The sequence below is a fragment of the Marmota marmota genome, unplaced genomic scaffold (assembly GCF_001458135.2).
Source record: "Marmota marmota marmota unplaced genomic scaffold, marMar, whole genome shotgun sequence".
NCBI lineage: Eukaryota > Metazoa > Chordata > Mammalia > Rodentia > Sciuridae > Marmota > Marmota marmota.
The window spans coordinates 5,305,772-5,377,860 of record NW_026000196.1 but is presented as its reverse complement, the minus strand read 5'-3'; the positions used below and the strand labels follow the sequence as shown (position 1 = coordinate 5,377,860).

Sequence of the window (72,089 nt, the reverse complement as noted above, 5' to 3'; positions counted from 1 at the left end):
GGAGGTTGAGGCAGGAGGATCGAAAATTTAAGGCCACCTGGGAAACTTAGCCAGACCCTGTCTCAAAATAAATTTAAAAGGACTGATAGTCTGCTTCAGCTGTTCCTGGCCTTGCCCCTCTCGTGGTGTCTGGTTCGCCTGCCTGTTCTAACCAGGCCTTCCCTCCAGGTGGTCTGACCTTCGCTCCTCCGCCTTGTAGTCCTGCTCGGCCTGCACCTCGCAGCCGCCTCGCTCACTCTGACACCCCCCCCCACCTCACCCCCCTGCGCTTCAGTGGAAATGGCCGTTGGACTTTTTGTGCCAAGCAGTCTGAACCAATTCAGAAAAGGGTACCTGGAAGATGCTGACCAGCAGTTAAGGTCCAGAAAGCTTTCCAAAAAAGCTGCGGTTTCTTTCCATGAGCAAAAGTGTTTATTTAGTTAGGTCCATTCCGTTTCATAACCATATGGTATGGTCAATATTTTGCACTTTTTAAATATATGCACTATATAGATGCCAAAAGTATTGTTCTGATTAAGTGTTGAATAAAGTGGAAACATGCTTGGTAAAAATAAAAAATGGGGAGCTGGGAATGTGGCTCAGTGGTAGAGCGCCGCTGGGTTCAACCCCAGTACGGCAAAAGGAAAAAAAAGAAGTTCTAGAGATGGATGGTGTTGATGCTTGCACAATAATGTGCTTATATATGATTAATGCTACTTTACTGTACACTTGAAAAATAGTTAAAATGGTAAATTTTTATTGTGTATATTTTACAATTTTAAAAATAAAGTAAAAAAATTTCCTCATTACAATTAAAAATGAAAACGCAAAAGGAAAAAATAAATAGGAACGCACACACAAAGCACTATTAAAATCTTTTTAAAAAAAATTTTTTTTTGTAGTTGTAGATGGACAGAATGCCTTTACCTTATTTTCTTATGGGGTGCTGAGGATCAAACCCAGTGCCTCATGCATGCTAGGCAAACACTCTACCACTGAGCTACAGCCCCAAGCCCACACTATTAAATCAGAAGAGGTGGGGAATGAAGTGAGGAGTGGGTGGTAACAGAAGGGGGGGACTTTCACTGCGTTCCTTTAAACAAATCTCTCTCTCTCTCTCTCTCTCTCTCTCTCTCTCTCACACACACACACACACACACACACACTATGGCTTATTCGAATGTTAAAAATATAATTAATGTTTTTTTTGTTTTGTTTTGTTTTTTAAATAAGGGCTGGTGTTGTAGCTCAGTGGTAGAGCCCTTGCCTAGCATGAATGAGGCACTGGGTTCCATTCTCAGCATTGCAGATAAATAAATAAAATAAAAGTCCATCGACAACAAAAAAATATTTTTAAAATCATTTTTTATTTTTATTTATTTATTTTTTTAATATTTATTTTCAGTTTCTCGGCGGACACAACATCTTTGTTTGTATGTGGTGCTGAGGATCCAACCCGGGCCCGCACGCATGCCAGGTGAGCGCGCTACCGCTTGAGCCACATCCCCAGCCCCTTAAAATCATTTTTTAAAAAAAGATTAGTTCCTCCTAGTATTGAGCCCAAAGCCTAACCTACCACCATTTGGAGCAAGTTAAATCTAAGTGCTAGTCCTTTAATACTTTAGACAACATTCTGCTTCCTCTGAGCTTCCTCAGCTCTCAGTCCCTACCTCCCTTGACTGGGGGTACTGATTGCTTCAGGTGGGGTGTCTGAGTCTGCTGACTCCCTGGTGGGCATTTGTGGTTTGGGAATATCCAGCATTCACCTCCCCCTGCTGGCCACCACTACCCTACTAGTCCTTTGGAGAACCTCCCATGTGTAATCTCTGAAGGTCCAGATGGCTCCTCCTCCTGTCCACACTGGTCCAATCAGGAGGCAGCCTAGAATTCAACCAATCTTGGTAGATGCCGCTCTTTAAGGAACACTGCAAAGAAACTGGGCACTTGGAGGTGATATGTTTCTGAGCAGTAGTGCCCCTGTGGCATTTGGACGAGACAACTTTGTCCTTTGTGTGAGTAGTTGCCAACCAATCCTCAGAGCTCCTTGGTTCTGGTCCATTTTCCATTCCTGGCTTTTAGTCGAATATCTATTCTGTGAACTGTAAAGGCCTTCCACAAAAGATGGCTTTGCTCATGAGTAAGAATCCTGACTGCTTAAAGCTCCAATTTACAAAAAGAAATTGGGAGATATGACAGATTACATTCCCCAAAAGGCCTTAATAGTGTCTCCATCTCATGTGATGGTCAATAATATAACCTGGGCATTCCTTCCAAAAAGAGGCAAGGTCCTTGGGCTGGGATTGTAGCTCAGTGGTGGAGCACTTGTCTAGCACGTGTGAGGCACTGGGTTCAATCCTCAGCACCACATGTAAACAAACAAACAAACAAATAAATAAAAATAAAAGGTCCATCAACAACTAAAAAAAAAAAAGGCACCATCCATGTCCTCTCCTACTGAATCTGGGCAGAAGTGATAGTATGTGCTATGTGAACCACATACCCAGCTCTTTTATTTTTTTGAGACAGAGTCTCACTCAGTTGCCCAGGCTGGCCTTGAACTTGTGATCCTCCAGCCTTGGCCTGGGATTTCAGGCATGTGCCACTGTGCCAGGCTGGTATGTGATTTCTGAGACTAGGTCATTAAAAAGAAGAAGAAGGAAAAAAAAAAAAAAAGCACGTAGCTTTACCTGGTCCCCTTGAGATGCTTGCTTTGGGGAGGGGAAATCAGCCTCTATAAGAAATCCAGCTACCTTGAGACTGTCCTGCTGGAAGGGCATGTGTAGGCAGTCTGGTTGACAGTCCCAGATGGATCTCCAGCTGACAGCCAGCCTCAGCTGCCAGCTGTGTGAGTCATTTTGCACACAGCCCATTTGGGCCTTCACACGATGACAACCCCATCCAATATCTGACTGTAGCTGCATCGAGACCTCCAGCAAAAACTGCTCAGGGGAGCCTTTCAATATTTCTACCACAAAATCCTGAGCAAAAGTGTGATTGCTTTAAGCTGCTAAGTTTGGGGATCATTTGTTATGCAGCAATAGAAACTAGAAAATAGAAACTTTCTTATCTTACCCCCCAGAAAATTGTATATTCTCAGCAATCAGAAAGATAACAGGATAAAATGCAAGGAAACCTATATTTACTGAGTCCTACCACAGGACAAATCCTTTTCATATCCACCTTGTATAAGCCCTCATGATTCTGAGAGTTGGGGACAACTATTTCCTTATCAAAAAGAAGATATTGGGGTTCAAAGGGGACAAGGCTTCAGTTAGTTGTGTGACAGATTGCAGAGCTGATGTTCTCTCTAGTGGAGCAAAACATCCCAAAACAAAGCCAACAGGTTGCAAGTTAGGGAAGGTGAACGTCACAACACGGTCTTGCTAGGGTAAAGACTGAAGAAACTATGTGATAATTTTAAAGGGATTAAAGTGTCCACATTGTTTCATCCCATGTATTAGTCAAATGGCAGGTGGGAACGTGTGATCTGTGAGGTAAAATTGAGGATTGAGTGTTTTCACAGAAGCTTTCAGTGACAAAGTGCTACAGAGAGGAAACTTCTAGTGCCTTTGTGCTTGCAAATCACTTTCTTTGTTCCTCAAACAACCCTATGAGGTCTGGTCTGGGCCCTCCAGATGGTTAATATTAAGATGGAGAAGTCAGTGTAATAATACCTTGGTGAGTCCCTGTATGACACCATTATCCCTCATGACAGATGGGGAAACAATCACAGGTGATTAAGTATTTCTCCCAAAGTTCACACAACTAGGAGGTGCAGGTTAAAGAAAGGTCTGATTGGAGCAAAGCATGGGGGAGGGGATGGTGAACAGGTAGTCCCTGCTAGCCTAGAGCTCTGTGGCAGAGACCCAGAGAGTCAGACTCAGGCTAGCTGAGGCAGAGAATGGAAGAGGGGAAAACTAGCAGGACATGGCTGGGTCCCCGGAGGACTCTGAGACCAAAGGTTAGAGAAGGAGCAATATCCTCACCAACCTGTGAATGGGGCAGAATCCCCCTGGGGTGGAGGGAACATCTCACATTCATTTACTCCCCAGCTAGGAGGAGCTGTCTGATACAACCCTCAATTCAGTCACAAGGCAACTGCCACCAGAGAGAAAAAGGGACATGCCCAAATCCCCCAAACTATCGGCAACAGTGCAAGACCAGAGCTCCTGTTGCTGGCTCCTGGTCAGTCACCTTCCTGGGCTCTGGGATTAACATGGGCCTTCACCAGGGTGACCTTTCACAGGTATCATCCAAACCATAACGAAAAGGGGCATTATTAATAATTACACAAGGCCAGCAGGTATAAACAGAACTATCCTGGGCAAACAGGTCATAGTCACCCTAGCATGACAGTTAGATGTCACCCACTTGCTCACCAGAAAAGCCTCTTTGTAGCCTTATGGTCAAAGAGACCTGAGAACTCGTAATCACACTCCACATCAGGTAAAGGGCCAGAGGAAAGAGTAGCCCTGAGGGTCTGACCTTCCCAGGTCATCAGGGTGCCCCAGAACTAGCTGTTCCATAACTAGCCTCTGCCCCCACCCAGAATTGTATATGCATAAACAGAAGCCCCATTTAGACTGTGCCCACCTATCCAAGGGCAAGGGCATTGCCAAGCCCAGCAGAACTCCAGTTTTAGGTCTTCCTTGCTGGTGACACACACTGAACCAGAGCCATCCTTAGTACAGGGCTGTGAGTGTGGAGCCCACCTGTGGGCCGAAGGGCAGTGGGGGATGGTCTCTCTTGGCTTAGAAGCCTGATCATAGTAGAAACATCCAGGATGTGAGAAACACACACAGAGGCCTGGGCCAGCTGCGCCATTTCCTTTCTCCTCCCCAATAGCACCTCTGAATCCAGGAGCCATGGGGTCCTCTTGCTTTCCTAGTGGGAAGTTAGGAGTCCTCCTGCACTGAGGGAGATTCTTGGAGGAAGAGGTAGAGTGCTACTGTGGGCCAGGGCAGGTAGATGCTGGAGAGTCCCAACAATTATTACCGTATGTCCCTAATTGATCATGTCTTCCATAACTACAACCTGTAAAGCCTTTTCCCATAATGACTCTGATTCTGGCCAAGTGATTTACTTGAGCCAATAGCACATTAGCAAGATGTCACAATCATAAGGTTGAAAATCACACATGCATTAGGTTTGCCCTCTGGGAACACTGAAGCCAAATGAAGAAGCCCAAGCTAACCTGCTGGAGGTGCCTGGCCCAGTTAACAGCCCCTGTCAACTGCCAGACCTGGGAGTGAGGCCACTTTAGTTCATCCAGCCCTAGTTGCACCACATGGTGAGGGCAGGCACATGAATGAGCCCAAAAGAAACGCCCACCAAGTCTAGTGAACCCATCGTGAGCATATGAAATGTCGTTGTTGTAAGACATTGAGTTTTAAGTGATTTGTTACACAGCAATAAATAACTGATACACTGGTTTAAATGACTCACATGGCAGGGACTAGGTCGGTTTTGTTTGGTACCTTATACTTAATGTTTTGAATTCATGAATGAATCAATAACCTGGTTATGTCTGATTTTTAAAGCCCATGAGTTCCTGCTCTACCTCCTCGTGAGTTGCTCATTCACTAGAGTAGGTCAGGGATAGGATATGTCATCCACCCTGGGCTGGTCAGTGCTTCCAATCCACAGTGTAGGGGTAGAGGTGAGCATGTGATCCAAGCTAATCCAGTCAGATTGACAATTGGACTTGCACTGAAAATGGTGGGCAAGAAAATAGGTTCTCTCGTGGAGCCTCCAGAAGGAACTTCTTCCTACACTAACCTTAACATTTACCCGGTGAGACTCATTTTGAAAGTCACTCCCCCCAAACTGTAAAACAATAGATTCACACTTTTAAGCCACAGAGTTCATGGTGGTTTGTTAAAGCATCCATAGGAAACTGATACAGGCTCCATCCCAGACTTACTGAGTGGGAAGGTCCACAGGCAAGGCCAGATACCCAGCCTTTTAAGGGACATAGAGGCCATGGAAGGATGAGAACTGACACTCTCCAATGGTAGTTCTCCACTCTCAGGGCACATCAGACTCATCTGAGAAGTTTCTAAAACTCACAGTTCCACTCCCAGAACTTCTGACTTAATTGGTCTGGAGTGGACTCACACAGCCCATTTTTGATGTGCTCTTCCCAAATGGAAAACCTGAGATTCCCACCCCCTTCTCCCATCTTCTCTCACCTAGAAACTGGGTACTTCTTGGTCTTCTTTTTCCCTCTTGGCTGAGCAGTTAGTGGGCTTCTTCCTGAGATGGCAGGGATGGGCTTGCCAATATTTCTAATTAAAGCAAAAACTATATACATATATACAAATTTTATTAGAATATAAACGGTTCTAGTTAAAGAAAAATCACAATAAATAAAAAGTACATATACACCTGTCACAAACCTAACACTCTGGTGCAGGGAACAGATTTAGTTACACACTTACTAGAAGGATCTTAGAAAGCCTCTGGGCCTTACACGCCCTTTCCAGGTGAGGAAACAGAGGCCCAGAAAGAGAAAGTGACTAATCCAAGGTTATAGGAGTGAAGCCCAGAGCCTGGGGACAAAACCCTGGTCTTCTGTCTAAAACCTATTGTCCTTTCACCTCCTACCTTCACTCTGGATTTGTTTTCTGTGTGGAAAGTGGGGGACTCCGAGTGAGAGCAACAACAACAACAACAACAACAAATCCTTTCCCTTCCAATTTCCAGGTAAGCAGAAGGGCCCTGTGCAGTAAGCAAAACTGGAACCTGCTGGAGGTGACCTTGAGCTGGGGACCTGATGGAAGGAGAGATTCTGATGGCCCAAGATAAGGTGAGACCTGTGGGAGGAAAGGCAGCCAGCTGAGACTATCGCATCTAAAAAGTGGCCTGTGCCTGTGGGCTCCCACCTACCCTGGGCAGCAGGGGAAGAGTGAGAGGAAGCGGGGTAGGGAGGGGACGTGGCCAGCCTTGGGCAGGGACCTGCAGATACCCCCTTCCCTAGTGCAGGTGTTTTGGGCTAACAGAAATAAGTAACTGGTGCCCCCCTTTTTCCTCCCCCACCCGGTCAGTCCCCCACCCCCACCCCTGCCACATATAACCACCAAGGTTACAGAGGAGAGAGCAGAGAAGGGCAGGAAGGGGAGGACTCAGCCTGGCTGCAAAGTGGCAAGTATGGAGCCCTGAGAAGCACAGGCAATGTTGGGACTCACACAGAATCTGTCCCTTTCCACTATGAGATCTGGAGCAAGCTGCTGAGCCTCTCTGGACCAGTTTCTCTTCCTATAAAACAGGGATAATAATAATACCTGGTTTTTGTGAGAAGTCTGAGAAAATACTTGGAACCTTATATGTACATTTGGTGCTCAGAAAATGGCTGGGTTCAACCATAGCTCTGCCCTTTCTACCCGGCCCTCTGGAACTTGGAATGGCAGTAGCAACTACTTGGTAGGGGTGAGTTAACAGATGTGAACTGCTCATGTCAGAGGCCTGGTCCAATGAATGCTCCAAACTGTCACCTTTAGTGTAGCTGATGATTTTCTTTTTCTTTTTCTTTTTTTAAATTTTTTTAGTTTTCGGTGGATGCAACATCTTTATTTTATTTTTATGTGGTGCTGAGGATCAAACCCAGCGCCCTTCACATGCTAGGCGAGCACGTTACCTCTTGAGCCACATCCCCAGCCCCATAGCTGCTGATTTTCTTAATGCTCTTGTTCTACCTTAGGGTTCTGTTATCCCCCTTAGGGACTCTGGACACAGAATTAGGCCTTAGGAGGTTTCCATCCCCATAGGAACATGTAGAAAGCTTAAGGCCCCAAACTATGAAAGGAAAACAGCAAAGTCAAAATTACTGTTTTGTTAATTTGTCTATAAAACATAACTGATATTTCAACTATATTAGCTGTATTTGGAAACATTCAATAACATTTAAAATCAATTTATATGTTAGATTTTTTTTCATTCTTCAAAAATATAAATGAATGATGATGACTAAATATCACAATTATAATTTAAGTAACTTGTCACCAAATAACATCAAATGCAAAATTGTAAACATGATTTTGGGTAGGTCATTGTGAGAGAGTTGAAAATGCAAAATTTTAGACGTATTTAAGGGATGTATTTTTTTTCTTTTTGTTAAAGAATGAATGGGAAAAATATCCTCCAAATTCAGGGTGATAGCAAAGGAAAGGGAATCAGAGATGTTGCAAAGGATGGTTCAAATATCTGAGTAACATTTGATTTCCTAAGGTGGTAAATCACATAGGTTTTTAACAAAAGAAAAATTTTTTTTAGTTGTAGATGGACTCAATGCCTTTATTTTGTTTATCTATTTTTATGTGGTGCTGAGGATTGAACCCAGTGCCTCACACATGTTAGGCAAGGTCTCTTTACCTGCAGTGTGTGCAAGCCAGACTTCCTGGAATGTCACTGGGTCCCACCCAGTTTTTTGGGACTCCCAGAGATGGAATGGGTCTTAAGTGAAAATCTGAAACAGGACTTCCTGTCTCTAGGGAAGATCCTGCCTGTAGAGCATTATGGATGGTGGGGCCAATCCTTGGGGCTGGATTTGATATGCAGCCTTACTTGGCTTGAGGTTAGGAACCAGGAACCAAGGAAGAGGTCAGCAAGCCCAGAATGAATCCCTGACTGTGAACAACAAGGTAAAAGTTTCTCACACAATTCTCCTAACCAACCAGAAATGGAGCAAGAGAGCTAATGGTGAGAATAGAAGGCTGGGAAATGGGAGTCTGTGGGCTAAACCACAGTACCTGCTATGGACTGAATATTATGTCCCTTAAATTCATACGTTGAGGCTGTAGTCTGCACCATGGCTGTATTTGGAATGAGGAAGTCATTAAGGTTAAATAGAGTCATAAAAATGAAGCCCTGGTCCTGTAGAATTAGTGTACTTATAAAAGGAGACATTAAAGAACTTGCCAGTTCTCTCCAGTACAGGAGCCCACAGTGAAATGGTGGCCATCTGCAAGTTAGGAAGAGTCTTCATCAAGGAACTGAACTGGCCACCATCTTGATCTTGGGTTCCAGCCTCCAGAATTGTGAGGAAAAGATTTCTGTTGCTTAAGGAACCCAGTCTGTGGTTCTTACTACAAAAACATACTTTTATATTTAACAGCCAGAGCTGAGACAGGGACCCAGAAGCTTCCTGGCAGCCCAGGATGATTACAATGAATGGCTCCCTTTGTGTGGCATGCTATTCTGCCCAAACTAATCGGGACTATGGGACAACCACCCAAACCAAAGCCACTTGAAACATTCACAAAATGCAAACAAAACAAAATAATGGAGACGCCCAAACCTCACCATCAAGCCAAACATGTTTAATGAGAAGACAGAAAGTGGCATCACAGTCAAGTACTAGTTCACGGCTCCTACTGACATGGCTGAGTCTGCATCCTTTTTGTTGAACAGGATATAAACTAATCCCTGGACAAGAGTTTAGTCAAACTCCTTGTAGCTGGGAGTCAATGGAAAACATGAGTTTGAATGGTCCTTCTAGTAAAAAAAAGTAAGTGCTGAATAAAATATTCAACAAAATATCTTTTAAAATGTCTCACTGAGCAAACACAAAAGTAAATAACCCGTAGAACTAAAAACTTATGGTACCCTGAAGTTTTCAGACCTTCAGGATGCACTTTGATGGCTGTCTTAGGGTTCATACAGTGATGTGGGGGGAAATGTGTGCCTATACATATACAAATATTACTGATACAAAGGAAATGTAGCATATCACTTACAAGTAATAATAAAATACGCATCACTCTTTATTATGAATTCCACATAGACAATGGATTCTCACAAAATACTTTTGTTGATTTTTGCCATTTCTTGTATCTGCAGCCAGCCCCTGGCTGCAATTCACATAGTTATAACATGAATGTTGGTTGACACTTTTATGTGAAAGAGGAAGATGAAATGAAACAATGAAGACTTGTTGAAACTTCATTCATTACTCAACAACATAACCTACTTTCTTGCTGGATCAGATAATAATTTTCAGACACTGAAGGAATATTTTCTTGATTTTTTTTTGTACCAGTCACAATATCATGGCTACAGATACAATACAATTTAAAATTTAATTTAAATTATTAATATTTTTTCATAGCTCTCTTTAAGTCTAGACAATCAATAAAGCAATAAACCAAACCCTGATTCACAACATTTGATAATTTCCATGTTGTAAATTCTCCCACCATGGCTGACTGCAAACTCCCAAAGTGATGTCACTGAACATGGAGCTGGGAAAAGATGCACAATAGCAGTTATTTAATATTTCCATCACTTTAAAGATTACTATAAAGGGAGACCAAGTAGATTTGAAAAAAGAATTAAATCAATTTTTATGCATAAAAAAATGACAGAAATAAAAATTCAGTGGATGACCATTGGATCCTTTAGCTCCAGTCAAGCTGGTGCCACAAGAAAAAGACAAACTGTCCTCATTGAGCCCTGCCCAAAGGAAAGATTGGTCAGCAAAGTTATGCTTGGTTTTGCTAGAGGTCACTGAATGTTGGGGCAGCTCTAGGTTGAATGTTTGTTATGAAGCAATTAAATAGTTGGAACACATTCTGAAATGCTTACTTTCTGAATGCAAGAGAGTTAGCCTGCTGGAAATGACAGAGAACTCCTGGCTAGATGATCCAGGAAGCAACTGGTGGGTGATCAAGGGCCCCTGCCGTGGCAATTATGAATTAACTAGGATGTGCTAATTCTGTGTTGTTGTTGTTGTTTAAAGAGGTCTATTTTGCTCACAGTTGTGAGTTTGAGAGACTAAATGTCCAAACAGCATGGTGCCAGCTCTGGCAAGGGCCTGTGGTAGATGGTATCATGCAGTGAGACAGAAAGACAGAAGAGAATGTGCTAACTCTCAAGAACGTGTCAGGTGCTGGAGAAGGGCATGCCTCTTAGGTGATACATCAAAAACTCTAGTGGAGGGTTTGATTTGATAAAGTGCAATATTATAATGTAATTTTATATTTACAGTGGGGAACACGACTAGTTGCCTACCCAATATCTAGTCCCCTTTCTTCTTTACTAATAGAAGCCCAGTTTTTTCTTTTTCCAAAGCCAAACTGTGTTCATCTTTTTTTAAAAAATATTTTTTAGTTGTTGATGTACCTTTATTCTTTATATATTTATATGTGGTGCTGAACGTCGAACACAGTGCCTCACACACTCTAGGCAAGTGCTCTGCCACTGAGCCACAATCCCAGCCCCCTGTGTCCATATTTATTAAAGATACTTTTCATAAAAATTCATGGTATTCCAGGTAGGACACAGAACAAACAATCATTAACAATATACAGAAACTTTCAAATTCCCTTCTTGGATGAGCTACCAAAATCAGAAAGCCGCTATAAAACCCAATGAAGTCTTCATCTGATGCTTTGAATAGGGATTTAAGAGTGACAGTTGACATTTCATGTTTAGCTTGTTGTTTAATAAATTTTCATGAGCTGACCCTGATTTTCAGGAAATGAGAATGGCAGAATTATCAGTCTGAAGATCCACAATCTAGAAAAGGATCTGCTGCTCTTTTGAGGGACACTGTCTCAATGATGTCACTGGAAAGTCCAGATTGCCCAACACATTAGTAAAACCAATTTGTCAGGAGTCAGGTCCCAACAGGTCTCTGGGTTTAGGGGAGTTAAGTCTAAGCTGACAGCAGAGAGGAAGAGGATGAGTTTGAGTTTTGCCACACCACAAAGCATATGTGCCAAGGTGGCTGTGTGTGCCAACCTGAGGGAACCCCTCCTCCTGGGAGCCCAGAGGAAGTCCCTCAAAACCAGGAGGGAAAGGCGCTTCCCCACAGCAGTCTAGCTTTGGAGACATTCTGCTGGTGTCTACTTTCCCCAAAACAACAGTGAAGTGTTCTGTGTGCTAATAACATTTATTGTCTTTTTTTTAAGTAAAACAAAATTCTGCATTTTTATAAAGCTTGATAATAATACTATTTCAATCTTTATAGTCACTGGAAACACACAGCGCCCTTGGCATCTCCAGCACCTTCCACTTCTGTGCCTGGTCTGTCCTGGCCTCTCCACTTTCGGCAGGGCTATTCCCGTCCTTACCAGCTCAGCTTTCCCCTTTGGGTACCTTCTCTCCCTTCTTTGCCGGGGTCCTTTTCAGGCGTGGGCTCTGGTTTGGAGGAGCAGGTTTAGCAGACAGCCTGGTGAATCTTCTCTGCGGTTCCTCCTTCACCGTGGCTCTATCTCCTTTAGCATCCCCTTCAGCTTTCCCTTGGACTTGGTGGCCATGGTGGAAGAACGCAGGCCTGGACACAGGGATGCAGCACCATATGGTTTTGGTCACTCTGGGCGGTCATTCTCATCTCTTCTTCTTCACATTGCTCTGCCCAATTGTCTTTTATGGTAACAGTGTACCCAGTTGAATACTTTCTCAGACTCCTGTGCAGCTAGGGTGGCCATGTGACACAGTTCTGCCATATGTGGGCTAAGCCAATATGTACTAAAAATTTCTGGGATAGGCTTTGCTTTCCTAACACAGTGGCCACAATTTCCTCCTTCCTTATTTCTGCCTTATGGAAAAGGCAGATACAGACATGAGGCTGGAGGTGGGGCAGTCACTTTGTGACCATGCAGGGGGTTAAGTCAAACCCCCCCCGCCCAGAGTAGAAAGACAAGAGCCTGAAACATCCAGGACATCATGGAAATGCTGCTCTTCTTCTGGAACAATTTCCTTCAAACTGCTTGGTATGTGACAATCACAAAGTCCCATTTGGTAAAGCCATTGCAGATGTTTAGTTACCTGAAGTTGGGTGTTTTCCTAATTGTAGAAAGTCTGAGTAAGATTCTTGACTGATGAAAGTGTGATCACAGAGGGGCACAGAGGCTGACTAGGTGGGTGAGGCAGGGTGAAAGGGGACTAAGGGTACTGGGGATCAAACCCAGGGGCAGTTCACCATTGAGCTACATCCCCAGCCCTTTTTATTTTTTGACATAAGGTCTTGCTAAGTTGCTGAGGTGGGTAAGGCAGGGTCCTGGGATTATAGACTGAGTCCCCATGCCTGAGTATGACTCTGTGCTTTTGAAGAAAGCTTTTGAAGCCCTCTGCTTCCAAACCACTTGGCAGCCCTGGGATTCACAATACACTAGAAGTTGTTCTTCGTGGCTCCTATTAGCTGGTGTGGGACTCACTGGCTCTGGCCAGCTCTAGGTTGTAAAGCTGCAGGCCCACACTGGTGAAGGGGGTGATGCAGATTCCTAGGGACTGGGACCTCAGCTCCGGCACCTGGGCCTCCACATTCACTCCAGCCTCTACTCTGGCTATAGCTCCTTTAGGAAAACTATGATTCTGCACTCCCCCACCCCCAAGCTGCCTGGAGTCTTCTTTCTTTCCCACTCCTTCACCCAGGACCTCACTCTTTCCTTGAGCTTCTATCAGCTCCCCCATATCCCAAATATAGTGAGGGGAATTTGAGCCTCTTCCCCCAAAACAAGGCTATCCCCTGTTCAAATGACCAGAGGCTGATGGACATCAGGGTAAGGACCACTTCAGTTGTGGCTGGTAGACCCAGCTTCTTTGCAGCATGACTGGCTTCAGAGAATGAGTCTGAATTCATAGGGATTTTCAGCTCTTCTCAGAGGCCCCATAGCTCCCATCTGCTCTGGCTACATCTCCTGATGGGCTCCTGTGAGGTACCTGGGCTGCCTCCCCAGGCATTTTCCTTTGTCCTTGAGTTCCTACATCTGTGAAAGGATGCAGTGTTCCAGACCATTTCCACAGGGCCTGATGTGAGGGGTTTCTGGGATTTGAGCAGCCAAGATAAGGCAGGCCTGGGTCATGCCCCACTACCTTCAGCCACGCTCTCCTGGCCAGAAAAGGGAGGGCCAGTGCCACAGAGGTCTGGGATCACAGTGTCCCTTAGACAGAGTTTTACCAGGGAATACTACTGGGGTAAAGGAGGGACCACTCAATCAGCTGTATGATATTCAGCAACTGTATGATATTACCCAACTGTTCTGAGCTGTAAAAATGGGGTTTAAGAAAAATACTTAACTAGAAGGATTTCTGGAGGATTCAATACTGCTCCTAAGTGTAATGCCAGACCCTCAGAAAGTGCTCAATAAACATTATTTCCATTTTTACTTTCTTTTCTTTAACAGTTCTACACACATTGCTCAGGCAAACTAGAAGTTTCCAGAAGGAGTGAGAAAGCCATTGTTGTTCCCTTCATGCCTAGAAATACTACTACAAATGGATGGCATCCCCCAGAGACCATCAGCAATGGAGTGTGGAGCTCTCAGCAGAATGAATGGACAGTTGGGCAAATGGCTGCAGAGACACAGTATCCCCCAGAAGACCCATCCCCAATCTAGACCCACAAGAACATACATTCTTTGTGTCTTTGCCTGTTAAACTTCTTAGATATGAGACCTTAAGACTCCCTGTCCAACTGGAGCTAGATCACCCAGACAATTCTGTTGCTTTTTTTAGAGGAGGAGAAGGACATTTTCATCCTTGTTACATGTAGATACCAGGGTCTCAGAATGAGGGTGAATGTATTCATGTGCCCAGACTTCATCTTAATCCAGTTCAATTAGAATCTTTAGGGGTGGGGCTGACATTTATTTTTAAAGTCCCAGGAGTTTCTAATGTGTAACCAGGTTTAAGAACTATTGTCTATCCAACCTCCTTATTATAGAAATAAAAACATATATGCAACCAGGCGTGGTGGTGCACACCTGTAATTCCAGTGACTCAGAAGGCTGAAGCAGGAGGATTTCATGTTCCTGGCCAAACTCAGAAACTTAGCAAGGCTCTTAGAAATTCAGTGAGACTTTGTCTCAAAAATAAAAAATAAATAGGGTTAGGAATATAGCTCAGTGATGAAGTACCTCTGGGTTCAATCCCCAGTACCAAAAANCACCCACCCAACACACACACACAAATCTCATGCCTAGGTTTTTGTGTTTGATTGAATGCTCTGATGTTGCCATTGTGAAATTCTTAGTTTGTAAGCAAGGGGCCCTGAATTTTCACTTTGTACCCTGCAAGTTATATAGCTGGTCTTGGCCCTAGATCCCACAGCTCTGAAAAGCAGAGTGGATTATCTCCCTGTTAAAGAAAAGTGGGGAACACTCTCAGGGTTCCGAGGCTTTCCGGATGTGGAACAGCAAGGGGAGAGGCATAGCTTCCCTGGCCATGTCCACTGCCTGGGCCTCCTTGCCCATGGAATACCAGCCATCCACTCCTCCTCTTTGAGAGGTTCTCTGAGCTTCAACTTCCTCATCTGTAAAAGGAAGGAATGACTACCTTGTGGAATTACTGTGAGGAGTGCCCAACATTGTGACTGCCCCACTAGATGCTGGGAATATGTGGGATCTCTTCCCTTTATTGGGGAGAGGAAGAAGCATTCTTCTCCAAAAGAATGGGACCCACACATTCCAGGTGCAGCCTGTCACTTACTCAAGATCCCTCTTTTCCCTGGGAGGATCCTGCTTTTCTCACACAAACTATGAACAAGCAATTTTGGTAAAAGGTTGGATTCTGGAGAGGGGTGCAGGCTTCAGAGCTACTATGGAAGGGTTGCTGCCCTCTGGTGGTAACTTGCATTATCTGCATGCATTGCTAACTTCTGGAAAAGAAATGCTTGGTAACACTTTTAATTCGATTTAAAAATAATTTATCAAGTTCATGTTTTGCTAGGCACTAAATACACAAGGACAAATAAAAAGTAGACAACATGATAAAATGGTTATAATAAAAAATAAGGGCACCCAACTTCTAGTTCCAGACAAAATGAAGTAGGTACATTTATGCCTACTCCTCCCACTAAGCAAAGCTAAAACCCTTGCATATTGTATGTATATGTATATCACAAATATATAAGCCATATCATATATCAAATATAAGATATATATCATTCACACACACATATACATATCACAAATATAAGAATATTCTCAAGGGTTGAGAGAAGAGATTGCCCAGGGATCTTGGGACCCAAGAAATTTCCTGGATTCTTTTTTGCATTTATATATTCTGATTGGATTTTGGAGAAGCTGGAAACCTAATACATTGGTGGACACAGACCACAAAAGCCCCAAGACAAATCTACTCTCTCTAGACAAGGAACTAGGAAAAGGGCAGCTTAGCAACACAGAGACCTTTTAGACAATAAACACCCAGGTTCAGCCTAGCTTCCCAGGTAGTAGCAGAGGAGGTCACATAGAGAGCAAGGACTTCCACCACCACCCAGTGATAATGAGGCACCTTCCTCTTCCTGCTGGATGGTGTCAGAAGGCAGAGGGGGAAGCTGGGATTTCCCCCACCTCTCAATGGTTAGGAGGCTCCTTCACTCATGGTGTTATTGAAGGACACATGGGGCCAGGTAAATGTGGCACAATATTTTTAAGTGCTGGGGCTGGGGATGTGGCTCACGCGGTAGCGCGCTCGCCTGGCATGCGTGTGGCCCGGGTTCGATCCTCAGCACCACATACAAACAAAGATGTTGTGTCCGCTGAGAACTAAAAAATAAATATTAAAAAATTATCTCTCTCTCTCTCTCCTTAAAAAGAAAAAAAAACAATATTTTTAAGTGCTAAAAGAAAAGGACCGTCAACCCAGAATTCTACATCCAGTGAAAATATCCTTCAAGAATAAAGAAAAAATTAAGACATTACGAGGTAGAGAAATTACTGCCAGTGGATGGACTCTAAAAAAAGTAGCTGAAAGAAGTTTTAGAATCAGAAAAAAATGATTTTTTAAAAAAGGAAATGATAAGCCAGGTGCAGTGGCATGTGCCCGTGGTCCCAGAAACTTAGGAGACTGAGGTAGGAGGATCACAGGATTGAGGCCAGCCTCAGCAACTTAGCAAGGCCCTAAGCAACTCAGTGAGACTCTGACTCAAAATTTAAAAAATGAAAAGGGCTGGGAATGTGGCTCAGTGATAAAGTGCCCTGGGTTAAATCCCTAGTATGGGGGGGAGGAATTGGAAAGGATAGAATAAGGAATCTTGGAATCTTTGAACATCAGGAAAGAAAAAAAACAATGGAAAAAGTAAAACTATGGGTAAATTTAATAAGCTTTCCTTCTTGCATTTTCTAAATTATGTTTGGTGGTTGAAGCAAAAATTGTAACATTATCTAATGTGGTTATCAATATTTGTAAAGAAAATAGAGGATATTTATATTATAAGTGGGGGAGAATAAAAGGACTTAAAAAAATCTTTCTATAAGATGTGTACATAATAATAATGTAACACCTAGAGAAAACACTTTTAAAATTCTATAAAGTAGTCCCCTCTTCTGCCATCTCCTTCTTATTATAGAGAATTCTGAACATATGCAGAAGTAGACAATGAATCTTCACATACGCACCACCCAGTCAAAGCACCATCAATCCATGGTCAAGTATATCCTATTCATACTCCTTGGCATCTTTTTTTTTTTACTATTTATTTTTTAGCTTTCGGCGGACACAACATCTTTGTTTGTATGTGGTGCTGAGGATCGAACCCGGGCCACACGCATGCCAGGCGAGCGCGCTACCGCGTGAGCCACATCCCCAGCCTGGCATCTTTTTTTTTAAATATTTATTTCTAGATGTAGCTAGACACAATACCTTTATTTTATTTATTTATATGTGGTGCTGAGGATCAAACCTGGTGCCTCACACATGCTAGGTGAGCACTCTACCACTGAGCCACAACCCCAGCTCCCCTGCTATCTATCTTTTTTTTTTTTAATATTTATCTTTTTAGTTGTACTTGGACACAATACCTTTATTTCATTTATTTATTTTTATGTGGTGCTGAGGATTGAACCAGGGTCTTGCACATGTGAGGCAAGCACTCTACCTCTGAGCCACAACCCTAGCCCCCATGCTGTGAATCCTTTTGAAAAAAAAAATCTGACAACTCTCTCATTCTTGAAACCATTTTCCACTGGATTTCCATTAATGAAACTCTCCTAGTTTTCCTCTCTTAGTCCATTTGTGTTGCTATAACAAAATAACATGAACCAGATAATTTATAAACAACAGAAATTTATGTCACACATTTCTAGAGGCTAGAAGTCCAAGGTCAAGTCCCTAGAAGACTTAGTGTCTAGTGAGGACCCACTTTCTGGTCACAGATGGCCCGTCTCACTATGGCCTCACCCAGTGAATAGGGCAAATAAGCCCCCTTGGTCCTATTTTATAAAGGTACTAATTGGAGCCCTCATGATCTAATAATCTCTCAAAAGGCCCTACCTCCTAATACCATCATATTGGTGATTAGGCTACAACATGAATTTCAGGGGGACATGAACATTCAGATCACAGTGTCCTTCTATTGAAGTGGACACTCAGCTGTCCTCTCCTCTTTCTAACCTCTCAATGCTAAAGCACCTTGGTAAGCTCATCCAGTCCCAAGGCTTTAAATGACAGCTAGTTACTGATCATTTTCAAATTACCTCTCTGTCTCAATGTTTCCCCAGAGCTGCAGAATCATATATCTAACTGCACACCTTACATTTTGGCTTGGGAGTCCAATAGACATTTCAAATCTAACCTTGGTTAACTAGAACCTTTGATATTCTGCCTTCCACTGCCTCTTCAATGAGTCTTCTTTATCTTTTCTTCACCTTTCAGGCCCTAAGTGACTTGTGCAACTGGCTCAGCACAAAACAGTTCTGCGAACACAGGTGATGAACAGATTAGAAAATATAGGGAGAATAAGAAATAAAGACAAAAGACATGAAATGAAAATAGTGAAAGTGGGACTGGGTGGGGCCAGTCCTGATGGGATCTTACTGAACAAAGACCCTGGGCTCCGCACATTTATTGTATAGGTTAGACATCCAAAGGATTTATTGTGAGAAAGCTTCTTCAAGATAAACAAAAGTGAGGTTGTAAGGAAAACAGTCCAATTGGGCTCATCAGCTTGTGTGGGGTATTTCTTCCTCCTTTGGGCAGCTGGCGTCTCAAGGCTATTGACCATATCCACATCTCTTCCACCCTGGAGCAGCTGGCGTTTGAACCTAAGGCTATTTGAACCAATAAATTCTGTGAGACCCAGGACTCTCCTTGAGGAGAGCGTTACCAGCGACTGAGCTGTCTCAAATCAGCCAGATACCACCGAACATTTTCAGAAGGGCATCGCCTTGGCCTTGAGATGGTTCAAACAGATCTGTAATTCATTCGCGGCTTCCAACAAGTTACCATTATACACTGCAATCTGTTTGCAAGTTCTGTCAGCTCTACATTCAAAATATACCCAAAATACAATCATGGCTCCATCCTTTGCACCCTGTCCAAAGCCATCATCATAAACAGTATGGACCAGTGGCATTATGGTTTGGATCTACAATGTCCCCTAAAGTCTCTCTCTCTCTCTGTCTCCTGGCTGCGGTGAACTGAGTAGCTTCCCTCTGCCATGATGTTCTCCTTACCTCAGGCCCAGAGCAATGGAGTCTGTGGATCATAGACTGAAACAATTGAAATTGTGAGAAAAAAAGTATATATAATTTTTGTATATACATACATACATACATATACTGGGGATTGAACCCAGGGGTGCTCTACCACTGAGCTGTATCCCCAGCCATTTTTATTTTTTATTTTGAGACAGGGTCTCACTAAGTTGCTGAGGCTGGCCCTGAGCTTGTGATCCTCCTGCCTCAGCCTCCAGAGTCCCTGGGATTACAGGTGTGGACCACCAGGCCCCACAAACAGTCTGTCTTTTAAAATCTCAAAATGTGGCTGACAACAAAAACTTGAAAAAAAAAATGTGACTGACAAAGATCTCATACTAGGAAGGAAACCTATGATTTTCATGTGGTTTCCTTGTGATTGTATTATTATTGTTAGGGTAGATGGTGTAAATATCCATGTGAGACACATCTCTGAGTTCAAGCAAAGGTTTATTAACAGAGAGCATCAGCTAGGCTGCCCTTCTGCCAGGCATAGCAGGCAGAGTCACTTGAATACAGATTTTATCTCTCTTTTTAAAAATCTTTATTTGTTTATTTTAATAAGGTATATATGACAGCAGAATGCATTTAACAAGGAATAAGAGCAAGCTGGAAATGGTCTTGGGTGCAGGTGGCTGGGTAACAGCAGGTTTTTGTATTTAGGGACTTTGGGGGTTTGCAATGGGAATAGGGTATCTTAAGTTTCTTGTTCTTGGCAGTTTATAAGTTTCAGTTCTGAGTCCCTGAACCAAAATGAAGTTACTAATGTTTAAGGACATAACATACCGAAAATATTATAAGGCCACTTGTTCATTTTTTGAAAGTTATTTTAGCTAAAACCCAATCAATTAATCCCCAAATTCACTTAATCGGGTTCAAGAAAAATACAATTTGGCACAAAAAAAGATATCCAATGAATGAGTGAGCCATCAAACAAAAAAATAAAAAATAAAAAAGGAAAGAAATAAAAGTCTTACTATTTTCTTTCTGCATACAGTGAATTGCCTTGGACACTCTCTGATGCGTGAGTTTGGAAGACAACTTCCCAGATGATCTGTAGAATCTCTTTGTGCCTCTATGTTCAATTTTCCACCTAGTAGCCAGGGTGCTCATCTCAAAAAACAAATCATATCACCATTCTTTTCTTAAAACCTTCCATTGTCTTCCTATCCTCAATATAATATCCAAAATACTGGCGCAGGAGGTCTCCAGGCAATGTACCCACTGCTTCTCTGGCCTCTTCTCTTACCCCAGCCTTGTTCACCACCACAGAGCTCCCCAGCGCCAACACCTTCTTTCCACTCCTCAAATTCTCTAGTTGCTTTCAGTCTGGGTCTTTCAAAGGTGCCCCAAACGTTTTTTTTTCCTACCTGTCCTTCCCTGCCTCTACCTCACTCCCCATTGTTAAACTCCTACTTGCCCATAAAAGTTCAATTTAAACATCCTTAAACCTGCCTTAGAAAAGTTGTTCCTTATCCCTCAAAGTTTAAACAAAGCTCTTAACCTGCTTAGCCAGTGTAATTTTTTTTTTTTTTTGTTGTTGTTGTTGTTACCAGGAATTGAAGCCAGAGGCACTTAACCACTGAGTCACATCCCAAATAGCCCTTTTTATATTGTATTTAGAGACAGGGTCTTGCTAAGTTGCCTAGGCTGGCCTTTGAACTCTTGAGCCTCCTGCCTCAGCCTCCCTAGCTGCTGTGTGCCACCATGCGCAGCACCAATGTAATTTTTTATCGCCTGCTTCACTTTCCCCTCATTTTTTAAAGATTATCATTATTATATTCATCTGTTTTAGAATTTGTCTAATGTTTGTTCCCCATCAGGCTCTATATTCCATGAGGATAGTAGATGACTGATGTAAAGTACTATGGGTTGAACTCTGTCCAAAAAGATGTGATTTTATTTGGAAATAGGGTCTTATGGAGGTAACTAAGTTAAAATGGGTCGAATCATTAAGTTGGACCCTAGTCCAATAACACTGATGTCCTTATCAAAAGGGGAAATTTTGACAAGAGACAGACATGCAGAAGGAACACAATGTGAAAACACTGAAAGAACACCAAGGATTGATAGCTAGAATAGGCAAGGAAGAATTCTCTAGAGCCATATGAGAAAGAGAGAGGAGAACAAAGAGAAAAGAGAGAGGCAGAGCACCAGCATGTCATTTTTGGATTTCTAGCCTTCAGACTTGTGAGAATAATTTGCTTCTGGTTCTTTGTTATGGCAGGCAGCCCTGGAAAACTTACATAAAAGAGAAAATGGCTGAATGTTGGGGCAGTAACTGTTGAGAATGTTGCTTGGAAAAGCAGACTATAAAAGTTTCAGAGATCAGGCAGGAGCCGGATTAAACAGGCAGATTCAACCAGGTGAAAGACTGGGTCAATCTCCTTAAACAAATTCTAACCAACCTTCCTTTTTACCCCTCTTCTTTGCAAATACCATATTTCATTAATTCTAGATCCCATTGATGAGAGGCACATGTTCACATCTCTGAAATCAGCCTGAGTCTGCTGCAGTGAGAGGAAGTGAAGTGGACAACATGGTACTGGGGATTCAACCCAGGGATGCTTTCTTTACTGCTAAGGTACATCCCCAGTCCTTTTTGTTTTTTGAGACAGGGTCTCACTAAGCCCTTGCTAATTTGCTGAGGCTGGCCTCAAATTTGCCATCCTCTTCTCTCAGCCCTGTGGAGTCACTGGGATTACAGACCTGCATCATTGCACCAGGCCCATTTTACTTTTTTTAAAGTTAAACTCTACACATATCTTGTATCTGAATCTCTGATTACCTTCTTCAGATAACTCCTAGAAGGAAATGAAAATTACTGCTCCCCTACTAAGGATTGAATTACCTTGACATTGCACATCCCCTATCCATTTTTTTTTTTTTTTTTTAAGATAAGGTCTCACCAAATTTCAGAGGATGGCCCAAATTTGTGAGCCTCCTGAGTCTCTGGGATTACAGTTGTGCTCCATCGCGCCGGCTTTAATTATATATTTAATTATAAATATATAAGTAAATACACACACACACACACATTTGGTACTAGGGATTGAACCCAAAGCCGCTTAACCATTGAGCCCCATCCCCTGCCCTTTTAAAAATATTTTATTTAGAGGCAGGAGCTTGCTAAATTGCTGAGGCTTGCTTTGAACTCGAGATCCTTCTATCTCAGCTTCCCAAACGCCTGGGGTTACAGGTATGCGCCTCAGCGCTAGGCTAATTTTAAATAATACTTTAAAGTTTAAAGAAAAGTAAAGACTTCGTCATCTTTAAACCATTCGGGTTTAAGACGTGTTTTAAAACTACTTTAGGTTTAAAATCCCAAATTCCCTCCAAGCACCAAATTATCAAGGTCTAGGTAAATATCCCCTGTCCCGGGCCCCCCCCAGACAGTTCGCACCCGCATGGGCGCATAATCTTTCGAACAAGACTTCCAGCTCCAAACTCCTAGACATGCCAGCGAGGCACCACCTCTTTAAATTTTAAAACGAAAGTTCAGACCAATGAAAGTGCAGTTTCTCCCGGAACCCAGGGCCCGCCCATAGTCACGCACTCCACCAATCAAGCCAAGGCTTTCTCCACCACTCTTCCAATCAGCGTCAAAAATGGGAGTCCTCACGTAACTTGCGTAAGTCAATCAGCGAATAGGAGCTGACTTTGGGTATTAGCTCCGCCAATAGCAGCAGCTCTCGGAGAGCGCGGGAGTCTTTAGACCAGGACCCTAAGGGAAGCACTGAATGGCGCTGGTTCTCTGAAGCTAGGGCCTAGGGAAGAGCTGCGCGGGCCGGGCCGGAGTCCCCGGACTGCTGCGCGGCCGACCATGACCTGCTGTCACAAAGTGATGCTGCTGCTGGACACCGCGGGCTGCGCGGATCGCCACAGCCCGGTGCGGCGGGTCGCCCTGCGCCTACTCACTTACCTGAGTTGCCGATTTGGCCTGGCCGGGGTCCACTGGGCCTTCAAGTTCTTTGACTCGCAGGGGGCGCGGAGCCGGCCTTCACGCGGGTCCGACTTCCGCGAGTTAGGAACCCGCTCCTGGGAGGACTTTGAGGAGGAGCTCGAGGCTCGGCTTGGGGATCGTGTTCACGGTGCCCACCTGCCCGGCCCGGCTTCCAGGGCAACTCACACTCACAGTGCCCTGATGGAGACCCTGCTAGACTACCAATGGGACCGGCCCGAGATCACGTCGCCCACGAAACCTATTCTGCGGAGCAGCGGGAGGAGATTGCTGGACGCGGAGAGCGAGGCCAAGGAGGCCGAGGCCGCTCTTGGGGGCTTTGTGAATGCTCTTTTCCTACTGGCCCCCTGTCCGCACTCGCAGAGAGAGCTCCTTCAGTTCGTGTCTGGGTGCGAGGCCCAGGCCCAGCGCTTGCCGCCCACTCCGAAGCAGGTGATGGAGAAGTTGTTGCCCAAGAGAGTCCAAGAGGTGATGATCACCCGAAAAATCACTTTGTACTGGGTGGATACTACCGAATGGTCTAAGGTAAGGTGATAGTAGTCTCCAATTTAGTGCATGCTGTTCTCCCTGCTAACTAGAATTTGGCAGCGACTTCAGAGCCACCGTAAACCCAGAATGAAAGGAACACAACCCTATATTCCGTCAGAAGAAAAGTCCTGTTGTCACAAATAGGGACAGTTTTTACAACAAAATGGGAAAAAAGTGTATAAGCTCCTCTGCAGTTTGGGCCCTGACTACCTTTTCCAACTTTATGCTACTACACATGACATATATTCCAGCACATGGAAGCCTGGTCTAGCAAATCAGCAGGTCTTGACTGTTTTGTCTTGTGACTTTTAGTCTGTCTAGGCCTCCTGTCCTCACCCTTCTAAGGCAGTCTAAACCTCACTCAACCTTTAAGGCCTTGTCCAAATGACAACGAGGCAATTCAGCCTCTGAATTTCTATGCATTTTTATCTTATTTTTTATTATTTGTGTGTGTGTACCTGAAACCTTTCCTCCATTATGTTCCATTTAGTCTAAAAATATCTCAAAGGTAGGCACCAGGTCTTTCACATCTTTGTGACCAGCAGATGTATATTGAATATTAGGGGTGTTCAGTAAAGATTTACTGACTAAATAAATAAAATATTGCAAACTTAAAATCCTAAATGGCTAATTCAGATTTTGTTAAGGCTGTGAAGCTCCTTGCTCCTGTTAAGCATTATGACAAGTGTATATTTTTGCTTTCTTCATTTTCCTATCATGTCATTTAGTCATAAATACTCCTTGATAAGTCACTGCATTGAGTACATACTACCCTGTTTTAGGTGCTTGGGGATATGGCGCCTGAAGTAGAATTTACCTTCTAGTGCAAAAGATGAATTAAACAGAAAAGGCTAACAGATTAAACAGCTGAGCAAACAAGTGTAGGATTTCAAAAATCATGCTCTGGAGAAAAGAAAGCCAAGCGAGGGAATGGGGGCAGGGTAGGTAGGTAGAAGTAGGTGAGATTTGTATAATAGGGTAAATAGGGAAGGCTTTTTTGAGAAGAATTGAATGGTGAAAGAAGAGGAATATAAGGGCTGGGAAAGAACATTCTAGGCATAGAGAAGAGCTTGGAATGAACTTTGTTGCAGAAACAAAAAGATTAAGAGTGCAGAGCCCTAATAAACAATGGATAGAGCAGTAGAAGTTAAAAAGAAGACAGTCTAGTCTGTAGGGCCAAGGTCTTTAGTGTAGGTGTTGTTCTAATCAGTGAGAAGGCTTTGGAGTGTAATTTAACCAGGTGAAAGATGTGATTCCAATGCCACAAAACTAGGAGTGGGTTAAATTGCAAGTTTACAGATGGAAAATCAACAGGTACTTTAAAATAATGATACAGTGGGACTGGGGCTGAGGCTCAGCGGTAGAGTGCCTGCCTAGTATGTGTGAGCCACTGGGTTCAATCCTCAGCACCACATAAAAATAAAAAATAGATAAATAAAATAAATGTATAAAAGATGAGATTAAAAACAAAATGATACAGTGTGTTAAAATTTCCAATGTGCTTTCACATATGAAGCCCCCAAAGGTGTGGCAAACATAAGATAAGGCAGCAGCAGTTTTTCCAAAAAGAAATGGGCAAAAAGTGTTTAAGAGGATGGCAAATATTTGATGCGGAAAATGGAATCCTAGAAATTAAAATTGTTGGGCTGGGGATATAGCTCAGTTGGTAGAATGCTTGCCTCACATGCACAAAGCCCTGAGTTTGATCCCCAGCACCACACACATGAAAAAAAGAAAGAAAGAAAGAAAGAAATTAAAATTGTTAAGACAGAAAATCAAGCATTAGGCACAGTATACGATACATAAGTGTATTAATTTGGACTAATTGATACCAAATATCAAACAGTTTACCCTGGAATTGTATTATATCAAATACTGGTAGAAATATATCTTACTAGATGGGTTTCTCTTCTTTGGAATAGCATTAAAGTAAATAAGGTTGATTGAGTTTTCTGAAACATTTTTATCCAGGTGTGACATACCACTGTCAGTCAGAATGGGTCCTTCCTTATCATGTTTGCTAATTTGTTCCTCTTTTATAGAAGAATGCCCGACAGATAAACTTTTCTAAATTTTTTTTTCATGCTGAAGATCTGTCTTTTTCTATTCAAAAATTTCTCCCTGGCCACGTTGTGGAGGCAAAGGGGAGACTCGGGGAGACTCAGGGAGGCTCACAATTGGGAAGAAAAACTGAGAGAAAAAGAGCTTGGACTCACACTGGGAATGGAAAGATTCAAGCACACAATACCTTTGTAAATATGGACACATTTTCAACTGTGCCTGTGATTTACTCAACACATTTATTACATACCTGCTAGGTATGTGGGGGCTCTTTTACCATTAGAGAACTAAACAAATGAAGTCCCTGCTTTCTTGGAACTTATATTTAGTGGACATTTGCAAGTCCCAAATTTGACACTACCACTAGGACATATCTGTCACCCTATAATATCCAAAAAAAATGAAAAGTATACTATACTCTCCTTTTTTAATCATGTGCATTAACTTCTAATCAAACACTAATGTTCTTTTCAACTTATGTTAAAGTTTTCCTTTTCATTCTGTAAGAAGTATTTTTTTTTTTTTTAAAGAGAGAGAGAGAGAGAATTTTAATATTTATTTTTTAGTTTTTTCGGCGGACACAACATCTTTGTTTGTTTGTGGTGCTGAGGATCGAACCCGGGCCGCACGCATGCCAGGCGAGCGCGCTACTGCTTGAGCCACATCCCCAGCCCCAAGAAGAAGTATTTTTTTGACTAATTTGTTATAGCATTTTCCAGATTGGTATGCATAACTAAATTTCACAGTACATTGTTTACTTCTGTACATGTGATATTTCCTATTGTACTTTCTTTTTAAAAAATATTTTTATATGTTGATGGACCTTTATTTTATTCATTTATTTATATGCAGTGCTGAGAATCGAACCTAGTGTCTCACACTGGCTATGCAAGTACTCTACCACTGAGCCACAACGCCAGCCCCTCTTTTTTTTTTTTTTGAATGCTGATCCTGAACTATTAATTTGATCCATCAAAGTCTATCAAAAGGTCAGTTTTAAAAGTGCTTTCAAGACAGTCTTGGATTCTTGGATGGTCTATCATTGTCTTAGTATATCTGAAAGCAATTTCCAGCCCCTCTTTGGCAGTTGAATATAATGAAAAGTTGATGAATCACCTAGATGACCTTGAAGACCCTTTTAGTTCAAATTCCTCACATGTGCACAGTAATTTATAGTTTATAATTATTAACCAGCATGATGATCATATTCTAGGATGGGTGGATGCCTCTTCCATCATATTCTCATAGTATTGTCATGTTATATTGTGATATTAAATATTTCATATCATTCCTATTTTACTCTCCATTCCCCTAACTTTAAGATCCTAGAAGACAGGAAGTATCTATTGTTTCCTACTACATAGAAGTTGCACAATAAAAGTTTGTTAAAAGAACATTGATTGAAGAGCCAGCTATATGTGAAGGAGTGAGGGAACTTTCCTAAAGAAAGCAGGATTTGATTTAAATACAGAAGTATAATAATCAATCAGTTGATGAAGAAGGAAGGAGAAGCACAAGAAATAAGCAAAAACAAGGAAGCATTATAAAATAGCATGTGTAGGCAATAGAAAATAGTTCAATGTTCCTAGAAGGTAGGGATGGGTGAGGGAAACAGAAGATAATGTGTTCTGGAAAAGTTGTTAGGGTTGGTTGTGAAGAACTCTATGGTTATTCTGAAGAGTTACTTTCTCCTGGAAACTGTGGAAAGCCTTTGAAAGTTTTTAGAGAAGTGTGATTTGGGAGAATATTTAGAGCAACTGAGGGAAGGTTAGAGACAGGGCACAGCTTTTACAGGCTATAGTAAAATTTCAGCGAGAGATGTTGAGAGCTTCAGTAAAAGCAATGAAGATGGACCCAAGAGAACCTATTTGGTTCCTGTTCAGACCTGTGGTTGGGCAAGGCAGAGTTGTGGTTGCCATCTAGGGGAGGTGCTCCTGCCTCCTCCCATGGCACCTGGTCATTGCTGTATTATGTTGTATAAGACAGAATTATTTTTATTAGTATATGGTTTTGTATTCCTTCTGACTCTAATATTTTGTAAATCTTGTGATTTATACCCAGTGATTTGCATCATTGACAGAAAATATAAAATCTATTTTCACTAAATGAATGCTTTCTTAAAAGCATATTATGTAGTAATTATGTTCTTGGGCTTACAAAGGATGTTGGCCAATATTTTTGTTTAGTTCAACAAATATATTAATGATGAAATTTGTTCCTTTAATGTTGGCATCAATATTATTTAATTCTGATTTTAGCTTTATTAAATATATTAATGGTATAATTTGATCTTTTAATGTTGGTATCAACTTTATTTACTCTTGATTTTAACTTTATTCCTGAGTGCCTAATTTACACTAACCTGAGCTTCTTTGTCATTTTAATGTTAGTTGTGGGAATCCCCAGACCATGTTGGGTACTGGACAATTTGTGAACTGCTCTACTGTGCAGGAGGCACCATCTTGCCATCTGAAACTTTCAGCTGGGGTTTTACTAAATCCCGGGAAATAATGACCAGTGTTGAAAGAAAGATGTCAAGTGAACCTCACCTTTCCCCATGGATTTCAACTCTGCCAACTGATGCCACTTTAAATTGTTTGCTTTATAATTCTTCTGAGTATGAAGCCTCATTTCCACGGACAGAAGGAACATTATTTCTTCCTGTTAAAGGTAAGCAAATAATATTTTGGAGGTTTTTTTTTGTTTTTGGTTGGTATGTGGTTTTTTGTTTTTTGTTTTGTTTTGTTTTTAAATCTTAGTTACATTCATTGTGTCGCAGCCTGGGCACTTGGTGCTTATAATTGAAAGAATTAAAAATGTATAAGCAAAATAAAAAATACCACATGAAAGGATCAAATTCTAGTATAATAACAACTGTTGACTCATTTATAAAAAGAACAAGTGAACGATTTTAAAGTTTCCTAGTTATTCCCAAAGATGGGTATTGTTCAGGTGTCCAAGCACATGGGTGTTAAGATTTCATTGCCTCATAGAAGAGATTGATGAAGACAATAAAGAGACAATGATTGGCCAAGAGAAGAAGTAAATTAGCCTGTAGAACCCTAAAATTATGCTTGCTACCAAGAAAGGCCAGTATGTTGGAATCTTCATACATTTGTTTCACCATATGATTTGCTATATGGTGAGTCTCAATTCTAAATATATTATCTCTACAGAAGTAGTACTGCATGGAGATATATACATTAAACTATGTTGTACATTATGTGCAATTTATTTAATTTCCAAGAGTACTTTTGTTTAAGTAATTTTATCATTTGGTCTTTAGAATTTAATATCATGAAATATGCTGCACTATATTTTATGGGTTTAAGAAAGTGTCTTTTTTCTAAGTAGTATTACTTGAATGTATATTTCTAAGCCTTAATTAGTGAGAAGTTCTGACATCATGTCTCACCTTTATATAGATTTCTTACAGAGAGCTAAATGAACTTGCCTATGATAGTCTGTTGACATGTGAACTAAGTGACAATACTAGTCCCTTAATTGGAAATCTGAATTGTTTTTTCGTAGTATTAAGTTTCTTTTTAATAACTATTTCTTACATTACATTTTAATAGTCTTTATTTCTAATAGGCAAAGAGATTCAAGAAACATGGACAGTCACCCTAGAGCCCTTGGCCGTGAATCAGAGACGTTTTCAGAAACCAGTCAGAATTTTTTTAAAAGGATCGGTAGCTCATTGGTCTGTCCCAGTGAGTGGCACTCTGGACACCGACAGCTGGATGCTACAAGGTCCAGAAGAGAACATGTCAACTCAAAGGCAGTTATTTCAGCAGCTGGTAAGCAGGCTGACTGCTGAGGAGTTACATCTGGTAGGTGTCCTCCATTTGCTAAGTAAATCTTGTCTAATAACACAGTAATGTGCAACAAGTATATTTATAAAATGTCAATAATCTCTCTCCATAAGACAGTATCAGTAAAACTGGTTATGTTTTTGCATAATATTTTCTGCACTGTAGTAGCATTATGACAACAATGTTCATTAGTGAACCGTTTATAAAATTCTATGTACCTTGAATCCAATTAAGTAAAGTATCTCAAATTCACATAGGAAAAAAAGGTGGTTGACCAAATTGAATGGTTGAATTAGAATATGAAGTGATGGGTGATTTCTTATTAGTTTTTAAATGTTCTGTTACGTATTCATTACAAGTCATGGATTTTTTTTTTTTTTTAAAGTCATGGATTTTTTTAAACTACCAGCAAATCCCCTATATTTCTCTTTGCCTCGTAATCCCTGGAGGCACATTGATGCTATAGTCTGATGTGAAGTTTCTTTTGCTTAAAAATTTTTTTCAAAATCTTATTCTAAAATGATAGTTTTGAGTAAACTAGTGTTGGGGCAGGTACTTGGTCGGTTAGGAAACATCCTAGAGCAGAACGAGGTAGTCACTGAATTGGTGCTATTCTAGTTGTGTGAGCTCTGGGTTCAGGAGTCAGGTGGCCTGGATTAGTTTTCAGCTCTCCTGTCCACTGCATGTTCTGGATAAATCGTTTATGTGGTAGTACCATCTCAGGTTAGGTTCGAGGACTTTGAAGTCTGATGTGCCTGGCTTCTCCCCATACTGAGAGGGGACCTTGAGGTTTCTTCTTCTTCAGCCATAATACCTCCTCTGTAAAATGAGGATAATGAAATAAAATGGGAGCCAGGTATGGTGGCACATGCCTGAAATCCCAACAGTTTAGGAGGCTGAGGCAGGAGGATTGCTAGTTCAAAGGCCAGCCTCAGCAACTTAATGAGGCCCTAAGCAACTTGGGGAGACCCTATCTCTAAATAAAATATAAAAAAGGGCTGGGGATGTGGCTCAGTGGTTAAGTGCCCCTGGGTTCAATCCTCAATACCAAAAAAAATAAAATAAAATAAAATGGGAATAATACTTTTTTCCCCTCAGAGCAGTTTTGAGAATTCCGTGAGTACATGATAAATGTTTAGTAAATGTTTCCTGGCAAGGTTAAGTTTACTTGTAAATTGAAACTTTAGGACTACATGATTAATAATTTCTCTGCCTCTAATAGCCAACCATTACGCTGACTTTTACTAAACTAAATTCCTTAGGCATACTGATAACAATATTCTCAACTAATCAGAACTATTTTGTAGGTTGCCAATGTGGACCCTGGTGAAGGTTGGCCCCCTATCACTGGAATTATTTCACCTCTGTCTGCCAATGCTACAGTTCTCACTGTGTTCAGCATCAAGGAGGCTGAATTTCAAAGACATTTTCTCCAAACAGCTGTGGCTGGAGGCCACCAGGATACAGCTTCCCTTTTCTCAGAGATTATGGATGATGTATTGAATCAGATTCATAATTCATTTGAAGATCCTGCTTCTGGTATGCTGGGAGGTGAGTAGATGTGGTGGGAAGTGTGTGGGGTTCTCTTCTGAGTGCATCGGTTTTTTTCAGTGGACTAGGAAGCAGAGTCATCAACTGTGAAAATCAAGGTTTAAGAAAGTGTTGGCAGTTGAGGAGAGGGGAGGAGTAGGAAGTCACAGGTGGAGAGTGAGGGTAGGAAATGAATAAGGTCGCCTTAGATCTCACGAGTATGAGATCCCTCCGCATGCTTGTTTGTCTTCAGCCACACTCACCTACTGGGGACAGTTACAGAGTAGACAGAGAACTATGTTCACCAGAGTCAGGGTTTTGCCAAATGAGGATAGTGAAACTAGAGAAGGGGCAATGGATTCTGAAGTGTGAACAGAAGGGATTATGGCGACCGTCTGTGAAATCAGGCAGTTTAAGGAGGAAGGAGACTATAACAGAGGCACAGAGAAAAGGCTAAAGGATCCACGGTCTGTAGAAATCTAAGGATTTTTCGAGCAAATGTACTGATTGGAGATATTTGTGTCTTTTCATTTTCATAGACCTTAACACCTTTTTTTGTTTGTTTTTTGCAAGGGAAAACTGAGATTGGAATCTAGGGTCTCATGTTAGACAAGCACTATATTCCTGGGCTACAGCCTCAGTCATTTCCTTTCTTTCTTTTTTGGTACTGAGGATTGAACCCAAAGGTTCCCCAAGCCCTTTTTATTTTTTAATTTTGAGAGATGATCTCGCTTAGTTGCTTAAGGCCTTGCTAAATTGCTTAGGCTAGCTTTGAACTTGTGATTCTCTTGCCTCAGCCTCTCCAGTCACTGGGATTACAGACTTGCACCACCACTCCCAGCTCTCAATCTTTTTCTCATAGACCTTTACTGTCCTTGTCTGAATATGTGACACAGCAAATGCAGTTCAGGCATCAATGGCCATGATGTGGTGTGAAGTTTATTGTTTAAAATTTTTTTTACAAATCGTATTCTAAAACTAATAGTTTTAGGAAAGCTACGATTAGGACAGGCTTCTCAAAATCTTTGGTAGTAATGAAAAGTAATAGCAATCCTAATAAAAATTTTAGTTTAAATAAAAAGAGACATTAAATTTTTAATAAGTAAACTCCATAATATATGTACTTTATCCTTTTAAAAGAAAGATGAAGATGATGTGATGGAAGAGAGGGAAGGCCAGTGGAGTCTGTGGAACTGTGGAGATGAGGGTGAATGATAAAAACAGAGAACTGCTGAGTGAGCAGTTTAAGAAAGAGCTGGTGGCCAGCCAGACAGGCAAGGAGAAGGGTATAGGTTCAAAGAACTTGGTGTGTGGTGCTGTGTTCCCCTGGCTGGTTGTATTTAGTTATGTTGGGCCACTTCAAATTCAGCTGCTGCACCTTGTATCAGCATATCAAATATCAACCAAAATTATGTAATATTTTCTACTGATGTCATTACCTTATTTGCTGATCATGTGTAGGCTATTTTATTTTAGAAAATTTGTATTATTATAGAACAGACTGCACTTTAATTATTTATAAAGTCTTAGAAGCAGGTCATAAAACTCTGTTTTGGAATGCAGTAAAAAGAATTGGATTATTTACCGGTACTCCATGCTCTAGCCTGACCCAGTTTCTTTGAGGGTGTAAATCAGCATGCTGACTTAGTGTGTAGTCTCCCCACCACACTCAGTCCCAGAGAGGTCCTCCTCATGCCTCAGGATCTAGTCCAAGCATCATATTCTCCTGAAGACCTTCCTTTTCTCGCCCATCTTTATGACATGACTCAAGGGTAAATCTACCCTTTTGACACTGGGAACTCCTTTCAGAGTTAGCATTGTGTTTTATTTATCTCTTCATACTCTCACTGAAGCAGTCTCAGTATGAGTCTAAATACTTTTTAAATATTTTGATTTTATTTTTTCCTGAGACTTTATCAGTGTAAACAGGACCTGGTGATGCATCCCTGTAATCCCAGTGACTCAGGCGGCTATGGCAGGAGGATCATAAGTTTAAGGCCAGTCTGGGCAACTTAACAAGTTGCCCTGACTCAAAACAAAAACTTAAAAGGGCTGAGGATATAATTCATTGAGTGCCCCTGGGTTCAATCCCTAGTATACACACACACACCAAAAGAAACACAAGAGACTTCCTGAACATACAGCATTTCTTTTGGGGTCTTAGAAAGGCCTCTCAGAATTACTGAGTTTACTGAAGTTTCTGTTAGTTTCACCCAATCACCACTTGCCCATCAGGCTTACCCTAAGAGACCCAATTCTTACATACCCACAAGGCAGTGCCACAACTCACAGCTTACTATTTTAAACTTACCTACTAGATGCAACATATTTGTTACATTCTGCAGTTTTATTCTGCTTTTATATTACTGTTATTTATTTTTTACTAAAGCCACTTTTTTAAAAAAAAAAATTATTTTTTAAAAGTAAATTGTACTTTACAGGAAAAATAAAAACACAAGCAAAGAACAATCATCCAGTCACAAGAAGCTTAGTTGGACGTGTCCCTCTAGGTTGTGTGCATATATACACAATATCCCATTTTGAGTGATTGAGATTGTGGTGTGTAGCATGCTTTTCCATACATCATGAATATTCACCATTTCAAAATCCCAAAGCTACATGAGTATTTTTTGATAACCAAGAATACACTACACCAACTCAATCTGTTATCCTTTCTTGGGGACTAAAGCCACTTTTAAGGTGTACATTTAAAAAAAATTTTTTTTAGTTGTAGTTGGACACAGTATCTTTATTTTATTTAATTATGTTTATGTTGTGCTAAGGATTGAACCCAGCACCTTGCCCGTGCTAGATAAGCACTCTATCGCTGAGCCACAACCCCAGCCCCCAAGATGTACATTTTTAAGAATAAAAAAAAAAAAAAAACCCAGCATATTTTCCTATTTAGAGGAACAGTTTAGAAATAAGATGGAGGGATTTGGTGCCCGTGATAAGAACAAAAAATTTAACTGTGTTTGTGTATTATTCATAGACAACGTAGGACTGTAGGAGTTAGTGGTGCAGACGAAGAATGTTAATGATTCTGCTTTTTGTCTTTTGGAGGGAGACAGTCATTCCAGGGGAAGAGCAAATGATTCGCTTCTCTGCTTTGGTTCTAACTCCTGCGTTCCTCTCTCACTTGTGCCTTTGTTCCTACAGCTCCCCCTGTTCCTGAGTGGGCCCAGCAGGAGCTTGGCCGCACCATTCCCTGGAGTCCAGCTGTTGTAGAAAAGTGGTTTCCTTTCTCTAACATCAGTGGTGCCAGTTCAAACTTGATGGAGTCATTTTGGTAAAACTTTCTTATTTTCTGGGCATTGATTAATAAAATTAACTCTTAGTTATCTGCATACCGGCTTTAAAATTTTCCAATTACAGAAATTTGTCAGTGGGCATGGTGGCACATACCTGTAATTCCATCTGCTCAAGTCTCTGGGGCAGAAGGATTGCAAGTTTAAGGTCAGCCTGGGCAACTTAGCAAGATCCTGTCCCCAAAATGTAAAAATTTGGGCTAGGGTTATGGCTCAGTGGCACACTGTTTGCCTAGCATGTTCGTGAGGCACTGGGTTCAATCCTTAACACCGCATTAAAAATAATAATAATAATAATAAAGGCATACTGTCCATCTACAACAACAAAACATTTTTTTTAAAGTATAAACTTTTAAAGGGGTCTGGGGATGTAGCTCAGTGGTAGAGCATTTGCCTACATATAAGGCCTTAGGATTGACCCCAATTCCATAAAAAGAAAAAAAATAAATTGTCAAATTAAATATTTAAAAAATGCCCCCATATATTATGGATGCAGAAAAAAACAAAAAAGATTCTATTTTGTATTCATTAGATTGCTAGAAATTAATAAATCTGAAAATAGCAAGGAAAATGTAAACTGTAGGTGATGGAAATATAAATGGTTAGAGCCATTTTAAAAGAATAATTTGGAAATTCTTTGTAAGCCACAGTTTACATGCTCTTGCTATACAGAAATTCCACTTAAAGCCATCTAATAAATTCTTATACAGACACAAGGACTATGCTTAAATATTCATTGTTAATCAGAAATAGTGAAAAAGTGGAAAGAACAAGTTGACCCTCAGAAGGAAAATGATTAAGTAAAACACAATATAGTCATATGGTAGAATATTAGAGATTAGTAAAAATAAACTGGAGCTATTTATATGTACACAGAAAACTGAAAACAATTACAAGAGAGTGATATTATGTGATAGTGCAAAATTGATAACGTATTAACTACCAATTTGTGTTAGTTTTGTTATATATGTGTATCTCTAAATAAGATACACGTAGGGCTGGGAGTGTGGCTCAGTGATAGAGCACTTGCTTAGCATACAAAAGGTGCTGGGTTCAATCCCCAGTACCACAATAAATAAATAAACTATGAACAAGTATTTAATTTTAGTGGGAGGTACATATTCTGTTTATATTGCATGCTAAACTTTTCTGATTGAAAGGTTTGTATGTTTTTAAAAATTATCAACAAAAAGAAAGACAAACCTTCCTCAGTGAGAGGACACACCAGCACAGAAAATAAGAATTCATCTGCTTGTAGATCAGTTTCATGTGTGAAGCTGGTAGCCTTGCACATATCTAATCTGCAACATCTGTTCAACAAATGTTGCCATAACTTTCTTCCACTCTTTAATCACATGATATCAAATAATGGATGATGATAAAATTCAAATAATATGTACTTAAATGTTGTACTGTTTTCATAATTTCATTAGTGATTGATCTTTAGATAGAAACGCACTTAGTAACTAACCATCCTTCCAGCTCCACTATCTCCCCTTCTCATCATCTCCATATTGGTTGTTTTTTTGTGGTTTGGTTGGGGTTTTTTTGCTGTACTAGGGAACAAACTCAGGGCTTCTTGCATGCCAAACAAGTGCCCTACTACTGATCCATAGTCCCCCACCTCACATTATTTTTTCACAATATGAAAGAATTATTCAGAAGTGGTTGCAGTACTAATTATTCTGTCTTAACATCATCTTGTACTTTATTAATGTATGGAAACTGAGTAAAAAGTAACTATGGAAGCCCAAAGGGAAATAGTTATAATTAGACATGTATCCTAATTCATCAAGAATCCTACTAGACATTGACATATGTCTCTAATCCCTGCTGCTCGGGAGGCTGAGGCAGGAAGATCTCAAGTTCAAGGCCAGCCTGGGCAACGTATTGATGCCCTAAGAGAGCTGGGTTGATGTAGCTCAGTGTTAGAGTGTTTGTCTACTGTATGTAAAGCCCTGGGTTCAATCTGCAGTTCAATCTGAATAAATTGGAACTTTGGTTTTATACTAGACATCTTGACTTTGCAGGTTACTACAAGCTACCTCAGCTAATAAGGAAGAGTTTTCTAAAACTGAGAGTGAATTAACACGTTGCCTCTCCGAGCACTACCAGAGAAAATCTCGTGAAGAGTCTACTGTAGCTAATCAAGAAGACAGCAAAAAGAAACGTAAGCCCATAGAAAGGCTATTTCTTAAGGAAGTCTCTTTTCTCTTTAAAGGCCAATCTTTTTCTTAAGATGTACATTTAAAAGATTAACATTCCTTGAATTGAGGTTCAAATGGTAACTAAATAAATGACAAATTCATATATTTCAAATTTGCAAATATTAATATTAGTCCAATAGTGATAAAAATTACAATCCTAGCTTCCTAATGAATAATAAACTATCTTCATCTTTAGTTATAACAGATTTAAATATAATTTTTTATTCTGCTTGTACAGCCTACTTTGCCTTTTTATTTATTATTCTACCTCATTGCTTAATAAAATTCACAAAATTAATGCTTAGATTGTTGCTTTTACTATTATAAATAATACTACAGTATGCATCATGTGGGTAATTTTTGAGTAATTACCTTTGTAGTAATTACTATGTTTTGAGTAATTACCTTTGCAGAAGGTTGCAAAAAAGAGTCACTGTGTTAAAGAGCAAGAAAACTGCCTCTCCATGTGCATTGCTAAATTGCCTTTTAGATGAGTTTGGTAGAAAAAAGAAGTTTCATCACCACCCTATGGCCATTGAGTAACACCAAAATGAATGTGTTTGCTTTATGTCAAAATCATCAAAATGTTTAGCTCCTGAATTTGAACTAAAAAAGGATTCTCTTTCTGCCTTTTGTTATGGGTAGAAAGACATACAGGAACTAACGAATTTAGATCATTCTGAAGGGAGATGCTGCACTTCAGTGTTCTTTCACAGCAGTCTGACTGCACAGAAGTGAAAGTGAGCTGACTTTTCCTGCTGTGCTGCCCTTGTGGTAGGTGGTGTTCCCCGCACTCCAGTGAGACAGAAGATGAATACCATGTGCCGTTCCCTGAAGATGTTGAACGTTGCAAGGCTGAATGTAAAGGCTCAGAAGTTACATCCAGATGGCAGTCCAGATGTGGCTGGAGAGAAGGGGGTCCAAAAGATAGCCAGTGGAAGAACAGCAGATAAACTGGAAGACAAAGGAAGAACATTAAGAAGTTCTAAACCTAAAGGTATTCCTCCGTTCTACAGCATTTTTGTATCTATGTTTGCTCTGTTACACCCCTCATATTTTTCAAATATGCTTTAATCCTATCTCTTCATTTTTATTGTTGTTTGTTGTTGTTGTTGTTGTTTAGTTGTAGAAGGACACACAATATCTTTATTAGTTTATTTTTTATGTGGTGCATAGGATCAAACCAGTGCCTCCACACATTGTAGGCAAGTGCTCTGCCACTAAGTGCTCCAGCCCTTTATTTCTTGAATATGTGCTGCATACAAAAATTATATTTTGATGAATATATAATTAATAAGATCATGTCATATTCTTAGATTTATGGTTTAACTATAGAGATAAAATTAATACATTAATAAGCTAATATATATTAACATGTATAATATATATGAATGAACTAATGAAGTTAATATATAAGAGCAAAGCATCTAAAACAGAAAACACTTGCCCATTTGAAAAGTAAAGACTACACTAGTAGTTGAGAAAGGGAGGTCAGGGCTGGAACAGGATAAAGAGGCTTCTAAGGCACCCTTGGAACCAGGCTAGACTTCAAGAGTGAGCAGAGATTAGAAGGCAGAAAGTAAAAGAAGAACATTCTGGGATGGGGTATTACACCAGCAAAGTCTCAAAGAAGGTCCATGTCTTGGCTATATGACACGTAGTTAAAGAAGTTTTACATTTGTGGATAAAGGAAAATGGAAGGGGTCCATGAGTAACCCAAGCCTAGGTATTGCAGTCTTTGAAAGTGAGCAAAAGAGTTTAATCCAGTAGCTTTTATTTTTCTATTTTTTCCTTCTTTTTTATTAAATAGATGAAATTATTTGTTTCCTATTCCCAGGGTACATTCTTAACTCACAGCAATGATGCCAGTCCTAGAGGTGTTGATTATGACTATAGCTTATAAACTTTGAGCAATGATTATTGCATGACATCACCTTTGAGTTACTAATCCCTTATTCTTTCTCTCTCTTTAGATTTAAATCACTTTTGTTTTTGGTCCTGGGGATTGAACTCAGGGATACTTTATCACTAAGCTATACTCCCTCCCATCCCTTTTGATTTTTTGAGACAGGGTCTCATTAAGTTGTTAAGATAGGCTTGTAACTTTCAGATCCTCCTATCTTAGTTTTCCAAGTCACTGGGATTATAGCCTGGGACCCTTGGACCCAGCTAAATTATTCTTATCTTGGTATTGATTTCTCTAGAATTTTATTTGGCTTTTCTTTCTTTTTATATATAAAATATATCTTTTGTCTCTGTTGGATGCTATTGTTTCATTGTGTTTTATTGTTGTGGGTATTTTTTTTTTAAGATTTTTTTAAAAATATGGACACAATACCTTTATTTATGTTTATGTGGTGTTGAGGATTGAATCCAGTGCCTCACGTGTGCGAGGCAAATTCTCTGCCACTGAGCTATAACCCCAGCACCTGTTGTAGGGGTATCTTTGTTTGTTGGTTTTGAGCCAGTGTCTTACTGTGTTGCTCAGGTTGTCTGCAAACTCCTTGGTTTAAAAGATCCTCCTGTCTCAGCCTCCCTGAGTAACTGGGACTACAGGCACCCACCACCACCTGGCTTGTTTTCTATTTAATTCATTTCTATTCTTATGTTTATTATTACCTGCTCTCTTATTTTGGGGGCTTATTGTCTTGTATTACTTCTTGTATTGAATATTTAGCTAATTAATGGTTTTTGAACTTTTTTTTAATAAAAATAATGATATAAGCTTATAAATTTTTCTAAAAGTATAAATTTAGCTGCATTATACATGAGAATGCTGTTTTTGACTTTTACTGATTCTTCTAACACTCCTAAAGTAAGGGAGTATCTTATTTTATTCTTAATATTTTTAGATTGTGCTTATACAGTGTTACAATGTTGTCTGTAAGTTATTGATTAATATTTGCTAAAACTCTGGTCTAATATGTGGTCAGGTTTTGTTAATATTCCATGTGTACTTGTTAATATTCCATGTGTACTTGAAAATAATGTGTATTATCTAATTGTTAAGTACCTGGTTTTACACATATCCATTATAATCAAGTTTACCAATGTTTGACTATTTGCCATTCTTTGGTAATTTTGTTTCTGCTTCTCTGTATAAGTTAAAATCAGTTTGTCAATATTCACAGAACAACTTACTGGGATCTTGATTGAGTTTGCATTAAATATATAGGTCAGGTTGGGACAAATTGATTTTTTTTTTTTTTTTTAATACTAGGGATTGAACCCAGGTATATTTTGTCATGAGCTACATCCCCAGCCAGTTTTAATTTTTATTTTGAGAAAGGATCTCACTAAGTTACTGGGGCTGGTCTCAATTTTTGTGATTCTCCTGCCTCAATGTCCCAAGATGCTAGGATTATAGGTGTATTCCATAATGCCCAGCAAGAGTTTACATCTTGACAATATGGAGTCTTTCTATATTAATGAACATGGAATACTACTCCATTTATTTAGTTCTTTGATTTTTTTCAGAGAGCTTTGTAGCTTTCCTCAAATAGATCTTATCTGTATTTTGTTCAGCTTACTTCCTGAGTACTTCATTTTTTGAGGGTGCTAATATAAATGTGATTGTTAATTAAACATGCATTTTTAATTGTATGTCTTATACATTATTGATATACAGGAAAGTGATGAACTTTTACATATTATCCTTACATTGTGCAGCTTTGTTGTAATCCCTTGTTAATTCAAGGAATTTTCTTGATTGTTTCAGATTTCCTACATAGATAATCATGTCATTTATGAACAAAGAGTTTTGTTTTTTTCCTAGCCTTACATTTTTTAATATGTGTGTTTGATTTGAGAAGATTAATTACTTTCTGTATGTATATATAAAAAGAAAGAAAAGTCAAATAAAATTCTAGACAATACCAAGATAAGAATGATTTAGCTGGGTTCAAGGGTCCAAGGCTGTAATCCTAGCGACTTGGGAAGCTAAGACAGGAGGATCTGAAAGTTAGAAGCCCATCTTAACTTAATGAAACCCTGTCTCAAAATAAAAAATAAAAAGGAATGGAAGTATAGCTCAGTGGTAAAGTATCCCTGAGTTAAATCCCCAGGACCCTCCCCCCCGAAAAAAAAGGGATTTAAATTTAAAGAGAAAGAATAAGGCATTAGTAACTCAAAGGTGATATCATGCAATAATTATTGCTCAAAGTTTATTTATTTATTTTTATTTTTTAATCTCTATTTTCTCAATCTTAATACTATTTATACTTTGAGCTGGATAGTCCTTTGTTGTGAGGCCTGTCCTGTGCACAGTAGGAGATTCAATAACATCTCTGGCCTCTATATACCAGACACTAGTAACCCACTACCTCCCCCAGTGGAGACAATCCAGACATAGTCTGAAGTCCTGTGGGAAGACAAAAATCCCTCTGAGTTGACAACCACTAGCTTAAATTATACAATGACATGAGCCAAATGTGATGGTCAATTTTACTTTTTTTCACAGATTTTAAAACCGAGGAAGAGCTGCTATCTTACATACGTGAGAATTACCAAAAGACTGTGGCCACAGAAGAAAGCATGTTATATTCATGTGCTCGGAACATGATCTCAACCATTAAAATGTTTCTAAAATCCAAAGGAACTAAGGAATTAGAAGTAAGAAATTTTGGATAATGCCTTTGGTTAATTGTTGATGGGTTTGATTCACGTATCTTTGGAGATTTCCATTTTACTGTACATGATTCAAAAAAGAGAAGTGAGTACAGTTCTAGAGTTTGGAAGATGGACATGAAGAACTGATAAGGTGGAAATTAAAGAAATGGGTCATGTCCATTTCCTCCTAATGAAAAAGCTCTTTACTCATTTGAGCTGCATCTTGACTATATGAATTAAGTCAGTGGTTTTAACCTCTGCTGCACCAAGAACATTTTGGGTTTGGGTTTTTTTTATTTGTTTGGGTTTTGTGTGTGTGTGTGCTTGCGCTAATGCCTGGCTCCCTCCAGACTAATAGATTAACTCCAGATCTCTAGAATTGGGACTTGGCCATCTATAGTTTAAAAATCTTCCTTAATGCTTATGACTAGAAGTGTTAAAAATCACCATTTTAGGGCATATTATTATTTTTATTTGTGCTTTGTGGCAAAAGCAGGACTCCTTCTCTAAAGTGAACAGGAGTTATTTATGACACTTAGGCTTCTCCATCACTACTTTCAAGTCTGTGGGCTTGATGTATCCATGCTCAATTGCTTGCAAATACTTTTTGACCAAGTAAAAGAAGATGTTCATTCACTACTTTTCATGCAAATGAAAGGAAGAAAATTTGTAATGGGAATATATTTCCCTCATTTGGGCATTTTATAAGAAATTAGAAATAATGATAAGAAACTTAGTATTCTTTTTTAAAATATATTTTTATTTGTTCTAATTAGTTGCACATGACAACAGAATGCATTTTGATACATCATACATAAATGGAGTATAACTTCTCATTCATCTGGTTGTATATGATATAGAGTTACACAGGTCATGTAATCAAATAAGCACATAGGGTAATAATGTCTGATTAATTCTACTATCATTCCTACCCCCAACCCAAGCCCCCTCCCCTCCCTGGACTCCCCTCTGTCTAGTCCAAAATAACTCTATTTTCCCTTTCCCCAATTGTGAATTAGTGTCCGCATGTGAGAGAAAACATTCAGCCTTCGGTTCTTCGGGATTGGTTTATTTTGCTTAGCACAATATTCTCCGGTTGCCATATTTCATTCTTCTTTAAAGCTAAGTAATATTCCATTATGTATATATACCACAGAAACTTAGTATTCTTCTATATAATGATTTTGTATTTTTAGGTGAACTGTCTGAATCATGTAAAAAGTAACCTCTTAAAAACAAGTAAAAGTCTCCGACAAAATGCAGGGAAAAAACTGGATAAAGAGAACAAAGTCAGAGAGTAAGTAACTATCTTATCTATCTATCTATCTATCTATCTATCTATCTATTTATTTATTTATTTTGCCATTGCTCCAAAACAGAATTCTCAAGATTTGCTTCAATCACTTTAAAACTGCCAGTTGCTTGAAAGTGCTATTTTTGTGTGTATATGTGGTGCTGGAATTGAAGGTACTTTTGTAGCTGATTCTTTGTGATATTTTGATGTGTAGTGTGAATCACCTATTTACCTAATTAGCAAATCAGTATTTGCAGAAAGCAGAGGCTATTTATTTATTTATTGGTACTAGGTATTGAACCCAGGGGTGTTCTACCACTGAGTAACATCCCCAGCCCTTTTTATTTTCTAGACAGGCTCTCACTAAGTTGCTGAGGCTGGCCTTGAACTAGCAATCCTCCTGCCTCAGCCTCTGAAGTTGCCGGGATTACAGGCGTATGCTCCATACCCAGCTTCTTACTAGTCATTTCTTACATAAATAGATCTGTACTTAAAGAAGGGAGTTTTTCAGTTAAGTGGCATGAAAAGTAGATATGACTGAGTGTTTTTTCTCCCAAGGTGTCAGCTTCAGGTATTTCTTCATCTGGAGATGTGTCTGCAGTGCCCTTTGATACTGGAAAGTGCAGATGAAATGGACCAAGTAGTGGAGGAGGCAAGTGTATAGTTATGTCCTAGTATTTTCAGCTGCCCCACAGAGGGCGTATGGTCATTTTCTAAATTCTTCATCAGGTGACAAATTTGCTGCGCATGGTGTGTGTGACTGAAGATCCAGCTTACCTAGCCAAGTTTCTGGAGGAGATTTTGAGATTGTAAGTTTGATGGCTACCAACTTAACTTAAATTGTTTTACCAAGAACTACACAGAGTATTATCTGTTATGCGACTATAAGGACTATTTCTCATGTCGGATAAAGGAGTGAATAGAGGGAATGAGATGGTAGTTTCTGTTCTGTATTTAACCAGTCTCCTCCACAGGTATGTCGACTCCATCCCAAAGATACTTGGAAATCTTTACAACAGCCTCGGGTTTCTGATTCCTCAGAAGTTGGCTAGTGTCCTTCCTACAGATTTTTTCAGTGATGACTCCATGACACAAGAGAGCAAATCACCACTTCTTTCCATGCCTCTCTCATCCAGTACTCACCAGTCAGTGTCTGGTGGCACTGAATCTGACCAACTGGAGGAGCTCCGTACCAGATCAGCCAAGAAGAGAAGGTAGGAACTCCAAAGAAACTACTTACACTGTTACAGGTCAAAGGGTATATTTAAACCATAGTCTAGTTTTTGTCCCTATAATATATTGAATTATAGTCACTCTTATATCTGAATCACAAAAGCCAACTATCTGAGCTCCTACCAGTCAACTGAGCCTATTTTTTATCCCCTAGGGGAATAAATAGTGTTTATTTTGTAGTTCCTAAAGCCCTTTTTTTTACTGTTCACATCAGGTCTCTATGAACTAGGAACGTTTTATGAAATAAGCTTAGAGTTTCACTTTTTAAGTTTCCTTGGATGCTTTTTATTATTATTAACTAGTTGAACATATAGTGGTTATTTTTGGAAATTCTAGGTTTGACTTTTTTTTTTTAATAAACTCTAGTCCAACCCCAAGATATCTGGCTTGTATTCATGTAAAGTTTTATTTTAGACTCTGATTCCATTCCAATTTAACCATATGTACTTTTATCTACTGTATCTTGACTTTCTTTCAATTTTTAAAAGGAAAAATGCACTAATAAGACATAAAAGTATTGCAGAGGTTTCACAGAATCTTCGACAAATTGAAGTTCCCAGAGTGTCCAAGAGAACTACAAAAAAAGTAAGTAATCTCCAATAAATATGAAACGGCATTAATTGAGTTGTTCCTGCCGTCTTGAGTTTACGCAATAAATAAAGATGAAAGACAGTGTCTCTGCTTTTAGGAAATTGACTGTGGGGGATACAAAAATAGTATCTCTTATCCAAAATGCTTGAAACCAGAAGTATTTCAGGTTTTAGAGTTTTCAGATTTTAAAGTATTTGCACAGAACATATTGATGCTCAAACAATTTTGGATTTTAGAGCTCTTCAGATTTCTGTGGAATTACAGATGCTCAACTGATGTTAAATATTCTTATGAATGTACATGAGACTATAATCCAAGGGGAAAAGAAATAAAAATTCATTATGATATTAACCATTTTACCCAAGAGTATGATAGAGGTAATTTGGAGAAAAATAGCAAGTAAAAGTTAAGAATTAATTAATCCAGGTTATATTAATTAATTAATTAATTAATATTAATTATTAATTAATCCACACGCCTATAATCCCAGCTTCTCTGGAGACTGAGGTAGGAGGATCACAAGTTCAAAGCCAGCCTCAGCAAATTAGTGAGGACCTAAGCAATTTTGTGAGACCCTGTCTCACAAAAAGGGCTGGGGATACAGCTCAGTGGTTTAAGTGCCCCTTGGTTCAATCCTTGGCACCATTAAAAAAAAAAAAATGGATAAATTAATTCAAAGTCTTTAATATAGATAACAAAACTCAAATAATATCAAAATAAGTGAAAAGTTTATATAAAATAGTATATAATAATAATAGGACTTTGTCTCCCAGAAAAGTACTTTTTTAATATATATGTATATACATATATATATATACATACACACACACACACACACACATATATATATATATATATATATATATATACACTTTTTCAGGATATATATTTTAATTCAATAACAAATTGACTTCACTAACAAGTTTATTTTACTTTAGTGACAAGTTTGAAAGTAAAAATAAAAAGATAATGACTGACATGAAGTCAGAATGCAATTGGTTTTTCTGTGGCAGTAGGCATAAGTACTTGAAGTTTCTATTGTTTGCAATAAAAAGAAACCTAGCTGGAATCTGCTTACTAAGGAAGAAAGGAGACTAAAAGTACAGTGAAACTTTTGAACTGCACAAACTGAGAAGAGTTAAAATTCTATGAGCAATAGCTTCAGAAACCTTAATCATTAAGACAGTGGTTTATTCTGTATCTAGATAGGTGGCATTGGAAGCAGGAGTTCCTCTTCTTTTTTTTAATATTTATTTTTTAGTTGTACACAATACTTTTATTTTTGTTTGTTTATTTTCTATGTGGTGCTGAGGATTGAATTCAGGGCCTTGCACGAGCTAGGCGAGAGCTCTACCGCTGAGCCACAATCCCAGCCCGAGCAGGAGTTCTTTTAAGGAGTTGGTAGTGTTCACTTTCCTACCATACCTCTCCTGAGAATAAGATGTGAATCTTACATATCTTGCAATCCTGATTGATGAGTGTGAAATCCAAAACTGGATAGCTAAAGATTGTTAGACCTTCTTTCTCACTAGAATTTACAATGATGTTTGCACTTCCTAACATTTTTTGAACTTTATTTTCATAATGGCCAAGAGTGTTTATTTCTTTAAGACCAGATTTACTGAGATCAGGATTTGATTTTGGTTAATAAATTTTTTCATGTCAAAGTTAGTGCTGTAGTTAATCACAGCACTTCAACTGAAAGGACCAGATGTTTAATTTTTATATAGTAAATCTGAATTTTCTGAAGTAGCAATGTAGTGAACTTAGAAGCAGTGAACTTATATATTAATTAATATGTATTAATTAATGTATAATTAATGTATAAGTATATATATATATTAATTAATATATGTTCCAGAAGAGCACAATGATTTTTTAAAAAGCTTGATTCTACCCAGTGCCTCATGGACATAACTGTCAGTTTTCCTTTCAGTTATATCAAATATATAGATTAACAAGGGTTGACAAACTTTTTCTATAAAGATGGTAGATATTTAAAACTTTGCAGGTCATGCAGTCTCTGGCACATTGCCTCAGTTCTATTGTTGTAGGAAAGTGGCCACAGACAGTATGTAAACAAACAGGTTCAGCCATGTTTCAATAAGCTTTATTTTCGAAATAAGAGATGGCCCAGATTTGGTCTGTATACAGTAGTTTGCTGGTCCCTGGATTAGGAAACTGAACGTTGAACATATTTTTACAATTATAATTTAACTCTTTAAAAGAGTTATTATCAACTAATGTAAATGACTAAGAATTACCACTTTTCATGTCTTTTGCAACAAAACCTTCATTGTATCACTGATATCATTTGTTAAGTTTCTGCTCAATCTTCAACGATTATAATAGCATAACTGACAAAACAAATCATGAGAAACCATTCCCTTGTTTAGATACATCTGAGGCTTAGACTCCTAAATCCTTTACTAGAATAGTAAGTAAATAAAAGTTTGATACAGAGACATTCCTAAGCACATAGCTATGCTTTAATTTGTGTGGTTTTTCCGTGGGTGTTTGATGTTTGTTTGCTACCAGGGATTGAACCCAGGGGCACTTAACCACTGAGCCACATCCCTGGCCCTTTTTATTTTTTATTTTGAGACAAGGTCTCGCTAAGTTGCTGAGGCTAGCTTTGAACTTGCAATCCTCTTATGTCAGCCTCCTGAGCCTCTGGGATTACAGGATCCCTGGGTTTTTTTTAATTTGTTTTTTTTTTTTTTTTTTTTTTTAAGATATAAAATGTATACATGATCATTGGTTAAAAAAAAAAAACTTGAAATCATATAAAGTTAATAATGTATTCCTTCACCATCAGTTGTTCAGATACAATCACCAATTGTTTGTTATATATAGTCCCAACCCTTTTCTGTATATACCACAAACAATCATCAAAGGCTATACTTATCTGTAATATTCCCATATACACATAAATATTAAATATGGTTTCATCTACTATACTTATTATTCTGCTTTTAAAAAAATCTTCCCCCATCACAGTTCACTTTCTGCATTATAAGTCTTCCTTTCTTATTCTCTTAATATCTGCATTGGATGGGTATATAAGTCATTTAGTGGTTCATTCTTTATGAGCGTATACAGTTTCTTACTTTGTATTATCACAATGTGGTAGAGAACATCTTTGGAACATCTACCTTAGTGTGTTTTACTGTTTCTCCTATGAGTTCCTATACTGCAAGGATTGAAGGGCTTTATGTGGAACTTTTATTCTTTCTGTTTAAATGAATACTTATGTAAATTTCCTTATAGGATTTTCTCATTTTCCAGGAGAACTTTCACCCTGCCCCCCAGCAACCTGGACTCCCAGGGAAGGACACAGTACAAGGTATGCTTTGTTCTTCCAGGGTATGCATCTATTCACTGGAATGACAATTTTATTTTGATTGCAGGTATTTAAACAGTTGCATTCAGCTGTAAATTATGGCTTTAAATCCTTGGTTAACAAAATACATCCCTATATCTTATTCAGGCAAATAAGATATTCACATGATCCCATAATACTGGATTCTATAAAATAACTGTCCTGAAATCTTTTAAAATGTTCTTATCATGAAGGCCTAAAAAACCATACCAAAACAACAACAAAAGAGCAAAGAGAAGAAGTGTTTTAGATGAAAAGAGTTTAAGCATGAAAGCTAAATGCACTCCATGATCTCTGCTTGATCTTAAATTTAGAAAAGAAAAAATAACTATAAAGTATATTATTGAGACAACTATAAAAATTTGAAGAAAGGTAGTATGCTAGATAATACTGATGAATGTAATAATGGCATCATGGTTATGTAGGAGAATGTCCTTGTTAAGAGACATATGCCGACATAGGGAAGGGAAGAGTTGTGAAATCCACAACTTATTCTCCTGGGTTTGGGTAGAAAAATTATATACATTAGAGAAAGAGAGATGAAGGGAAAAAGCAAAAGTTGACAGTTGGCAAATTTATGTTTATTGTGCTATTTTTTGAAAAATTCTCTAGCTATTAAATATTTTAAAACACAGGAGAAAGTAGAAAATAACAAATCCAATTTGGCTTTCAGGTCACAAATCAGTTTCATAGACAGCCTAATATAGAAAAATTTTGAAACATGAAATGTGTTGTTGGTGTCATTAACATTAATGTTTATGTCATTTATGGATTAACATAGACTGCTCCCAGTTGGTGGATCCTGGATTATTTGGTTTTATTTCAGTGAGCTGTTCTTTGAATTCACCCTTAGTGAATTTTAGATTTACCTCTACCAGGTTATTTTGCTTAAGATTAGGTGCCATCTTGCTAGTTTTGTCAAGTGTTTATCAACTTGTTAGCTGTTTTCTTAACTTTAACTCTTCTAGACTCAGACTCACCCATGCTCTGAAATCAAGAACTGAATTTAAAATAACCCAGCAAGCTGGGCACAGTGACATACACTGATAGTCCTAGCTACTTGGAAGGCTGAAGCAGGACGAGCACTTGAACCCACAAGTTAAAAACTAGCCCATGCAAAATAGTGAGACCCTATCTCCCCCTCACCCCACCCACTCACCCCAAAAATGAACTAAAAATAAAAATAACCCAGCAGACTAGTAAAGTCATCAGAAGAAGAAATCTATGGAATAAAAAGAGTTTCTGTACAAGACAACAAAAAGGTCCAAAGTGAGAAATAACACAAGACCATATTAACCATAACCTAAATTAACCATCCTTTTCTATAAGGATTATTTCTGTTTTATAATGTGTAAAGCTTCTAATTTAATAAATGATGTGGGCCTTCTTTGTAATCCTGAAAAGTTAATTTAAACCAAAGTTGTGGTAGGAAATTATGAACAACTGTATACCAAAAAATTAGGTAAGCTAAATTAAATGGACAGATTCCTGGAAGGACACAAACTACTGAAAAAGAGATTTGGGAGAAAAAGAAAAACTAAATAGATCTACAAGTTAAAAAAGATTGAATTAGTTATGAAAACACTTCCCATAAAGAAATGCTCAGGACTAGATGTTTTACTGCTGAAATCTGTTTAACATTTTAAAAAGAATTAAAACATCACTGGGAATGTTGGTACATGCCTATAATCTCAGCTGTTCAGGAAGCTGAAGCAGGAGGATCACAAGTTCACTGCCAGCCTAGCAAGACCCTTTCTCTAAAAAACACCTTAGCAATTATTATGATCAGTTGATTATTTGTCCAGGATGCCAAGACAATTCATTAGGGAATGAATAATCTTGGATCCAAATGATGCTGAAACACCTAGTTATCCCCCTGCAAAAAAAAAAAATGATATTATCCTTACCTCATGCAAAATCATACATAAAAATTTTTGAATCTGTAAGAGTAAATGTTTTAAATCACACTTGGATTTTCTAAAGAAATCTTTTTAGTAAATGTGAAAATAGCAATCAGTACAGTGGTTTCCTTAAACAGTTTCTCTGGATAAAAGCTCTTCTGTCTTATTGATGAGAATATTTGACTTTCTTTCTTCCCACCCGCACCACGCTTTCAGAAGTGACCAAAGTTCGAAGAAATCTCTTCAACGAGACAATGTTTTCTCCTTCAAAGAGATCACTAAAACGGGGATTGCCTCGAAGCCATTCTGTGTCAATTGTGGAAGGTCTGGACCGTAAACTCGACAACTTCAAAAAGACCAACAAAAGTACCACATTTCAGGGTAAGCAAGTAAAGAGGAATTTTGTTTGTCAATTTTGTTGGTCTCTTTAAGGAAGTTCAATTTTTCTCTTTTTCTAATCTTAATTTTACTTATTTCCTTCTCTCTACTTGGTTTGATTTTAGTGCTTTCTTTTTTAAGTACACACATTTATAGCTACAGTTTCCTGTCTAAATATTGCTTTAGCTTTATCCTGTAAGTTTTGGTTTGATGTTTTTTCACTGTCATCTCAAAACACTTTCTAATCCCTTGTGATTTCTTTGACTCACTGGTTATTTTGAAAAGTTAATTCCCATGTATTAGGGAGTCACCCACATTCCCTTCTATTGATTTCTAGTTTCATTCCATTTGTGTTGGAGAACATACTTTGTATGATTTCAGTCTTTATAAATTTATTGACACTTAGACTGGGAATAGGACTCAGTGGTAGAGCTACTTGCCTAGCATATGCAAGGCCTGGGGTCTGGTCCCCAGCACTGCGGGGGGGGCAGTGTATTGATACTTATTTCATGGCCTAATATTTGATCTGTCCTGGAGAGTGTTCCATGTGTGCTTGAGAAGAATGTATGTTCTGCTCTGGATGAGTAAAGTGTTCTATAGATTTATGTCAGGTCTAATTGGTTTATGGTGTTATTCAAGTTTCCTTTTTCCTTGTTGAGCTTCTCTTTGAAGAGAATTGTTCAAACCATTATTTGAAAGTATAATGTAATAATTATTGTTGAATTATCTCTCCCTTCAATTCTGTCAGTTTTTGCTTCATATGTTTTGGGATTCTGTTGTTAGATGTATCTGTTTATAATTGTTGTATCTTCTTGATGAATTGATCATCTTATTAATATGTAAAATCTTTGTCTTTTGCAACATTTTTGGCCTAAATTCTATTTTGTCTAACAATAATATAACCAAGCAGCTCCTTTGAATGTGGTATCTTTTGCTATCCTTTAATGTTCAACCTTTGTATCTTTATTGGGTCTCCAGTAGGTAGCATAGAGTTGGTTTTTTTTAATCTCTTCTGCCAATTTCTGCTTTCTAATCGTGGTGTTTAATCCATTTACATGTAAAGTAATTACTGATAAGGAACAACTGCTGCCATTTTTTCATTTTCTGTATTCTTTATTCCTTTTTCTTCCCCAATTCCTCCATTTTTTTGTTTGTTTGTTTTTGTATAACCTGACTTTTTTATAGTTTTGTTTCCTCCATTATTTTTCTGTGTGTTTTATAGTTATTTCCTTAGTGGTTATCTTGGCAATCATAATTAACACCTTTAACTTAAGACAGCCTAGTTTGGATAAAATCAAATTAGTTTCAATAGTATATACCTTGTTCATGTATGTTTTTGTCCCTCCCCTTTATTGTCATGGTCATAAAGTACATTTTGTGCATTGTATGGCCGTTAATACAGATTGATAATTATCGTTTTGTATTTTTTCCTTTTAAATCATAGGAAAAAAAAGAGGAGTTATAAGCCAAAAGTACCATAATACTATCTTTTTTTTTGGTACTGCAGATTAACCCAGGGGCGCTTAACCACTGAGCCACATCCCCAGCCCTTTTTATTTTTTTATTTTGAGACAAGGTCTCACTAAGTTAGGACTCAGTAAGTTTCTGAGGCTGTCTTTAAATTTGCAGTTCTCCTGCCTCAGCCTTGTAAGCTGCTGGGATTACAGGCAGGCCCTGCTCTGACAATAATATCTCAGTATAAATTTCTTTGATTTCTCTTGTTTGGGGTTCATTGAACTTGTTGGATGTGTAGGTTCATGTTTTTCATCAGATTTAGGAAATTTTTAAGTATTTTTCAAAATAGTTTCCTGCCTCTGTCTCTTCTAGGCTTCTCATGTTGATGGTGGTATGCTTGGTGGTATCCCACAGGTTCCTCAAGCTTTGTTCATTTTCCTCATTCTTTTTTCTTTCTGCTCAGATTAGGTAATTTTGATTTCTGTCAAATTCTTTTTCCTATGAGAGGGCCATACTTTCCTATTTCTTTGTATACTTTGTAATTTTTTGTCAAGAAGTAGGAAGGAAGGATACTATGATATGCTAATTATAGAAATCTGATTCTCCAAGCCCCCTCAGGGATGGCTGATTTTTGCTTTTTGTGGGCTGCTGCTTTCCTTTTGTAGCTTTTCCAAACTATTTTTTGTGAAGTGTGTACTCCTTGTTGTGTGTGGTTACTGAAGTTTCTGTTTTCTTCTGTGGCCAGCCAGTGACCTGATAAAGATTTCCTTAAATTTCTGGCTTCCAAAATGGGGTGAAGAGAAGGCATTTCTGTCCTTTTAAATCTTACAGTAGGTACTTTAGAGAAAGCCACTGCAGCCTGAGAGGGCAGAAACCATGCTGTGTGCATCAGTCCCACAGTATCCCTAGACTGACCAAAGGATACAATTCCGGACTTTAGGAGGACTGCTGTCTGCCCTAACACCAGCCAGCTGCTCCTAGAATGGGGATTGCTGTCCCACAGCTGCAGTGGGGCTGAGGAAAGGGGGCAGTCCCTGGTTCATGGGCTTCATTCCTTCTAAATATCAGCAGCCTCTCCTCACCAAGCACCTCCTGGTTCTAATAAATGTTCAGGTAGGTTTCAAAGTTCCCAAGTATTTGATTCTTTGTAGCTTATCAGTTGTTTTGATAGTGTCACCAATCCCTAGAGCTTTCCTCTCCATCTTTGTGCATGAGTTCCTGCCCTTGGGATTACAATTAATAATTTAAACAGCCAAGTTCTAATTGATACCAGCTTGATTTTAGTTTTACAAAAACTGCTCCTATGTAATTCTATTTCTTGTCCTTTGTGCTGTCATACAAATGATATCTCTATATTTTATGTCTGTCAATACAGATTTTTTTTTAGTATTTATTTTTTAGTTATAGGTGGGCACAATATCAATTATTTTACTTTCATATGGTGCTAAGGATCGAACCCAGTGCCTCATGCATGCCAGGCGAGCACTCACCACTGAGCCCCAGCCCCAGCCCATGTCAATATAGATTTATATTGGTTTCATTTTTTAAATCACAGGGTGAGAAAAAGTTGTAAACAAAAAAAATTTTAATACTGTCTTTTATAAGTTTTTTTTTTTTTTTTTATCAGATCCAGTTTACTTTAATGCTTCTGCATTTTAATTACTCTTTTGCCCTTTCCTGTCAGCCTGAAGGATTCCCTTTTAGTACTATGTGCGGGACAGGCCATCTGGTGATAAATTCTGTTTGGGTTTTGTTGTTGTTTCTTTTTTTAATTTTTTTTATTTTTCAGTCTTAGGTGGACACAAGATTTTTATTTTTATGTGGTGTCGAGAATCGAACCCAGTGCCTAAAGCATGCTAGGAGAGCGTGCTACCACTTGAGCCACAACCCCAGCCCTGTTGTTGTTTCTTCTTGGACTGGGATCAAACCCAGAAGTACCTTACCACTCCAGTTTTTGTAAAACAGCTCTTTTTTTTTTTTTTTTTTAAACATTTATCTTTTACTTGTAGTTGGACACAATACCTTTATTTTGTTTGTTTATTTTTATGTGGTGCTGAGGATCAAACCCAGGGCCTCGCACATGCTAGGCAAGTGCTCTACCACTGAGCCACAACCCCAGTCCACTCCCATCTCTTTTTTATGTTTTCATTTTGAGACAGGATCTTGCTAAGTTGCCCATGCTAGCCTTAAACTTGTGATCCTTCTGCCTCAGCCTCCCAAGTCACTGGTATCACAGGCATGCACCATCACATCCAAAATATTGTTTTAGTTGTCAATGAACCTTTATTTTATTTGTTTGTTTGTTTGTTTATTAATATGTGGTACTGAGAATTGAACCCAATGCCTCACACATGCTAGGCAGGCACTCTGCCACTGAGCTACAACCACAGCTTTTGGTTTTGTTTTAATCTGGGAATATGTCGGTTTCTCCTTTGGTTTTTTCCTACATATATATTTTAGTTGTATATGGACACAATACCTTTATTTTTGTTTATTTTTATGTGGTGCCAAGATCAAACCCAATGCCTCATGCATGCTCAGCAAGCTTTATACCACTGAGCCACAACCCCAGCCCTCTCCTTTGGTTTTGAACTGTGGTTTTGTTGGGTGTAGAATTCTTCCCCACATATTATCACCACCTCAGGCAGCTGTGATATTTAACACTTTCAATAAACCACTTGCTTCCTGGGAAAAGGTAGTTTATACCAGGTGAGTCCTAAGTCTGGTAAGTAGAGACCAGTCTTGAGAGTAGGATTTTCCAGGGAACTGTAGGGTCAAATGATGACAGGTGTCTGGGAGCAGTGCTTTGGAGGAGCTCTAATCCCATTCTGCCCCATCCAGAAACTATAGGGCTGTTGGTTTTCAAGGTGACCACAGGGCTAGGGAATGGGAATTGGGACTAGGGCAGGTTAAAGTACCACAGTCCTCACTGTACTTCCTGAGAGTTGGCCATTTTTCCTGCAAACCTTTAGCTAATCTCCAGAGTTCTAAAAATAACTAATTTTTCCAGAGTTCTTTCTCCTTAAGAGGAGGGTTTTTTTCAGAGGTCCTTCTCCATCATTTCGGCTGATGTCACCCTTTTGTGTGTGTGCCAGGAATCAAACCTAGGACTTTGAAGGCACTCCACCACTGAGTAATTTTGTCATTTTTAACTTACTCTAAACCAGATCTCCCCTTGTGTAGCTTGGCTACCTATTCTGAGATATCTTATGCCAACTAGATTTATCTTAATAATTAATACTTGCATGGCATGTCCTTATTTTTACATATTATTTCTTCATAAGAACCACTAATGAGGTGGATAGGTATGTTAGTCTTAAGAAGTGAGCACTTTTCATTTTTTAGGATTGCTTATGTGATAAATAATTTTGAAGTATTTTACATTGGCCTGTCATTATTTAATCTCTAATAATGTTGATAAACTTTCTATCCCATTGAGTTTTATAAAGACAAAACTTAAAAAGATCTACTCTAGCTAGCTAATAGACCATATATAAATTCAGTTCCTTTTTTTACATTTTAGGTTATCACAAACTGCTGACTAAGAGTGTGGCTGAGACTCCAGTACATAAGCAAGTCTCCAAGAGACTACTTCATAGACAAATCAAGGGCAGGTGAGTGACATCCTTGTCCAGGCTTCTGCATACACTCAAACTATCTTCACCGTGATCTTGGGGGCCACTGTTTGCCTTCTCTTGACCTTCAATCCAGACTTCAATCTTAACCTTGTTGCTTATTAACTACAAAGGACTCTATAATATTGTGTGGGCAGGAGAGCCATACAGAGTATACTCTTGTCTGGCCTCTTTTACTTGGTATCATTGAGATTTGTTGTTGCTTATATCAGCAGTTCATCCCTTTTCATTGCTGGGTAGTATCCATCAAATGAATAGTCTGCAGTTTTTAAATCAGTTCACCTGTTGATATGCAAAATGTATGTCCCCATTCCTGCCAGGCAATGCAAGAAGTCTAGGATCCCAGCTCAGCCTCTGCTGACAGAGGTATGGGTGAGGCTGCAGTTTTTTCTGCAATGATCAGTTGAGAAGGGTAGTTATCTGAAGTATTCTGTCTTGCTAGGCTGCCTCTTTCCTGGTTCTTTGGCTTGAGAAAGCTGTCTCTCTGTGTGGCATTGGGTGTTTGTTTGTTTTTTGTTTGTTTGTTTGTTTCTATCCACCTGTCTGTCTATCTGTCTATCTATCGGCATATCTACATTTTCAGCTTCTCCCGAACCCAGCTAGGATGTGTGCAGCTGAAAAAAGGGGAGCTCACTGCACCATCTTTTCTCAGGTCCTAAAGTCCTCAGCTAAGTTGCCGTCTCTCTACCTTTCAGAGTCGTCTCCTCTTTTATATATAATGTCCAAGGTTTTTAGCCATACTTTAAAGGGAATAAGAAGCACATCTTTTTCATCTTGCTCAAACTCCATCTTGTCATTATTTGTTGACAGGTGTTACATACTGGTGAAAGTTTACAGTAAAATTGGTGGGTAAGAAGTCCTTGACAAAATGGCAGAAATTAAAGCTCTTAAATGGAAACTTGAGCTGCTAGATGTGGTTGTACATACCTGGAATCCCTGCAACTTGGAGATTTGGGGCCCTAAGCAATTTAGTGAGATCCTGTCTCAAAATAAAAAGGGCTAGAATATGGCTCAGTGATTAAGGGCCCCAGGTAAATCCCTAGTTAAAAAAAAAAAAAGTATTAATATATTTTAGAATAATTTTGATGTTATAAAATTGCTTTTTTTTAAAAGCATGCCAACCATCTCACAATAATATTGATATGTTGGAATGAGGATATGGCTCAATGGTAGAGTTTGTGCTTAAATGCTCAAGACCCTAGGTTTAATCCCCAATACCAAAAAATAATAATAATCATGTATGAGACTGCTTACAAACACTAATATTGTCAAACACTGTTCTTTGTTATCTTGTTAAATGAAAACCTGTCTCTAGTTTTAATGTGCATTAATTATAATAATATTGAATCCTTATGCTGATTATTCCTTAAGGTCTTCTGATCCTGGTCCTAATATTGATGTTGTAGAAGAGTCTCCTATAAAAGAAGAAGATGGTGAGTACTACCACTATACTTCTACATTCTGCCAGCTTCTACATAAACATTTCTGTACTCAGCATATCCTCAATTTACAGAAATTGATGGCCACAGGTACACAATGTAGCTCACTATTTATAAGTGAATGTTCTTTTACATGGAATTAATTGAATTCTGAAGAAGAAATATTTTTATGTAATAGAAGTGTAACTGGGGGAGCTAAACTACCGTGTCACACACAATGCTATGGCTCATTTAGAAAATATATATGAAAGGAGGGATTTTCACAAACTTCTTTTTTTAATTGCTCAAGTAATTTATGTTGTAGAAAAATTGAATGTATAAAGAAGACAAAATTTTGAAAAATTACTTGATAGTCCCACAACTCAGATATACTTTGTTTATACATAGCATATACTCTTACCAGTATAATTTCGATACAAATATAAGTAGCATGCACATATGAAGCCTGTTTGTGTTTTTTGTTTTTTAACAAATGGCACATTATACATACCTTTTTTTTCACCCTATATCAGGTGGCAGTTTATAAGACTTCTGAAAGTGGGCCAGTGTTTTTTTTTTTTTTTAATACCTTATTGGGACCATATATCAAACCCCTTTAGCTATTTAAGAGAGACTTCAAAATCGCTTATAGCCACTGTTGAATTTCCATCCTGTTTGTGGTATTACATAAATTTTGCCCATTTCTGACAGTATGGGAAAATTCTAAACTTGTAGTTCTCCCTAGATACTAATTCTGTTTCTGGTTCTGCAGAAATAAGTTTGAGACGAAGTCCTCGAATCAAGCAGTTGTCATTTAGCAGAACAAATTCTGGTTCCTTCTACTCTATATCTCAGCCAAAGTCTCGAAGTGTGCAAAGAGTCCACTCCTTCCATCAAGACAAGTCAGGTAACACGGGCCCACCTAGCTTCACAAATCCATGCTGACTTGGTGGGAAGTGTTTTTGGGAAAAGAAGCATACAATCTGACATTTTCTTTCTTGATTTTGGAGAAATAGAAGAGGTAGATATAGTCAAGGTTCAGAGTGATGACTAGATGAACAACAGTCCTTTGACTCTAACCATTCATCTCTTGGATTCCCACAACTTGGTCAGCCATAATTTATGCCATATGGCCAGATGCTGCACACAAGTATCATAGGTAGAGATGGGTGGTGTCTATTTTCATTCTTTTGTCCACAATTAACATAATAGAAGTATTTTTTGTATTTATACTAAAAAATTAAAATATATTTATAATTACAAATTAAGTTATTTCAGTTGCCTGCGTTTTCTAACATAGGACTTGGGACTAATCTATTAAACTTCAGGAAGGCAATGATCATTGCGTTCTAGACATAATTAGGTGGGATTTTCCGCACCAGTTGCTCTGAAACATTGTCTTTTCTTGTGTGGACTGGCTGTTTCAATAGTATTGGGAGGGCAGGTATTGAAAAAAAAAAAGTAAAAGTTATTGTTTTTGATTTTCAGGCCAAAGAGAAAATTCTCCAGCCCAAAGTATTCGGTCTCCAAAGAGGCTTTTCTTTGGGGCAGTGTCTGAAATGATCAGTCCCTCGGAGAAGGGTTCGGCCCGAAATAAAAAGTCTCCAAGAAGTAGTTTGGGTTCTGAGGTACCCACAGCTTACCAGGTATACATAGAACATAGAGTCCAGGAAGGAAAAAAGCAGGTGGCCTGTAAATAGTTAAGAGATGTGGTGTGGTTGGGTTGTGCCATATGAGTCATCACTGAGCACATGGAATGGAACTTAAAGCAGCAGGTTTGCTGAGGGCATGGTTGTAGAGAGGTAGAGATGGGTTTCATCTACTCTTTGTATTATTTACCACATATGTGTTTTTCTGAAATGTATAGCAGTCATTCATCCATTTCTGTTTGATTGTCCACTCTGTACAGAAACCTGGAAGTGACCCCTGACTTCTTCCTTTCCCAGGGCATAACCAACCAGATGAATTCTGCCCATTTTATTTACCCCTTCCTTCTTCTGTATCCCTGCAATTCCTGTTCTAGTTCAGTTCTACCTGGAACATTTCAACAGCCTTTTCCCTTTCAAATCCGTCTTCCACACAGAGGTCAGAGTGATCTTTCCAAGGAAAACATTCATTTGACTTTGCTCAAAATGTTTGCTTTGCTTTATACTTTGTAGACTCCTTATCCGATAAAGCTAAGTTTTTCTAAAATGGAACCCTTGTATTAAAATAGTTCCATTAAAATGGAACCCTTGTATTAAAATAGTCTTTGTTTGAAAAACCCAGGTAAACTGCTTAGAGTCTAGGAAAGGACAAAACTCTGGGGAAAGTTTTGAAAACCACAGATCTACATGACCTAGATCAGTTCCCCTCCCCGAGACAGGTCTGTGGTCTGGTCACTGCCCACCAAGCTGGCCTAAGACTTTGGGCCCTCCCTGCTTGACACTCCTGCTCAGCAGTATCAGGCTATATTCTGTTCACACATAGCTGTTGTTCTTTCTATTTGTGTCTTTGCCTTTATTTTTTCCAGCCTTTGCTTGCTCCTATTGATACCCATTCTTTTTACTATTTTTTTAGTTATAGGTGGACATAAGATGTTTATTTTTATTTATATATGGTGCTGAGGATCAAATTCAGGGCCTCACACATGTAAGGCAAGCATTCTAGCACTGAGCTACAACCCAGCCCCTTGATACCCATTCTTGAACATCCAATTCACAAGTCCTTCCTGTCCCCGAGCTTCCTTTGTTATCTTTGCATGTCCCTGACAGTTGTGTTAGCTACACTATTATCACCTGTCCACACAGCACTGAACACGAAATGTCCTCTAGACCAGGATTCACTTGAGATGATCTAGTAAGGATGTAGAGGGAAAAAAGTGCTTGACCTCCTCATCTGTTAGAGTTTTTAACTACTTTTTTTGCAAGAAGGAGTTTTTAACTTTTTTTTTTTTTTTTTTAATTTGTTAGAGTTTTTAATTACTTTTTTGGTTGGGAATGTCCTTTCTGAGCCCTGATCATTGTTGCAATACCTCATGTGTCTGTATACTCCAAAGCCCTCCCCACCACAGTGTCTGCACATAGTAGGTATTCAGCACACACAGTTGAGTGGAGCTAAGGGCAGATGAGGTGGCTCCTGGAGGATACAGGAGGCAAAGGAAATTATTGTTTTGTTTGAAGAGAAGGGGAGTCTAATGATAGTTCTGAGTGGTGAAATTAGAAGCAAAGCATGGTTTAGCGTAGTATGCTGATATTAAAATTGCATGTTCTAAGGGAACAAAGATTGGATATAGTGCTTGGTCCTGGAAATAGTGGAAAAGTAAAATCAGAATCAGGTTTTAGAGAAGGAAATAGATTACTATTTGGTCGACTTTAAGTCTCTAGTTTGCTTTTCTCATTGTCTGAAAGATTACAAAGACACTATTTAGAGAATACAAGTTACAATAATAATCAGGCGCTAAAATAAGCATTTTTCTTTTCAGACTCCCAAGAAGAGTTACCGGAAATCTCCAAATGTTTCTAATACTACACCGAGAAGGCTCCCTCATACACCACGGACTCCAGAGGATACTCCAAAAAGAATGCTTAAGGATTTATGCTCTGCACACTCCCCTGCAGAAACAACACCTGCAAAGCAGGAGTCCTTAAAAGACCCTTCCTCCCATGGCTATGGGACACGATTGAAATCAAAAGTCACTCCTCAGAAAGGATCCTCCTTGGCAGGAGAAGGGGCCTCTCCTGTTGAAACAGACATACCAAAAACTCCCAGCAGGCCAGGTGCTCAGCCACCTGGATTTTTGCCAAATTGTATATGGTCACATTCAGTGAACTCCAGTCCAGAAAGCCCCTGCTGTCCAGCATCCCCAGCTCCCTCAAGTGCCCAGCTCAGGAATGGGTATCTGACTCCTGTCAGATACTCCCTCAGAACACCCTCAAGGGCAGCACCCCTCACGGGCACACCCCAGAATCAAAAACACCAACAGCCCTATCTCCTCAGAGTTTCTCAAGCAGGCGAGCTAGCACAGACACTAAAGGACATAGCTGTCAAAACCCCAAAGAGACCAGGGGATACTTCTTCCCTACCCATTTCCCCAAAGAAACAGTTTCCCTCTCCCACAGATGATGTTTCTAGGAGTCCACTTAGAAAATCTTTGGCAGCATCCCCTCCCCTTGGAGAACTGGATTGGAAAGAGCCCCAGATGTCACCCAGCACAGCCACTTCTCTCTCCTGTCCTATTCCCTCAACTCCCCACAAAATCCCACAGAGAGCTACATCTGGCACCATCCCACCTCCACGGCCTTCTAAACTTGAGAGACGGTGTAGAAAGACCTCTAATCCTGAACAAGGCTCCCCAAAATGCCAGCCTGGCCCCTCTGTGGTTCCTGTGGTCAACACAACCCACAGCCCAGCTGCCATCACAGGATCTAGAAAGTGCCAGAAGGAAGGGAGCCTCTCTCCTCAGTCTTCTCCTGAAGGACAGAGTTACCTGGGTCCTGGTTTTGGAACTGACTGGCATGGATCTTCTCCTTTGCTTGTTGTAAGTGACACAGAATACCTCACTCTGCTTGATAATGCCAAACACCGTGGCCAGGAGAACCACCATGTGAAAAGTGGTGTCTCACCAGAGGAAGATGGTGAGGGGCTCAGGACAGAGGTTACCAGTGAGAAGCCCTCTGTGTCTGATCCTGGGGTGCTTCTGCCTTTCCCTTCGTCTGAGCCCAGCTCTCCTGTGGTACTGTCCTCCTCCCTGTGCTGCACCTCAGACAGAAGATGGTGCCAGGCCACAGCACAACTGGAGAGCCTGGAATCTTCTGTGTGGCATTCCAAGGACCCTGCCAGCCCTCAGACCTATGAGGTGGAGCTGGAGATGCAAGCCTCTGGCCTTCCCAAACTTAGGATCAAAAAGGTAGATCCCAGCTCTGTGTTTGAAATTGATGCCATAGGAAAGGAAGAGAGCCCCTTGGGGGAGGAGGGCTCCTTCCCTGATCTCAGTGTTTCCAGAGGCAGCAGGTCCTCCAACAAACCTGAACCCACCTACATGTCACCCCCCTGCCTCCGCCCCTCACACAGCACACCTGGCAAAAGCAAGGGACAAACCTATATCTGCCAGTCCTATACCCCCACCCGCTGCCCCTCCAGTACGCCCTCTCCATTTCAAACAGATGTTGGGGTTCCTTGGACACCATCCCCCAAGCACAGTGGGAAGACCACACCTGACACAATTAAAGACTGGCCTCGGAGGAAGAGGGCCGTAGACTACAGCACTGGAACCTTTGCTGGGCGGGGTGAGGCCAGCGCAGACCTTCCTGGGGGCTTGTCACTGCTTGAGCCTGAGGGAAGGGAGCAAGGTCTTGAGCTTGGCCATCACAAGGCTCCCATGTTGGAGGATTTTGAGCTCGAGGGAGTGTGTCAGCTGCCAGACCAGTCACCTCCCAGGGACAGTATTCCTAAGGTTGAGGAGGTCTTCTCATGGGGACAGTTTGGGCTGGGCTCCAGGAAAAGACTCCTGTCTGCCAAGGAAGAAGCTGAGTGTGGGCCCAAAAGAGTGTGCAGTGCCCTGAGTGAAGATTCAGAAGCCAGTAAGCACGAAGAGGGGTCTCCAAGTTGGAGCATGCCACTGTGTCCCTCCACAGGGGACAACGAAGTGTTTGTTTCTGGTGAGTTTATTTTTGAAACCCATCTGCCATGTGGTTTCTGTTGGGCAGAGTATTTGGGAGGAGGCATTTAGAACTTGGGAAGGGCCAAGCGTCTCTGTTTGGGACCCTGTGGGGCTGCACTTAACATGTGGCATCTCCTCAGGCTCCACCCCACCTCCTGGCTGTGCTGTGCGAAGCTGCCTCTCGGCCAGTGGTCTACAGGCTCTGACCCAGTCTCCGCTGCTGTTTCAGGGGAAGATGCCTTCCTCTCAGAGCAAGGACACCAGAGGTAATCTCCTTGTTAAAGGTCCTGGTAACTTTTATCAGGGCCACGGTGCTCCCCTGTGGGTGACTTGGAGAATTCACTCAGGGTTGCCAAGCAAATCAATTTTGGAGGAATCTTGGGGATGCCAAGTAAGGGATAGATGGCTTTGTGCCTCAGATGTTGTGTACCCTTCCCAGAGAAGCTTCAGTAAAGCTTGGGTGCATCTGAACAAAAACCTTCTCAAGATCCTACCAGTTTTGAAGATGGTGACAGCATTGGGACACCATGACACTGCTTGTCTGTAATCTTAGAATCTGAACAGGAAAGCACTTGGGCCACAGAAATGTTATGTTCAGAGACAGCCATTCCTGCCAGTAGGTTATTCCCCTTCCTTGTGCCCTTTCTCAGGCCCTCTATAAAAGCACAGGATTTGCTGTTCATTGCACTGGCTAGAAATGTTTTCTTCTGTAACATGGGAGGAGGAACACAGGATGTGGAGGTCTCTGTAAGTCATGCAAAGTAGTATAACCCCCACAGATCCAAAACCTAAAAGAATGTACAATACAGAAAATTGAGGAAACACAAGTTCAAGTACTTTGCATTTCCACAGTGGCTTATTGTTGTCAACCTGATGCCCAAGCATGAAAGGTGAAGAGCATTATCACAAGTGAGGGTAACACAGTACTGATTTTCTTAAATTTATTTGTGTGTGTGACCCTTTGCTGTTCAAGCCCATTTTCTTTTGTTCAGTCCACAGTCTCTTCTCTACCTTTTTCTAGATGAGGATGTGGATGTGTTTCCCTCTACTTCAGAAGAATCTCCATTCAGTCAAGCCTTCTCCAGGAGGCGTCCCTTCAGCAGAACTTACACACGGAAGAAGCTCATTAGCTAGTTAGGACGGGCCCCAGTTGAAGGATTTACAACTACAAATGCTGCTAAGCCTGACCAGATCCTCTGCATGTCCTGGACAGAATTGCTCTGAGAGTGGTTTCTCTGGGCATAGCAATTCCAAACTCAACATCAAGGTATTCTAGCAGTGTGCCCAGAACAGGAATGACCAGGGATTGATGGGACCAAAAAAGTTCAACAGGTGAAATTGAAGTCATCCAGGTCCCCATGGGCTTAAGAGAAATTGGCGACCTGGTCCCAAATCTCCCTAGCCAGTTTTCAGATTCCCTCTGGAATACCTTGTGGTAATCAAATTCCCCTCATGGAATCTGTCTCTTCCTAGTCCTGCCCGTTGTTTGAGAGGTCAGGTGGATGGCTGTGCAGCTGGAGCTGTAACTCAGGCAACCTGAAACAGGGAACTATAAGATGGGATCCCATTACAGCAACACCCTGACTATAACCTTGGCAAGTCAGAAGGCCACTGCCTTGCTTATGAGAACAGAAAGGAAAGTACCTCATGGGGTGCTTCAGAAGTTGCTATAAGACTGGGATGGCACAAACAGTGCCTTGTAAACTGTGAAGCCCAGTGCGTGAAATTAAAGGATGCATATGCAAGAGAATGTTTTGTCTTCTCTGTTTAACAATAAAATCATCTCTGGCTACTTGGCATTCAGCACTTTAATGTTATTATCGCAGGTTAATTGTGACCAGGGTCCAGCTCTAGTCATTTCCAGAGCAACCCCATTTCGAGGTCTGTCTTGAGAGCCAACCAACTCCCATCCCAGTCTGGCCCGCTCCTGGGGAGAACATCACCCGGCATGTGGTTTCCAACTGGAGGGGCCTGTGGAGCAGCTGGAGCAACTTGCTGTTGAGCTGACTCCCAACTCCCTTTAAAGTACTCAAGCCTGGAGTGGCCTTAGGTCTGATTCCTCCTATTGTCTTATAAATCAAATTCCAAGTGAAAACTCCTATTTCTCCCTTCAGAGATGTGCTTGCTTTCCATTCCTGTGACAAATAGGTCAAAAACAAAAGAAGGAAAAGGTTTATTTTGGCTCACTATTTCAGTCCATGGTTGTTTGGCTTCATTGTTTGGGGGCCTATGGCAAGGCAGAACATTGTGGTGGGGAGCCAGGCTGCTTACCTCTTGGCAATCAGGAATCAAAAAGAGGAAGGGCAGGGCCCCAATAGCCCCTTCTAGGGCGTGTCCCTAGGGACCTTACTTCCTTATATTAGGTCCCACCTCCTAAAGGTTCCACCACCTAACAACACCCTCAGCTGGGGACCAAGACTCTGAGACCTGAGCTTTAGGAAGACATTTGAAACTCAAACCATAACAAGGACCTGGACTCTAAAGGCTCATGTCCATATCACAATGCAAAGTACATTCAGTCCATCTCTTAACAGTAGCCATAGTCAAAGAATTCTGGCATTGTCCAAGCCCAAATCCTCTGAAACTCAAAGCAAACTCAGCTGTGAGCACCTGTAAAAATCAAAAGAATAAGAGCAAGTTATGCACTTCCAAGATACAATGGCATTAGGTGAACTCCCATTCCAAAGGGGAGAAATAGAGCAATCATGAGGAATCGGACCAATGCAAGACCAAAACCCAGCAGGCAAACTGAATTCCTTCAGCTCCATGTCCAGCATTGGGCCCCATGCCTACAGCCTTGCTGGAGCCCACGTGGCCACCTGTAAGCTGGTTCTGCTTGCTGCAGGTGTAACCTTGATTGTAACTTGAAACAGCACTCTCTGGCCACACTGCAAGTGTTTCAAATCTTTCTGCTCCACTTTTTTGCTCCTGATACTATAGATCTGCCGGCAAAGCCTATGCCACAAATTGAAGCTTGATTGTGTTACCTTGAAATTCCCTTCATCACATTAATTAGTCCATCACACACATTTGTTTATTTTTGGTACTGGGGATTGAACCAGGGGTGCTTTATCGCTGAATTATATTCCCAGCTGTTTTTACTTTTAAAAGCTTTTTTCCCATATTTTATTGGTGCATTATAGTTGTACATAATAATGAGACTTGTTACACATAATTACTTTGGACAATATTATTCCTTAGTGTTTCCCTCCCTCGCTCCACTGGTCCCTTTCCTCTACTGATCTTCATAACATCTATCCCCCACCCCGACCCCCATGTTTTTATTTCTTCTGTGCATAGTATTAGTAGTGCTGGGTTAGTGGTTATGAATTCTTTTAGTTTCTGCTTATCTTGGAAGATTTTATTTCTTTAGTTCTGAAGGATAGTTTTGCTGGATGTAGCTATTTTTTTTTAATATTTATTTTTTAGTTTTCGGTGGACACAACATCTTTATTTTTATGTGGTGCTGAGGATCAAACCCAGCACCCCGCGCATGCCAGGCGAGTGTGTTACCGCTTGAGCCACATCCCCAGCCCCGAATGTAGCTATTTTTGTTGACAATTATTTTCTTGGATATTTTCTGCTTTATTTCTGTTTCCATTTTGAACATTCTAAACTTACTTTCCTACCACATTTTCTTTCTCTTAATGAAATCTATGGGTTTTTTTTAGTTATGCATGGCAGAATATATGTTGACATTTATACAAACATGGACTATATCTTACTCTAATTAGGATCCCAGTCTTGTGGTTGTACATTATGTGGAGATTCACTGAGATACATTCATATATGTACATAGGAAAATTATGTCAGATTCATTCCACTGTCTTTCCTATTCCTGTCCCCACTCCCTTCTTTTCATTCCCCTTTGTCTAGTCCACTTAACTTCTATTCTTCCCCTTCTACTATCCCTTTGTATGTTAGCATCCGCATATCAGAGAGTATTCCACCTTTGGTTGTTTTGGGCTTGGCTTTTATTTCACTTAGCATGATAGTCTCCAGATCCATCCATTTACCAGCAAATGTCAGAAAATCATTTTTTTATGGCTGAGTAATTTTGCATTGCGTATAACATTTTCTTTATCCATTCATCTGTTGAAGGACACCTAGGTTGGTTCCATAGCTTAGCTATTGTGAATTGACCTGCTACAAACATTGATGTGGCTGTGTCACTGTAGTATGGCTGATTTTAACTTTGGATATATATCGAGGAGTGGAATAACTGGGTCAAATGGTAGTTCCCTTCTTAGTTTTTTAAGGAATCTCCAGAGTGGTTGGACCAATTTGCAGTCCCACCAGCAACATATGGGTATACCCTTTTCCCCACATCCTTACCAACATATATTGTTACTTGTATTCTTGATTATTGCCATTCTGACTAGAATATGATGAAATCAATGAAATGTATTTTACCATCTTTTAGAACTATTTGGTTTATTTAACTCCTGCTCTCACCATATTGTTGCAGTTATTATAACTGTTGATGGTGATGTGTTCCAAGCCCTTCTAGATTTTAAAGTTTGTGTTGAGAAATCAGAAGTAATTCTGATTGGCTTGACTCTGATGTTTTTTATCTTGAGTCTTTTGAAATTCTATCCTTGCTCTGTGTGTTAGCCATTTTAATTATCTCTCTTGGAGAGGTTCTTTTTTGGTCTTGTCTATTTAGGGTTCTAAATGCCTGCTGTATCTGAATGTCCATTTAATTCTCAAGGTTTGGAATATTTTCTGTTATTATTTCCTTAAAAAGTTTACCAGTAACATTAACCTTATCTCACAACCCTCCTCAATTTCAGCGATTCTTAAATTTGGTCTCTTAATGTCATTCCAGCGTTCTTAAATATTCTACTTATGGTTACTTATTTTCTTTTAATACTGTCTGAATGTTCAATGTTGGCCACTTTGTCTTCCAGCTCTGAGGTTCTATCTTCAGCATAATCTATTCTTTTAGACTTTCAACTGAACATTTTATTTTATTTATTGGGTCTTTCATTTTTTAAGATTTTCATTCAGTTGTTTTTCATTATCTATCTCCTTATTGAATATCTCATTCATATTCTGTACTGACTACCTTAATTCATTCAGTTGTTCTCTTGGAATAATTATTTTTATTTTTTTAGAGACAGGGTCTTACTGAGTTGCTTAGTAACTTGCTATTACTGAGGCTGCCTTTGAGCTTACAGTCTTCCTGGCTCAGCCTCCAAGCTGCTGGATTACAGGCATGCACCACCATGCCTGGCTATTCTTTTGAATTCTTTATCAAGTATTTCATCCACTTCAATATCTTTGGACTCAATTGCAGGTGAATTATGAACTCTAGAAGGCATTATGTTACCTTGTTCTTTACCCCCATTTCTTTTATTCCTGTGTTGTATGCATCTATTGGGATAGGTTTCACTTTCTCTCATTTGTGGGCATTTTTAGGCCACAGTCTCTTGCTAAACTGTCTTAGAGTGATGTAGATTGAGATCCTTCATAGATATGGTATCCACAGCATTTCTATTAATTTTTTTTTCTCTAAGAGTGGGTGTCCATGAGTGGGACTTGAGAGTGGGACTTGAGAGCTCCCCTAGCCATTCCTACTTTAGGCTTAGTCACTAGTTTGGGATTTGTTATGGTTTAGGTATGAGATGCCCCCCAGAAGCTCATGTGTAAGATAATAACATTAACCCTAAACTTTCTTAGGGGTGAAATGATTGGGTTATTCGAGCTTTAAGCCAATCAGTAAATTATTCCCCTGAAAGGGATTAACTGAGTGGTAACTGTAGGCAGGTAGAGTGTGGCTGGAGGAGGTGGGTCACTGGGGCATGACTTTGGGATTTATATTTGTCATGGGGAGACGAGCTCTCTCTTTCTCTGCTTCCTGGTACCATGTCCACAGCTGCTTTCCTCTGCCACACACTTCCACCATGATGTTCTGCCTCCTCTCAAGCCCTAAGGGATGGAGTCAGCCATCTATGGACTGAGATCTCCAAAACCATGAACCCCAAAATAAACTTTTCCTCTAAATTTGTTCTTGCTGGGCCTTTTGGTCACAGCAGCGAAAAAGCTGTCTTCTTTGTATTAAAGTATTGCTGAAGTTTGAGCGTGGGTAGTTTGTGTGTGGACCAAGTATGCCTGGCTCTGTTTAGTTCAGCAGCAGTCTTTACACCTCACAGAAAAGGGGGAAACAAAGAATAGCAACAACTGAAGCAAACAATATACAGCATTAAAATAGAGACTAGTGCCTACTGTGACATCTACAATATTAGTTACCACAGGAACAGGAAAGGTGGGGTCAGCAACTGCCAACAGAAGAAACAGTAAATAGCCATGAATTAGATCTGACATTAAAGTAAACAGCAGGTGTCAACTATGCCATCAACCATCCTAATAACAGAAAGAACATGAATGATTTATAAACTAAATAGTTCTAAAAAATGGTAAAAATGCATTTCATTAAAAGAAAATGTGATAGGAAGGTAAAAGAAAGTTTAGAATGTTCAAAATGTAAATAAAGCAAAACAAAAGATGTAGCAAGTGATGGCTATAAAGAAGAAGGAGAAAAAAGAAGTAAAGGGAGAGAGAACAAGAGAATTTGACTGTGGGAGAAGGAGAGAAACAAGAGAAAAAAAAAATCAAACTAAAAACCCTAACCCTCGGGCTGGGGATGTGGCTCAAGCGGTAGCGCGCTCGCCTGGCATGCGTGCAGCCCGGGTTCGATCCTCAGCACCACATACAAACAAAGATGTTGTGTCCGCCGAAAACTAGAAAATAAATATTAAAATTCTCTCTCTCTCTCTCTCTCTCTCTCTCTCTCTCTTTAAAAAAAAAAAATCAAACAAACAAACCCTAACCCTCCAAAAGACAAGGAACAATAACAATTGTTTAAAAATAAAGGGCTGGGGAAGCAGATCAATGGTAGACAGCTTGCCTAGCATACAAGAGACCCTAAGTTCAATCCCCAGCACCACACACACACACACACACACACACACACACACAGAGCTAAAAATGAGAAAGAAATGTGTGGGTGTGTATCACACCAAGAACACCTTAAAAAAAAAAAAAAAGAAAGAAAACTTTTTGTTGTTTGTTTTTGGTACTAGGGATTGAATTGAACCCAGAGGTGCTTTACTACTAGCCAGATTCCTAGCTCTTTTTATTTTGAGAAACAATCTCACATTCAGAGCCTTACTAAGTTGCTAAGGCTGGCCTGGAATTTGTGCTCCTCTTGCATCAGCCTCCTGGTGGCTAGGATTACAGGCATGTGCCACAGCACCCAGAGTTGGGAAAAAGATTCTTAATGAAAAATGAAAGAATTGTCTCCACTGAGGTGCTCAAAAACATCATCACCTTTGCCCAACTGTCCTTCTTTCAAGATGTACTGAGAGAGCACAAGAGAACAAGGGCTGGGCGTTGTTAGCCCTTTTCTTTCTCTTTTTTTAAAATATTTTTTAGTTGTCAATAGATCTTTTATTTTATTCATTTATTTATATGTGGTGCTGAGGATTGAACCCAGGGCCTCATACATGCCAAGCAAGCGCTCTGCCACTGAGCCTCTACTGCAGCCCCAGCCCTTTTCTTTTTGTGTGCTCACCAAGCTGCCAACTGGAGTGGCCTAAAACTGAAGCTGGGTGAAATAGCCTTTCACTTCACTTCTCACCAGTATACGGTAGGACAGAATCGATAGTGCCATTGGTTGAAGTTTTGTCAGGACATACCAGATCAATGCACTCCCAGGGTGGGGATGCTGCCGAATTCTAAGAGGGGATTAAATCTAAGACTAATCAGACCTTAGGGACTTTGCTGGATGGTATCTGCTCTGGAGAGATTAGACCAACATACCCCTAGGGTCCAGCAGATGCTAATCTGGATCTCAGGAGCCTCCCAAGAATTCTAAGGGAGTCAACCCTCCACATGTCTCACATGCTCTGCTGTCCACAAATATGTCCTTCCCAGGCTTAGTCCTTGAATGTAACCATGCCCACCTGTTCACTTTCCTGACCCTCTATAAGGTCCTTGCTTAGCATCTTGGCCATCTTAAGTGACAGCTGCCATTTTAAGAAAAATCTCACTTTCCCGCCCTAGCGCCTTTCTAAGAAAGACTCACCACTCCCTCATACCAACCCTACAACCAACTGCCTTAGGACCTCTGAAATTGTGAGCCCCTAAATAAACTTTTCCTCTTCTACAATTGTTCTGGTTGGGTCTTTTTTGAGGGTGGGTGGGTACCAGGGATTGAACCCAGGCACATTCAGCCACTGAGCCACATCCCCAGCCCTATTTTATATTTTATTTAGAGACAGGGTCTCATAGAGTTGCTTAGCGCCTCACTATTGCTGAGGCTGGCTTTGAACTCCAGATCCTCCTGTCTCAGCCTCTCGAGTGGCTGGGATCACAGGCCACTGCACCCGGCCTGGTTGGGTCTTTTAGTCACAGCAGCAAAATAGCTGACTAAAACACAGATTCAATGCAATCTTCATCAAAATATCATTGACATTTTCATAGAACTAGAAAAAAACAGTGCTAAACTTCATTTGGAAGAATAAAAGACCCCGAAGAGCCAAAGCAATTTTAAGCCAAAAAAAAAAAAAAGCAATGCTGGAGGTATCACAATAATTGACTTCAAATTATATTACAGGGCCATAGTAATAAACTGTGTGGTACTGGCATAAAAACAGACACATAGACCAATGGTACAAAATAGAAAACACACAACTCAGACACAGTCATATGATCCTTTCACAAAGTGCCAAAAACATCTTTGGAGAAAAGACAATCTTTTTAACAAATGATGCTGGGATAACTAATCAATTATCCATATGTAGAAAATGAAACCAGACCTTTATCTCTTCCCCTGCGCAAAAAATCAATTCAAAATAGATCATTGACCTCAGAATTAGACCAGGAACTATGCAACTCCTAGAAGAAAATATGGATTCAAGCCAGATACGGTGGTCACACCTATAATCCCAGTGGCTCAGGAGGCTGAGGTATGAGGATTGCAGCAGGCTCAAAGCCAGCCTCAACAATTTAGCAATGTCCTAAACAATTTAGCAAGACCCTGTCTCTCAATAAAATACAAAAAAGGACTGGGGATGTAGCTCAGTGATTAAGCACCTCGGGTTCAATCCCTGGTAGCAAAAAAAAAAAAAAAACATAAGGTCAACACTTCAGCTTTTAAGCATAGACAACAACTTTCTCAATAGATTCCTAATGCTCAGGAAATAATGCCAAAGAGTTAATAAATGAGACAGCATCAAATTAAAAAGCTTCTGCACAGCAAAGAAAACAATAGAGATGTGAAGAGAGAAACCCACAGAAGGGGAGAAAATCTTTGCTAGCTATTCTTTTTTTTCTTTTCTTTTATTTTTTATGGACACAATACCTTTATTTTATTTGTTTTGTATTTTTATGTGGTGCCGGGATCAAACCCAGTACCTCATGCATGCTAGGTGAGCATTCTACCACTGAACCACAACCTGGCCCCGAGCTATTTTTTTGACAGAGGATTAATACCTAGAATATATAAAGAGCTCAAAAACTATACCCCAAAATCAAATAACCCAATTAATAAGTAGGCAAATGAATTAAACAGACACTTCTCAAAAGAAAAAGTACAAATGGCCATCAAATATATGAAAAAAATGCTCAACATCATTAGCAATTAGGGCAATACAAATCAAAACTACACTGAGATTCCATCTCACACATCAGAATGGTAGTCATCAAGAATACAAATAGCAACTGGGCATGGTGGTGCATGC

General features: G+C 39.8%; 1 protein-coding gene and 1 pseudogene across 1 annotated transcript; one reads left to right on the top strand and one right to left on the bottom strand.

The window, feature by feature from the left end:
- Positions 1-11,947: 11,947 nt before the first annotated feature.
- LOC107148339 lies at positions 11,948-17,381 on the bottom strand (annotated as a pseudogene).
- A 5,465-nt stretch (positions 17,382-22,846) lies between these two features.
- Positions 22,847-64,142, top strand: Ticrr (TOPBP1 interacting checkpoint and replication regulator). The gene is made up of 22 exons (XM_048790273.1): positions 22,847-23,883; positions 28,338-28,617; positions 29,542-29,780; positions 31,070-31,313; positions 34,452-34,581; positions 36,631-36,770; positions 37,586-37,804; positions 41,267-41,418; positions 42,612-42,712; positions 43,268-43,361; positions 43,439-43,518; positions 43,684-43,923; positions 44,431-44,527; positions 47,822-47,879; positions 50,033-50,197; positions 55,173-55,263; positions 56,656-56,717; positions 57,475-57,609; positions 58,191-58,348; positions 60,166-62,341; positions 62,484-62,609; positions 63,365-64,142. Exons 1-22 carry the CDS (start codon positions 23,221-23,223, stop codon positions 63,475-63,477), a joined length of 5,763 nt encoding a protein of 1,920 aa, XP_048646230.1. The 5' UTR covers positions 22,847-23,220; the 3' UTR covers positions 63,478-64,142.
- Positions 64,143-72,089: the final 7,947 nt, after the last annotated feature.

Bases quoted from the DNA above. Each gene is read 5' to 3' on its own strand.
- Ticrr (XM_048790273.1), top strand. From the start codon at position 23,221: ATGACCTGCTGTCACAAAGTGATGCTGCTGCTGGACACCGCGGGCTGC. The intron at 43,362-43,438 runs GCAAGTGTATAG...ATTCTTCATCAG, and splicing joins TGGACCAAGTAGTGGAGGAG to GTGACAAATTTGCTGCGCAT. The intron at 50,198-55,172 runs GTAAGCAAGTAA...TTTACATTTTAG, and splicing joins CAAAAGTACCACATTTCAGG to GTTATCACAAACTGCTGACT.